This window comes from Lygodium microphyllum, chromosome 14, assembly GCF_053477565.2.
Source record: "Lygodium microphyllum isolate KBCC chromosome 14, Lygodium_microphyllum_v1.1.10, whole genome shotgun sequence".
In the NCBI taxonomy this organism is placed as follows: Eukaryota; Viridiplantae; Streptophyta; class Polypodiopsida; order Schizaeales; family Lygodiaceae; genus Lygodium; species Lygodium microphyllum.
The window spans coordinates 97489057-97561145 of record NC_141148.1 but is presented as its reverse complement, the minus strand read 5'-3'; positions in this window follow the sequence as shown (position 1 = coordinate 97561145).

Sequence of the window (72089 nt, the reverse complement as noted above, 5' to 3'; positions counted from 1 at the left end):
ATTTTTTTTCTCGACACTATTATTAAAAACATTTGTGTTTTTTTAAGATGTTTATGATTTTTTTCAAATTATTGAAATATCATATATTACCACTTGCAAATACCATACCTGAGTCTCATGATGATGCACGACATGTTTTACAAAAGCTTGGCATGGACTACAATAACATCCATGCATGTATCAACGATTGCATACTGTTTCGAGGAGAATACAAGACTATGGAGACATATCCAAAGTGTGGTGCTCATAGGTATCAACAGGAGTTGCAAGGGCAAACCATCCCTCAAAAAGTTCTCAGACACTTTCCAGTTATCCCTCCACATAAACCACATGTTTCGTATGTCCCCGGCAACAATGGCGAGCTTGACAATGTGGCATGCGCAGAATAGGTCCATGGATGGAGTTCAATGAATATCAGCGAATTCATGCGCATGGAGCCACATTGACTCTACCTTCCCTGAGAGCCAAGGAATCTTCGGCTCAGTCTTGCAATGGATGGCATGAACCCATTCGGTCTGCGCTCAACTTCTTACAGTGTGTGGCCTATAGTCCTTGTCAAGTACAATATCCCTCCATGGCTTTCTATGAAGAAATGACATCTCATCCTTAGCTTACTCGTCCCGGGCTGCTACAAAGTCAAAAATATGGACGTGTATCTTCGTCCATTAGTCGATGAGCTTAAGATTTTGTGGGAGGAGAGGGTCATTGTGCAAGATATGAGCAAGCGTGATGGTCGGCAGTCTGCCAATATTCGAGCCACTCTCATGTGGACGATGCATGACTTTCCAGGATTCGGAGAGTGTTCAGGTGAATAGGCCTCCGTTCTCGTTGGTAATATCTATATTTTATCTCGTTCAAGCTTGTATTCACTGGGTCATGGTATTGGAATAGGTCTAGTTACCTCAGGTTATCATGCATGTCCATTATGCGGGCCACAGTTAGACTCCCGAAGGTCATGAACCATGAAGAAGATGGTATATCAAGGACATGCCGCTTTCTTGCCAGAGGATCATGAACTCAAGGAAGGTTTTCTTGGACGACCTCCAACACATATGAATGCCACAAGCTGGTACAAGCTGAAAATGGTCCACGCGGAGTCACATCCAAACGGAATGCGATGATTCTCAGTTTTCTACGAGTTGCTATATTGGACCCACTTACAGGTCTGGATCCCATGAATATTTTCAAGAATGTGGGCAACTTGCTATCGAACCACATCATAGGAAAGAGAGACACTATAGGGGTACAAATGGATTTGAAGGAGGTAGGTAAGATGGAGGCACTTTGGCCATAGTCAAGTGCTGATGGTTGCGTGCAGCTACCTCGCGCTTCTTGTGTTTTGTCCACTAAAGAAGAGCGCATTGTGAAGTAAGTAGTCAAGTCTATCCGCACTCCGACGGGTATGATGCGTTCTCTCATGTCTGCATTTCCTAAAGATGACCAATTATCAGGGCTAAAATTCCATGACTGGCATAAGATATGTTAGGTTTGTACTACTAATGGATTGTAATTGGCGTGCATATTTTTCTATTTGGAGTGTAGCCATTATTCATAATGCTTTCTCATTTGTGGCAGTTTGACCTACCGATCGCGATCGCAGGATGTCTTACTCCAAAAATACGCGGGGCCATTTATAGGTTGTCGACTTTTATGCAATGGATCTCACAGAAGGAGATTAAGATATCCTCTATTGAATCCCTGAGGCAAGGAGTAGTGGAGATTGTCTCTCTCTTTGAGAAATACCTGCCCACCAGCATGCTCACGATACAAATCCACCTTCTTGTGCATCTTGTAGATGAAGTGGAGATTGCTGGACTTGTCCATACGCGATGGATGTTCTTCTTGGAGAGCTTCATGAAAACCCTGAAAGGCTTTGTGCGACAACGAGCTCGGCCAGAAGATAGCATGGCTGAAGGTTGGTTGGTGTTTGAGGTGCTAGTACATATTTCACAATGGCTACCAACGATGGATCTAGACAACAAAATGCTATGGTCGCTGAAGGACGATGATAGACTAACTGGAGATGTGGTGGTTGGAAATGGGGTAGAAAAAAAAATAGATGCTACAATGGAGGAGAAGGTGAATGGCTTTTGTATGTTGCACCATGCCTCTATATGGAGACGTGGCTCACCAAGTACCAAATCACTAGGCAAGATCGAGAGGAAATGCAATCTGAATTCTGATGTAGTACGCATCATCGATTGATTCGATATCTCGAGGGCATGGAGGAGATGCCGTGGTTCATTCAACATGATGGTTGCATGGAGCTTTGACCGTAGCGTCTCGCAGAGGGATAGAGGTCTCAATGGAGAAGTGGAAATTCTCGAGAGGATGTAGTCCAAAGGTGATGAGGTGTTTAGGATTTGTCGTATCTATATTTTATATGCAACATCTAATTTGAGTGTTTCAATGTACAATACAGAATATATAGTGCAGCTGGTCGCGTGGAGCGTATTGACAAAATGCACTCCACAATGGAGTGTGGTATCATGGCCAAGTTTTTTAGGAATTTTACCACATTTAAAGTTTTCTCACTTTTTTACATATATATAGATAGTATGCCCTCCTACTTTCATTATCCATTATTCATCATTGATCGTTCATGATCAACCAACCTTCCTCATTCTCTCATCCCCTTACTACCATCCTGTGCCCACATTGACACTTAAAGTTGCTAACTATTGCAGCCTTGTACCTTTAGTCATTGTAGCCACATTGTTCCTTCTCTCTCTTGTATTCTCTCTTTGCCTCCTTCTTCTCTCTGTGTTCACTTTCTTTTTCCATTTCACACTCTCGCATGGTATAAGAGCCATGTGTGGAAGTCAGAGATCTCGAAGAGGAGCATGTTGTCCACAACAAAACTAGTTGGGTACTATCCACACATGTTGTGGTCCTGCCTTTGATATCCAACAGGGAAAGGATGAAAATAGATAAGAGGGGAGAGAGTTGAAGCACCCAAGAGTACACATACACAAAAGCAATGGAGACTTGATCACATAGAGAGATAGGGGTGAAATATTCTTCTTTCTTATTCTTTCACACAAAAGAACTAAGTCTACAACATGTGAACCTACTAGTAGAAAAAAGGAGGTGGCACAATAAATGTGCCATAGCCAAGGATAAGACTATGTTGATATAGTCCAACTATAGAATCATTGTGTATTCTCATGTCAATCACCCAACATGCCAAAGAACAATATCGTGCCACATCACCAAGGTATGTAATGGATGCCAACTCATGTAGAGCTCGCCATCTCAATACTCCCCCTCAAGCTAGCATGAGCTCGTGAACTCCAAGTATAGTCTTGAAGTGTCAAAGCTTCTCAACTTCCAAGTTATTGGTAAAAATGTCAACACCTTGTTCCTGTGTGCTGACATAGACTAAGTCAATATCACATGCTAGAACCTACTCTTAAATGAAATGGAAATAGGCCTCTATATATCTGATCCATGTATGATATACTTGATTTTTACACAATTGAATACTACTGAGGTTATCACACTAAATGATAATCTTGTTATCCAATTGCATCCCCAAATCACCAAGTAGCTTGCCTAACCAAGCTACCTCACATGCTACAATTGTAGCACCTCTATACTCTACCTCTGTGTACTAGACAAGGTGACTATCGGTTGTTTCTTGCTACTGTAAGTATAATACCATTTCCAAAGAAAAACATAAAATCGCTAGTAGATCTCTTGTTTGAAATTCTACTAGCCCAATCTGCACCTGTGTAAGTATGCAAGTCCAATGGTATACTTGTACCATAGAATAAGGTATAGTCCAATGTGGACTTGACATAGTGCAATGTGAGTTGTACTACATCCAAATGTGGCTTCCATGGAAGTTTCATAAACTAACTCTCCAAACCAATTGTGTAGTTTAGGCCTAGCCTAGTGATTATCAAATAGATAAGGATGTCCACAATCTTTCAATACATAGTGGCATCCTCAATCAAGTCACCCTCATGTACACTAAGCTTAGCATTAACATCCAAAGGTGTAGAAATAGGCTTGCAATCGGTCATATCATATTTCTTCAATATACCCAATGCATATTGTCTCTATAATAACCATATATCCTTTAGAGTCCTGATTATCTTTATGCTAAGAAAATAGTGTAGCTCTCCTATATCCTTCATCTCAAATTTAGCATGAGAAGACTCTTCACATTGTCAATATCTATCTCAATATCACCCACAATGATCAAATCATCCACATAGGTAGTAATCACAACAATACTTGCATTTACTTGAGGCAAAAAAGGCCACAAAGAACTTGGTAAGGGGCTTCCACGGGGTGATCATCCATTCAAAGAGTGAGTACGATGGGTATAGTTATGTGAAATTATTTTGATATTTTATTTTTCACAATGGTTCATGCTAGCAATTGTTTTTTTGTTGATAAATCTCCTTTCCTTGTCTGTAAGTTTGCTATATTAAGAGGGTGTCCTGAAGTAAATACTTGTCAACACTAGAAATGTGCTTGCAAATTTCACCAATGGACTAGGTAGATTGACCCTTCCTAACAATTCTTCACTCAATTATTACCCTTGAAGAGATGAAAATAGAGTATAGGAGGTACTTATTTCCCTTGGAGGTTAGAGTGTTTTCTAGGGAGAAGGGAGAAGATATTAAAGCAGTGAGAAAGGTGGATCTAGTTCATAAGGCCTCATGATAGCTTGTGTACATGTATGATGAAATTGTTTTTGCCAAAGCTTATGAAGTTTATAGTGAGTAAGTCTCCTAAAGTATTTTGATTAGAAATAGAGATATAAGTACTTTTACCTTCTGAAGGGACAAAAACACTTGGATGCTATTCTAGTATGCAATAGATAGTGGATGCCATTGGTTGTTAATGAGGGGGTTTGTACACACCCTCTGCCAATGCATATACTTTTAGAGTGGGATGCAACACTACCCTTGGTGGATTTATCGAGAGCCCGACAACACATGGTTGAGAGGGAGAAAGAGATGTATAACAAAATGAAGATGGACCAAAGAAAATATGATAGCCAGTTAGTGAAAGGTAATTACTAATGACTCTTTCATGTTCTTCAACTTGTAGTAAAATTAAATGTGGATTACTATATTAGAGGAATAAATATTAAAAGAGAAAAAGGCAAAGAGATAGTAGTCACCAAGGACTTTGACATGGGATTCATGGATCTCAGTTCCATTTGGTAATTTACAAACAACATTGAATTTTTCCAACAATAATGCACGCGACGTAATGCCATGCCTTCATTTCAATGCTTACAATTTTGATACAATCCATACGTTATTTTATGCCACACATGCAAAGGTACTTTCTAGGCATGCAATCTTAACATTATCCCCCTATGTAATTATTTACACGATCTCTAACCTTCTTGAATGATATAACTTTTTGTGATCATTGCATGCGTCTAGCTGCACTTTAATCTTTTCTGTAGATTATTACATGTATCTTAGAATCCATCTTGTGATATGGAGATGCACTTTGTTTCTTTCAATGTCCTCTGAAGTGTATTTTAAGCAAGAACTTGTGCAAGGAACAATGCACTTTATGCAGGAATTCTTGCAAGAAGTTTTTGGTAATTTACGATGTAATTATCTAATCAATTTCACCTATTATGATGTCATCTTACAACGGAAATTATCTTGCTTGTTACATACATCACAACTAAGTTCATACCTAGGGAATTATCAAATACGCAATTAATGTGATGCATGTGAATATGATTTTCACCATGATAATTATAACATATGTTTTAACAATAGAGTAACCTAGGTTTGGAGTGATGTCTTGATTCCAATGGTATTGATGCCTGATGTATTGTTCATGGTTGCAGTTCCACCTTGTTTTGAACCTCCATCCACACTTGCAAGGTTTCCAGCCATCTTTGTGGAACCACGCTTTGGGGCCACACTCGAAGACGTGTGTACAAGAGATAGAATTTCCCCACTCTCCTGTGCAAAATTCTCACCGCCCCTCCTTGAGTGGAAAAATAATAATGAAGGGGGAGGGGCGTATTTTCGAAAATTCTTCTTCTTCTTCTTCTCTTCGTCTCCTCTCTCTCTCTCGTCTTCTTCTTCTTCTTCTTCTTCTTCTTCTTCTTCTCCTCTCTCTCTCTCTTCTTCTTCTTCTTCTTCTTCTTCTTTTTCTTCTTCTTCTTCTTCTTCTTCTTCTTCTTTTTCTTATTCTTCTTCTTCTCTTCTTCTCCTTCTCTCTCTCCCTCTTCTTCTTCTTCTTCTTCTTCTTCTTCTTCTCCTTACGATGAATATGGGGGTTTGGGGGGAGGGGGGGGGGGAGGGGGAGGGGGATGCTCCCTGCCAATGAGGGAGGGGGGCGCTACGTGCTGACCAGGGAGGGGGCTACTGCCTACCGACTAGGGAAGGGGGGCGATGCGCGCTTGACCAGAGAGGGGGCTATTGCCTGACCAACCATGGTCAAGGGGATAGACAATCTTGATCAATTAAGATCAAAGATAAAGGTACATAGGTACTTCAAGGGATCTAGGAGATAACCAGCAAGTTGGCCAACCAAGGACAACGGGGTTGTCCATGATCTATCTTGCAAGGAGACCTAAGGTAAGGATAATTAGGGTCAGTAGGGTACAAACCCTAACCCAAAGGAAAAGGGGGAAACAAGCAACCTAGCTTTCCAAGCCCCTGAAAATTTTCCAAGTCATGAACGACCCAGGACCGAATGCTGGGAGCATTCGGAAAGAAGGAATCACACCTTAGCAATTGGTCGTACGAACGACCACTGAAATGATCGTGATTGAACACTTAAGTACATTGTTTGAACTTATTTGCTTAAGGAATTAATTAAAGGCAAAACACTTAATGCTTCAAGTTAAAGACCTAGAGGGAGTGGCAAGTTTAGTTACCTTCGACTGCCTGCCTGGCCCTATCCAAGGGGGTTGTTAGCTGCATCAGGTATATGGACCAAACCCACTGCGAGAGGTCTCTCCGTGGGTGCTGCTTGGAGCGGGAGGATGCTTGGGTGCCAAGGGAGGCTTTGGCTATAAATTCCTTGCCTCCGGATCCTGCACAAGAGGCTGATATAACTCGAGATGGGATCTCGAGGCGCGTGTACTAGTCTACGGGCAGAACTTGGAGTAGCAATCCTCTTAATTGCTGGGATAGCCTTCGGGCATGATACTTGATGTAATCCGGGACTATGATAAATACAGATCAGATATTTGAAAAAGGAACTTGCTTGACATTGTTTTTGTCCCAGTGCCTAAGTTACGTGAAGGAACTTGTGTTTAAATTGACTAATTAAGGAAGCTGATTTTGCATGTCAAACATAATGTGGTAGGTAATTAGATAACTAAGCAAACCGAGGAAAGTGCAGTGGACGTGACTTGGGTCCGTTCTATGAAAGGGTGGTCCCAGTTAGCTGGGAAATTTTCTCAAAAGTCGTGATAACAGAACTGTGAAGATCTAGCATCAGTAGAGTAGAATCCGGATCTATATTGTTTTAGGGGAGTGGAATGGGACGATGCCTTATGGGCAGAGAGGTTGAGCTTCGCATCCCTCTCATTTCCCATTCTCCATGAACCAAGTGCAACATAAATCTGCTTCGACTCTATTGTTCCTATGCAAGTGGGTCATCTAGAGCTCGACGCTAGCTACTTCCTAGAGACTTTACTGATAGGAAAGAAACCCTGACTTCAGGTTGATCCTAAGTGGGAACGGCCGGATACTTCCACCTGGGGCAGACTTGGGAAGACCTAGATCGCAAACCCTATGACATTCCTTGCAAGTGCCAGGTGCTGCTTTCTAGACTCTCTTCCTGATGGGCTGCTAACACGTGTCCCACAGGTGGACAAGAGAACATGTTACAGTACCAATGAGATCTAAGGATTACAAGGGAACTTAATGGAGGAAAATAAAGGAAATAAGGGGATAAATAGGGGAAGGTGAGTAGAATAGAGTAGTGTTTTCTATTGAAAACATTTCTTTACTCACTTATGGATGCTGGGTTTCAGAGTCACGAAGCATGGAGCAAGTTCTTGGTGTTCCAAGTCATGTTCATGACTGCAATGCATGCCTCGAATTATCATCAGAGGCTTGGCATGATGGATATTCTAGACCGCATCTATAATCCTTCACCTCTGTATGTGGAGCGAAGATGGACAAGAGACTCAGGAATATACTACATAGCAGCCCACCGACTCGCGTACATTCAGACCAACTTGAAGAGAATCAAGTGGATGGAGGATTTAAAGATCGTGAAGTTGTTCATCTTTGTTGAAGCTTGCATAAACGCAACTTTGCACATTAGTGGATGGCAAGTCAAGCAAAAAAAGTATATCTATGAAGAAGTGACCCGGGTGATCTCTGCTAAACAGGATCAAAGTGTTAGGGCGCTATGAGAAGAACGGGTATCAAAGGAAGGGATACCCCAAGCTTCCTATGACTTACCGTTTTTTGAAAATCCATGAACCCACTCCATATTATTATTCCCCTATAGCTGATTGTAACACAATCCTGTTTTTCCCAAACTGATGTATCAATCAGCCTGTCCCACTTATCCAAATAAATATACTCAAAGGGGTTATGCCCTCATGAATAAATAAGACTTTTTACAACTGTCTATCTTGATCATAAATGTTAGCTAAGGTGTTAAGTGATTAAATCACCTAGCTAAAAAGCTTTGCTAGTCATATTAACGTAATATGGGAACGTATGATAAGATATTAACATAAAGAATCTTATTGCTCAGGTGCAACCCCAAGCGCAGGTTCCAAATCTGACTCCTGCACTAAGTCCAAATGTGGTTCAAGAGAAGAAATTCCTTCTAAAAAAAAAAAGCCACCCGAGTTTGATGGTAAGGGAAGGACTGTTCAAGCCGACGCCGAGATCTAGATTGAGTCCATGGAGGACTATTTTGAGGCAGCAGGAACTGCACCTGCTAACCAAGCCATGCTTACCAAACTTAAGCTTACAAGCGAAGCAAGACTTTGGTGGAAATAGTGGTGCAGAGATCAAGCGATCTCGGAGGGGACAGTCACTTGGGATAAGCTTAAGGAAGCTGTGCGAGGGAGGTATCTGCCACCTGCCTACCACACACAAAAGATGAATGAATTCTATGACTTGAAGCAGCTAGGATTATCCCTAGAAGCATATTATTCGAAGTTCGTTTCACTCCTAAAGGATGCACCCATAACATGTGTCAAAATTTTGTGTTGGCTTGAATCCACCCATAAACACTCGATTGGAATCAATGTGCCCAACGGACCTACAAGACACACTCATTCGAGCTGCTCCAATAATATAGGAGGTGCAGAACAAACCAAGGTACAACAGGATTTGGCCTTACAGAGATCAGAACAAGGGTATGTCTATGGCTTAGACTATAAGAGTGCAGGGTCACAATCAGGGCCAAAGAAAGAAATCTAGGGCCAATGTTGTCAACAAATTTGTTCCAACACAAAGTAATGATCGCGACCCATGTTGCTTCCATTGCAATGAGCCTAGACACTTCAAGAGGGAGTGTCCCAAGCTGGGCAGAGGACATCTCCAGGGGAAATTCGAAGGTCATAATAGAGCCGCTCATGGGGCCAAGGAACCATTGTTATGGATAGAGGAAGAACCTCGAGCGTTTCCAACAAGGAGTTGGACAATGAAGAAGATCCGTCCATGGATGTTGACATTGAGAGGGCAATGGTTCACGCCACTCTTCACAAGAAGGGTCCAAATCGCCAATTCTCGGTGATTCAAACTCCATCAAAATATCAAGGTAAAAGCTTCAAAACCCTGATTGACTGTGGTAGTACACATTCCTTCATTTCACTGATCTGTGCAAAAAGATTAGGGATAGCCACAATAGATACACCTACTTTACTTGTGGAACTAGCAAATGGTCGTGAGGTCACTTGTACTAGGCAAACTGCTAAGGTAAAATTCCTACTAGGTGGGAAACCAACTTCTGTGAGATTCAGGATAATAAACCTAGGTGTCCATGAATGTTTACTCGGAATGGATTGGCTAATATCCAATGATGCCCACATCCACTGTGGGAAGGGCCAAGTCTCCTTCCAAAATTCTGAAGGGGAACTAGTCACGACTCAAGGCGAGGTTGGTAAGCCAAAAATACAGTTAGCAAAAGCAACACGAATAATAAAATATGTTCAAAAGGGTCTACCTGTCTATCTGATTTAAGTAAATAAGCTAGATCAAAATCAGGAATCTGGAGAAGAACCTTCATGGTTAAAGGAATACTTAGACGTATTTCTTAAAGATCTGACGGAACTTTCTCCCCAAAGGGAAGTCGACCACAAAATCAAACTTGTGCCAGGAATTGCACCCGGTCGTCGCAAAGAGGCCATATAAGATGTCCATTCTGGAAGCTATCAAACTGAAAGATAAACTCAAGCAACTGTTAGATCAAGGCTACATCCATCCTAGCAATTCACCACGGGGAGCTCCAATGTTGTTCCAAAAGAAGAAAGATGGAACGCTTCGCCTATGCATTGACTACAAAGGGTTGAATCAAGCAACCATAAAAAGTAAATACCCCATTCCAAGAATAGATGAATTACTTGACTGTCTTCAAGGGGAAAAGATATTCTCAAAGCTAGATCTCAGATTTGGATACTATCAGATAAGGATCAAAGAAGAAGATATCTCGAAGATTGCATTCAATACAAGGTATGGACACTTCGAATTCCTAGTGATGTCATTTGGGTTCACGAATGCTCCTGCTACCTTCAACAGGTTAATGCAAGATATCTTTAGACCCTATCTTAATGACTTCGTACTCATCTTTTTTGACGATACCCTAGTCTACTCAAAACAGGAAAAGGATCATGAATCCCAGCTTCGCATTGTTCTTGAAACAATGAGAGCGCACAAGCTTTATGCCAAGAAGAAGAAGTGCACATTTTTCAAGTGACAGATTGAATATATGGGATTCATTATATTAGCAGAAGGAATTTCAATAGATCCAAAAATGTTCTGGAATGGCCAACACCAACTTCTGTCAAAGAAATACGTAGTTTTCTTGGATTGATAGGATGGTACTGAATTTTCATCAAAGATTATGCTTTGATTGCGGCACCTCTTATTGATCTACTAAAGAAGCAAGTAGCAATTGTATGGTCACCTACTGAACAAACCAGCTTTAACAAACTAAAGCAAAGCTTAGTATTAACACCCATCCTAAAACTTTTTGATATTAGTAAGGAGTTTGAAGTGGTAATTGATGCTAGCGCACTTGCTTTAGGATGTGTACTTATGCAAGAAGGTCACCCCGTAGCATATTCTTTAAGGAAACTGAAGAGCCATGAAAGAAATTATGCTACCACGACCTGAAGCTGTGGGCTATCATCCATGCTCTCAAACTTTGGAGACACTACTTGCTAGGTAACAAATTTTCCTTAGTAACAGACCATAGGAGTCTTAAATGGATTTTCACCCAGAATGAGCTCAATATGAGGCAACATCAATGGATCGAAGTGCTGGAAGAATACGATTTTGAAATCAAATATAGGCCTAGAAAAGAGAATGTAGTTACTGATGCACTCAGTCTCGCAAGGCATTTCTAAATTCTCTTATTTTGCAAGATCCATCAACAGTAAGGTCTTTAGCCACAAAGGTATCAATGCCAAACAACCCGATTCTTGAGCTAGCAAAAGAAGAGACATATCATGACCCAGTCTATCGGAAAATGCTAAGGGAGATCCCCATCAAGGATCAAGACCGGAAGCTAAAGATGAAGTATCAAGAATTCTCTATCAGTAGTGGGCTTGTCTACTTTAGGACAAGATTATGTATCCCTACAAGCCAAACTCTCAAGCAGAAGATACTTTGGGAAGCCCATGACTCCCCTTTCTCAGGACATCCTAGTTATGCCAAGACTCTTATTGCGGTCCGAAAGAGCTATTATTGGGAAAGGCTCAAGGGAGATGTTCTCAAATATGTGAGGGAATGTTTGTCTTGTCAACGCATTAAGGCAGAACATGTTAAAATGCTTGGGAAATTGCAAACACTTGAAATTTCCCAAATGAAATGGGAATTCATTAGTATGGACTTCATTGTTGGCTTACCCCAAGTTCAGGGAGGATATAACTCTATTATGGTTGTAGTAAATATGCTCACCAAGGTCGCACATCTCATCCCTGTCAAGACGAACTATAAAGCTTCAGACATCGCAATATTATTCATCAAGGAAATATTCAAACTTCATGGGTTACCCAGAAGAATCATTAATGATCGTGACTCTCTTTTCACATCACACTTCTGGAGGGCTATCTTTGAGGCTATTGGAACTCAACTCTGTTTCAGTACAGCTTACCATCCCCAAACTGATGGTCAAACAGAATGAGTCAATCAAGTCATTGAAGATATGCTTAGGGCATACTGCTGTCACAAACCCAAAAAGTGGATCCAATACTTACCACCGGTTGAGTTTGCCTACAATGCTTCTTACCAACAAAGTATTTAGATGACCCCTTTTCAAGCATTGTATGGGCATGATTGTTGTACCCCTTTGAACTTCTTAGATCCAACTTTGAGGGTAGAAGCTTCAAGACAGATGCTACAAGACATGGATAATCAAATCAAATCAATAAGACAAGACATTCAAGCTGCCAAGGATAGACAGAAGGCTTACGCTGACTTCAAACGGCAAGACAGATCCTTCGTTGAAGGTGATATGGTCTTCATCCGTGTACACCCTAAAAGAGTTCACTATCCTTGGGAGAGTACAAGAAGCTAAGTCCGAGGTATTGTGGACGTTATAAGATCACCAAGTGCCTAGGGCCTAATGCTTATAGACCACAGCTGCCCGCAACTCTAAAGATTCATAATGTATTCCACGTTACCCTATTGAAAAAATACCTACCTAATCCGAATCATGTACTTGATTATCAACAAATTGTAAGGCCTAGCCAAGGAGTCCTTGAGCTATGGCCTTATAGAATCCTAGATGTTAGGGAGAGGCATTTGAGATCAAGGACCTTGAGAGAATACCTCATCGAGTGGAAAGATTATCCTGAAGAGGATGCCACCTGGATGGATGAAAGTACTCTCAACCAACAGTACCCCCAAGTCTTCTCAAGATGAGGACATCTGGATTCCTCTAAGGGGGAGAGGATGTAATAGCCCCCCCTCCCTGTGCCTTCCCCCATAAGAACCCCCCTTAAAAAATAAAATAAAATAAAATAATTTTAGAACAATTTTTTTAATTCTCCCTCTCTCTCCCCCTGCCGTTTGCATGGCGAGGAGAGAGAGAGAGTAAAGAGAGGGGGGCATGCAGCCCCCCCAGGTGGAGGGTGGCGGCCATTCAATGGCCATCTCCCCCCCTCCATACCTCCTTCCCCCCACCATATAAGGAAGCCCCTCCCTCCCCCTTGGTGGTCATCGACAGGCAGTAGCCCCTCCTTGGTCAGTGCGCAGCGCCCCCCTCCCTCGTCGGCAGGCAACAACCCCCTCCTTGGTCAGCGCTCAGTGCCCCCCTCCCTCATCACGAGGTAGCCGCCCCCCCCCCCCCCCCCTTGGTGTTCGTCGCAAGGAGAAGAAGAGAAGAAGAAGAAGAAGAGGGAGAAAGAAAGAAAGTTATATTAACGTCTTCTAAAGACCAAAAGTGGCCTATGAGACAAACTGTGATACAACTGATGAGGTCCAGCTATCCAAAATAAAAGTGATGAATGAAAAGCTAAAAACTGGAAACTGAAAATACGGTGTTGTGAGTGTGATAAGTGTCATGTATGTGTATGTGTGTATGTAGCTCTGGTACTCCAGATAATGGCTACAAAAGGGGAACAAATGTCGGCTGTGATAGGGGAACAACTGTCGACTATGATAAAGTGGTGCGATGTGTATATGTAACAGATGCAGGGAGATATACTATCCTGGGATGTAGTAGCAGTCGTCGAAGTTGCTAATAGCAGGTGAATCCTCCTGGATGCAGGATGTGGTACATCGGCGGTGGAGAAAGAGCAAACTGGAGATCTGAGATCCAATGTGTCGAGTGTCGTCGGATCTCAGTCTGTTGTCGATGTAGATCAAGAATCCTCCGGATCTCCTGTCGGTGTGGCTGTGGGGTCCGAAACCCACAGATCCTCGTGCGGCGTCGCGTACGCTGGTCCTCAGCCTACTGTAGTGTGAGCCCGAAGGTCTGGCTGGAGGCTGGTACAGTAGCTCTCACTCTGTCTGTCTGAAAGAACCGTGTAATAGTCATCTGGATGGGCCCCTCTCTGACTGGGACCCGCTGTGTACTCTGCTCTCTAATGTGCCATGCCTCTCCTAGAAAACGGCCAAATGATCTCTGATCCATATCAGTCATACATCCCTGAAGTGAGCTGCTCAATGTGTATCTAGATCTCAACTCTGAGTATGCCGAGCATCTGAGAACAAAATGCTCCTCACTCTCCACCTCTGATCTGCAAAGGGGGCATATCCTCTCCTCCCGTGGGATGTCACTAGCTCTGCCACTCTCAATCATAAGCTGATGTGATGATACCCTGAGAGAATGAGAAGAAGAGAAGAAGAAGAAGAGAGAGAGAGAGAGAGGAGAAGGAGAAGGAGAAGAAGAACAAGAAGAAGAAGAGAGAGAGGAGAAGAAGAGAAGAAGAAGAAGAAGAATTTTCAAAAATACTCCCCTCCCCCTTCATTATTTTTTTTCCACTCAAGGAGAGACGGCGATAATTTTGCATAGGAGAGTGTGGAAATTCTATCTCTCGTACACGCATATTCAAGCGTAGTTCCACAAAGATGGCTGGAAACCCTGCAAGTGTGGATGGAGGTTCGAAACAAGGTGGCACCGCAACCGCGAATGGTACATCAGGCATCAATACCACTGGAATCAAGACATCACTCCAAACCCAGGTTACTCTATTGTTAAAACATAGGTTGCTGGTTGCAAAAGGCTATGCCCAAACATATGCCATAGATTATGAAGAAACCTTCAGTCCAATTGCTAGGATGGCAATTGTCAGATGTGTGATTGCTTTGGTAGTAGCCAAAGGTTGGAGGTTGCAACAAATGGATGTGAAGAATGCCTTCTTGCATGGTGATTTGCAGGAAGAAGTGTATATGGATCAACCAGCAGGTTATGAAGATTGAGAGCATCCCACGTATGTGTGCAGGTTGAAGAAGGCGCTCTATGGGGTCAAGCAAGCACCTAGAGCATGGTCTGACAAGATCAGAGAGTATCTTGTCAATATTGGCTTTTATGTTTCTGATGCTGATCACTCACTTTATGTGAGAAAGGGAGATGCAGGTTTGGTCATCATAGTCATCTATGTGGATGATTTGATTATTACAGGTGATAGTGATAGTGGATTGCTGAAGTCAAGGATTTTTTGAAGAAGAAGTTTGAGATGAAGGATTTAGGTGAGTTAAGGTACTTCCTTGGCATTGAGGTGATGGTATATGGCTGTCCCAAAGACAGTATGGCTTGGATATGTTGTCGAAGTATGGTATGACAACATGCAAACCACTTTTAGTCTCGTTGGAGTAGAATGTAAAGTTGAGTGCTGATGTTGGGGATGAGATAGAAGACCCTACTATGTTCAGAAGGATAGTGAGGAGTTTGATCTACATGACCATTACAAGGCCACAATTGAGCTACGTTGTTGGTCTTGTGAGTCAGTTTATGCAAATACCTAGAAAGCCACATTTGGATACAGTCAGACGCATATTGAGATATGTAAAGTCCACATTACATTATGGACTTTTCTATGAGGAAGGTACAGATGTACAAGTGTTTGGATACACAGATGCAGATTGGGCTGGTAGTATGTCTAATAGAAGATCTACCAGCAGATACATGTTCTCTCTTGGTAGTGTGGCACTTACTTGGAGCAGCAAAAAGCAATCTACAGTTGCTTTGTTGGGTACAAAGGCTGAGTATAGAGGTGCTGCTGTTACAGCATGTGAGGTAGCATGGCTGCAAAATTTATTGGCTGATTTAGATGTGTAGGTGGAAGGTCCAGTTGTCATTTATTGTGACAACATGAGTAGTATATAGTTGGCTAGGAACTCTATGTTCCATGCCAGGACAAAACATATTGAGATACATTACCACTTTGTGAGAGAAAAGGTACTAGCAGGTGAGATTGACTTGGTGTATGTCAACACACAGGATCAGATAGCTGACATCTTCACGAAGGCATTGGGTACAGAGAAGCTTCAAAAGTTTCGAAGCTTACTTGGAGTTGCAGAGATGCAGTTGAGCTTGAGGGGGAGTGTTGAGATGACAAGCTCAACACATGCGGACATTAATGATGGACCGTCTAGTTAGATGGGTCCACATGTCTACACTTAGCACATCGGTGTTCATTATGACCCTCACATGGCCACTGACTCATTATTTATTATATTCAGGTTGTTACACCTATTTACAGCTAGCATAGTTATAGCACCAGTCAACTAGTGTAGTTGGTTATGCATTGTTTGACTTAGTAGGTCCCTTTCCTTTATGTTGTATCTTATCTATACTTTATGTACATTGAAAAGTGTGTAGAAGAAGAAGAAGAAACCAACAAGAAAACGTTTTGGCCTCCATCTCTCTTCTTGTCTCTTGAGTGAGCTTCTCCTTGTGCATTCTATGTGTGTTCGGCGCAACATCTTGAGCAAGTCCCCCCACCACACGATTCTTGACACACCTCGATAGGATCGAAGGTGAATCGGCTAGGTGAGAGATAGCCATTGGTATTTGCATGAAATTCTTAGACAATAAGTGGTCCATGGGTCTTGGCAGTTGAGCATGAGCTTTGCCTCTATATTTTGGTTCCATTGCCTGGACCAACGGATTCAAGGTTGAGCACTTGTGCACCTCAAATTGAGTGGTGAAGTAAGGGTTTCATCCATGAAATGGAGCTTGAGATAAGTATGAGGTTTTGGGTTTTAAATCTTTGCAACAAGTAAGGAATTTGGTTTTTTGATGATTAGGAAAGTAGGAGGAACCATTTCAGTGTTTTGCTTTGGATTTTTGTTGCATTTAGAGTAGGATAGAACCAATAAATCAAAGGAAAAAACTTTAGGATTTATGTCATGAAACAGGCCCAACCAGGGCACAAACAAGGAAAAAAAGGGAAAAAAGAGTGCTTTAGAAGTATTAGAATCTCATGGGGGGAGTGATCAGGTAGATTAAGGTTGGGTCCCAGCAAGGGTTTAAGTCCATGGGAAGCAAAGGGAAACCTCATTTTTAGTTTTTGCAGTAGAGAGAGAGAGAGAGAGAGAGAGAGAGAGAGAGAGAGACATCTTGAGAGCTTGTGAGAGACTTGGAGCTTCCACTGAATTGATCAGTGAGACCACAAGAGTTTTTTGCTTGGATTAGGTGTGTAGAAATCTTTATGTGTATCTACCCTTGGATTTTGGAGAATCTTGCTTGTGGGTGTGGCCAAAAATCATTGCTACGAAGAAATTTTTGTTGCCAATGTTTGCATGCCTGCTGTGCAGAATCAGACATGGTCCTAGGGCTGCGATTTCTAGAATTGGACGCTCGGACACTCTACACTTGTCTGATTCCGAGAATTGGAAGGCCCAACCTGACTTGTCCAATCGGACTAAGTTAAATTGGACTCGGACACTCGGACATACCGGACTTGGACACCCAACAATTGGACCACTACTACGTGTTTGATCCTGAGGATTAAACACTCGGATCAATGACCTCTAAAAATCGAACTCTCTGACCACCTTGCTCGGTTTTGGCAATCAAACACACTCACATCGGACCAACCCATCATGTCTGATTAGACATACCTTGTCGAATTTTGAGAATCGGACACTCCATAATCAGACCATTTAGAATCAGACACATGTCAAATCAAACATTTGATTCCTGAAATTGGACCTTGTAGAATTGGAGTCTGCAGAATCAGACTAGATTTTGACGTATCAAAATTGAAAAATCTAGCGCTTCTGGGATAACAAAGCATACAAACTGCAAAAGGAGAATTCATCGAAATCCTTATAGGTAGATTTAACCCTAGAAATCATTGCCAAACAAACAAGAATAGTGCTGACACTCATATCAACATATTTGGCACACTTAGAGCTATAGTCTAATGACCAGACCCCATTTGACCCTGGGTAAAGCTGAATGATGTGGCATAGACCCTAGAGACCAAAGGAAGTAGCCAGGAATCGAGCCTAAATCCCCATTAGGCCAAGTATGTAGACAAGAGTGCTAGAGCTACAATGGTCACTTTATATTTGCACCCACATTGTTTTCAACACTTGAAGTGCACTTAAGAAAAGCTGAAAGCTTGATTTCACACAGTGCATGGAAGAGAACATGCACACATACACGGAGTGAGTGCAAGTTGATGATTGTCTTTAAATAATAAGGAACTCACTCAGACCTAACAATAAGAACAAACCCACCAGTAGGACAAGACCCTAAAACATAGTCAGGTGATCAAGAACCCCAAGTATAGGACCAAGCAAGGATGCGACATAGGAGTTAGATACTACAAGGACTGACGACATTGGAGGAGTGGATCTACCTGACTTGATCAATCTCATTGATAACCTAGTGAAGTATGAGATGGCAAATATGGAAAAGTCAAGTACTAACCACGGACGTGGAGAGGAGCTTGACCTAGGTGGTTTCCCAATGGAAATCTAGTAGCTAGCTACCAATTATGATCTATAGACCTGGATAAAACACCATAGTAGGACATCTGAGGATATCATAGTGGACCTCGAAGAGAAGAGGAGACTAGCACGGGAAGATTTGTAGGGCATAATGGCCTACAATCAGGAGCATCAAGCTGCCATAAGGTTGTGATAGAACATAGAAATGTGTAAGATTAAGTGAGTACTTATCCCTAGTAAGCAAAAATAGGATAGGACTTGACACAAAGAAGGAAAGAGCGCAAGAAGGCGACCTCATGTTGAGCAAGCTTCTTAACAAAGAAACTACTAGATAACCCGTCAGAGTAGAGCAGAGCACCAGTGCAATGGAAATCTTGTTGCTTGCTGATTTAGGAGTTAACTAGGGCTCTAAGAGCCAATCAAGAATCCTTGTCATGGCTAAGTAATTAGACAAGTACCAATCAAACGATAACCCATAAAGCTTTGTAGAGCAGTTTGAGCAAGTTTGCGAGGCCAATAGCCTCATCAATCTTACTTAGTGCTCTCACAAGCTTTTGGTCTATACTTAGGAGATAAAGGTAGGACACCTCATACATGAGTTTGGATGTTGCTGAGCAAGTTGACTTCAATAACCTCAAGAGTCTCTTCATTAAGAGATTCTCTAAGCATGGGTACTCTCATAACCTTCTAGTGTAGCTGATGAATGTCAAGCACAAAAAGACAAGGAGGACATTAGAGACTATGTCACCCATGTGTGGAGTCTCTTCAAGAGATTCCCAAATGGTGAGTGACCCACCGAAAGAGAAGTCGCCATAGTCTTCATCAATGGGATACAAAGTGAGGAGCTCTACAAGGCCTCCACAGGAAATTCAAGCTTGGAGTGAGATGCACTAGCTAGGGTCTTTGACGAGGCGATTAGAGTGGACAACCAACCCAAAGAGAGAAGCTCCAAGATCTCAGGGTGACTTGAGAGGTGAATAATGCTAGAAACTATGAGAGAGTTTCAATGTCAAGCAAAAAATGAGGCATAAGTACTCAAGACAAAGGAAAGGGCATGGATGCAAGTTAGGAGCTAGTAGAGATAAATACGGAGCTAGTCAAATGACAAGAAATGATGAGATGACCAACATACCCTCACATCTAATGTGTGTATTGTGGTGAAAACCACCTACTAGCCAAGTGTCAGGACGAGATCGCGACCTTGCGCTAATTGTAGTAGGTTTAGCCACAATACCTTGCATTTCAGGCTATTAAGAAGACTCCCATACTTGCAACCATATTGACAACCTTACCTAGCAAATAGGCTGCAATTTTTTTTTGGGAGGGGAGACCCATTGGCTCTCTTGGCACCTAATGATGCCAAACTGGCCATTCCAAGGATGGAGATAAACCCCACAGGCATACTTAGACCACTGAGACCCTACTATATAACCCATCCACCGAGCGACACTTCAATCCACTATGTGGAGGAGCCAAACAAGGAAGAGCCTTACGTGCATCCCTACATATCATATGACAAAGAGGGAAATGCAATCCTTATGGATTACCAACCTATACTGATAATGGCATTAGGTAGGGATAGAGACAGAGGCCTAGGGGGCAGACCCAAGAATTGATTTCTTATTGGAATTACTATCACCCAGGACACATCTCCTCACGCTACCCTAAATGGGAGCAAGCTAATCAAGAAAAGGCCAATCTTAGATGCCCAAAGTGTGGAATTGTTCACTTGTTTGTCGAATGTCCCCTAGAAGAAAGCCACCCTCTAGTGTGGGAAATGAGACATTTGTACCATAGGGTTGTTTGGAGTTGAGACATTTAACAAAGAGGACACACCCATCCTATTGTATGTCATGACCCATGCGTAAACAAAGCAGACTGACATATCACTACCTGGACCTAGCAACTTAGATGCAGGCTCAATTGGAAAGGAGAGACATAGGCAAAGAAGAAAAAAAGCTGATGCAAAGGTCACGCTAAAAAGCGAAAGCGCCACAATGATACCTATTGGAAAAAAGGTGACAAAAGCAGAAGAAAAAATGTTAGCTCCAAAGACGATCAATATGGGGAGTGTAAAGATCAGGGAGTATTCCAACCCGAAGTGTCAACCCAAGGCCATAAAAAAGGTCAAGGAGTGGGTGAAAGAATGTTAAGTCCATATTGAAAGATGAGATTGATGATCTCTCAAGCGCAAGCACGCCAGTATCACCTCCACAACCAAAGTTGAGGGACGGCACCATACCACAAGTAGTGCCACTTAAACAAAGCCAACCAGTAAATCACTTGAGGCCATTGGCCTCCTCACCACACTAGTGATGACCACTTTGGTGACTTTAAGCCTAGGAGATCTGCTTAGTAGCATCTGACATTATGGTAGGAGCTGAAGTAGTGGGTTGAAGAACCAATGGAGCAAGGGGTAGCTGATCTACATGATCATGACATGGTAACTCAGATACCTAGTTTGATGCTGCACTTGATGCCCAAGTCCTTGTGCATCAATGCTTTTTGAGAAGGCACAAAAATGAATGTAGTCTTACCAGTCCTACCTTTAGAAGACACCACAAAAAAGGGAATTGTGGATATGGGAGTAGAGAGAGCAGAATCCCACCCTATGGGGGACCGAGGATGCAGAATTTTGGCAATATAAAGTTTTTGAAGTGCCCAAGGCTGTGAAGGACTAGGAGTTCCAAACCACATGGAGGAGGTGAATTTTTTATGTGAACATGGATGCCTAAATGGATTTTTGTAACACCCTACCCTTCGAGGAAAATAATCCAACCTTCATGCCATATCCAATAAGGGTAGGAGTGGATTTTAACCCAAGCATCCACGATCGGTATGACTTTCCATGGATCTACAATGCCAATGCTACTGAACTTGAAGATGCCCTTGTTTTTGTGCTAGAGGACCTATATAATTCAATAATCTGCTTGATCGATGAATTCTCTTCCTATCCTAGTCTTGCCTTCATCATGACCTATAATTATCTTAGACTAGTTAGGATACTACTTAGACAGGATCTCGTGCCACAACAACATTTCCTTACACCCCTCTTTTTTGACAATGGAATAGATAGTTGCACCATGGCAAGATTGATGATGCGAGCCACTCTACTTCATTTTTCTTAGTCGTCTTGGAAGATATGAATGATAAGTGCTTCACATGTTGCAATCATCCATTTCTTTTCACGACTACTATCCAAATATGCCTAAACCTTAGAGGGCACATGCAAAGCTGACAATTTTTTAATAAATCTCATAAGTCCCCCAACTCCATCCTCTTTTGATAGGGATGACGAAGATTAGCCCTCAACATGAATACGTAATCTCCAAAAAAATAAAAAATAAAAAAGAAGAGACTAAAATGAAAAAAGAAGGAAATGATAAGAAAAAGAAGTTAGCTCCACATCGGCCACAGTCTCTGCACCTAGGAGATCTCAAGTTAGGCACATTCAGTGGCCTCGATTGATCGGCTTCATCCCTAACCCCCTAACCCTTTTTGCTTCCCCACTCCACACTTGGGGCACCTCAAGTGCATGACTTTCAAAATTTGTCTCCTAAGCTATATCCACCATACCTCCCTTTCCCAGTTCCACTAGCATGAGCACCATGCACCACACGATAAGGTAGACATGCCTCTAAATAGTGCACCTTCTTTTCTTTTTAGGTAAATACAAATGATGAAACCCACCAACTTCAGAGGCCCCATCATCCACTCAATTCACTCTTGGCTCCCAAGATCGATCCCCATAAAACCCTATCATCATTGACTTCCACAATTGTTATCACACGATGTCATGTTGCTGCGCATCCGAGTCGTATACACCTCCATTTCTTTTGTTGTGCATTTGTGTTATTTTCTGCGTGTGATTCATTGTTTGTGTGATGCATTTCGATAATCTGCATCTAATGTACATATTCCCTTAGTGCATGTGTATGATTTGTTGAGATATCGAGCTCCACTCGTGATATGCCAGGGTGACCGTTGTGTATTTATGTCACCGACTTGTCAGTTGTTTGCAGACACGGTTGGTATACCGCTCATGAATAATAGCTAGATGACAGCTATCCTTATCTACTCTAGTTCGTGGCTCAGTTAGTATGCCACCTTAGTTAGTTGAGTTTGGTTTGAGACCCATACGTAGGGTTCTTCTATTTCTTTGTACTAGAGTTCTTTTTGGCTTACACAACTAAGAAGAGGGAAACTGTTTTTCAGCCTCCACCCTTTGTGTATTCCCCCATTGTGCAAGCAAGAAAGCTACAAGTGAGACTCCTTTCTTCTCTCCCACAATCTTGACATGGTATCAGAGCCTTGTTCGTGGTAAGGAGCTCAAGAAAGCAAGCCAAGCTCGCGGTGTTCTGGTAAGAGGAGTAGTGTTGCTTTCATTTTCTGTTTTGGGAGCAGATCTCTGCAGGTAGCACAGCCGGAAATTGCAAGAGTGCATTGTCTCAGGTTGAGATGCCCTTCGTGGTGAAGCAAGAGGGCAGTATATGCTGGGGGGGAAGGGGCTTTAGCCCTCGGCGACCTTGTTTTTTTGATTTGAGGCCATTTCGGGGCCTGTTTTGGAGGCGGAAGTTTTCTGCACGCACTCAGGAAAAGGCCCAGTTTTATGCTGTGCAGCCACTGTTCTACAGGTCGGTGAAAAGTTACTGTAAAAATTGCATCGTATGCTTGTGCGCAGAGACATTGGGAGTTACAGAATCATCCCTGTTGCCTGTTGATGCAAAATCGTCACTAGGAAGTGACTGTGTGGTCAAATACCACTTTCATCAGTTTTGCAGATTTGCCTTTGTGAGCCTGAAGCTGTGTTCTTTGCAGTGATAGAAATTTTTGCAGTGTTCTGTAATGGCGTCTGATTCTCTCTCACAGATTGTCACTGAAAAGCTTGACAAGAACAACTTCCAAGCATGGAAGTTTAGAATGAAAAATTTCCTTATGGGAAAAGGATATTGGGAATTTGTTGCAGGAAATGAAGAAGAACCAGTTCTTCCTGATGTTTCCAATCAACAGCAAATGCAGGCATTAAAAACATGGCATGAGAGAGCCAGGAAAGTTATGTATTGGCTGTCTATCAGTATTTCAGACTCTATGATTGTGCATATTCAGGATGCAAGTACGCCAAAGGAGGCATGGGATACTTTGTCAAAAATGTATAGCACAAATACGCAAGCCAGGAAAATGCAGCTCAAGCAAGAGTTGCATAATGTGCAAAGAGAAAGTATGAGCATCAATGACTACCACATGAAGGTGAAGAAGATTGCAAATGCACTTGCTTCCATTGGGTCGCCAGTGGAAGATGATGATTTAGTTTCCCTGACCTTGAATGGTCTAGGAAAGGATTATGCACAGTTCCGAACATCCATTTCCGTCCGTGAAAGATTTTCTGATTTTGAGGAGTTGATTGCTCTTCTAATTTCTGAGGAGCAGAGAAATGGTGGTGCATCTTCTTCAGGAGGAACTTCAAAAGAAGCTGTCTTCTACTCAAATGCTGGAAGAGGTAGAGGCAGAGGTAGAGGAGGCTGATTTGGAGGCCGTGGCAGAAATTAGAATATGCAGCAAACTCAAGAAAACCAGTCCTATGGAGGAGGACGTGGTAACTCTAGAGGCAGGGGGAGCCAAAGAGGTCATGGTGGATGGCAAAGAGGCCAAAATGCAAACAGTAATATTGAATGCTACTACTGTGGTAAAATGGGTCATATGGCTAAAGACTGCTATAAAAAGCAGAATGACATCATGAATGGAAAACTGCAACAAGGAAATTATGCATCTTCTAGTAGATAGGGTGATGACAGAAATGAGCACTTGTTTATGGTGCAGCACATGAACAATTCTGTGACAAGTGCAGAAGAAAGCAATGATGTATGGTATGTTGACTCAGGTGCATCAAACCACATGACAGGTCATGCAGAATGGATGGAGGATGCAAGAAAAATGGAAAAACCAGGATTTGTGGAGACTGGTGATGATACTGCACATCCTATTGTGCAGATTGGAAAAAATCCTTTGTCTATGCAGGATGGGAAAAAGAAATACTTGTCCAATGTATTTCATGTCCCGAATATCACCAAGAATCTGGTTTCAGTTGGTCAAATGGTTGAGCAGGGCTTGCAGGTCAGATTTAATCCTCATGGATGCTTTGTTGAGGATATGAAAAATAAAGGTCGCTTGATAGCAAAAGGAAAGAAGAAGGGCAGAATGTTTACGTTGGATGCAGACATGTCTGAATTGAGTGCAGCAATGTTTGCACATGGGACTGGTGTAGTTGCAGATATTGATATCTGGCATAAACGCATTGGTCATGTTAATGTACAACGACTTAAATCAATGCAGGCCCAAAATATTGTTGCAGGATTACCTAGATTCAAGGTTGCAGAAATGCATAAGGTATGTGAAGCCTGTCAGTTTGGAAAACAGGCAAGGAAACCATTTCCTAGACATGTTCAAGAGAGTAAGAAGCCATTGGAATTAATCCACTCTGATGTGTGGACTACTAAAGCTGCATCTCTTGGAGGCTGTCATTATTTTGTCAGTTTTATTGATGACTATAGCAAAAAAGTTTGGGTGTATTTTATGAAAAAGAAAAGTGAAGTTTTTGGGCATTTCAAAACTCTTAAATCTATGGTTGAAAAAGAAACAGGTTTGCAAATAAAATGCCTAAGGTCAGATGGAGGGGGAGAGTACCTCTCAAATGAGTTTGCAAGGTTCCTGCAGGAGCATGGCATAAATCAACAATATTCATGCAGTTATACCCCACAACAAAATGGAATTGCAGAAAGGAAAAACATGCATATTGGAGAGGTATCTTGTGCCATGCTCAATGAAAAAGACTTGCCAGATTTTTATTGGGCTGAAGCAGTTGCTACAGCAGTCTACATAATGAACAGGACTCCCACTGCAGCAATACATGGAATGACTCCAGAGGAGAGGTATACTGGAAGGAAACCAGATATTTCTCATTTGAAAATTTTTTGTTGCATTGCCTATGTACATGTGCCAGATGAGCTGAGATCCAAGTTGGATCCAAAAGCTGAGAAGTGTATCTTTATTTGCTACTCTCTGCAGCAAAAAGGGTATAGATGCTATAACCCTTCTACTCATAAGTTTACATTGAGCAGAGATGTTGTTTTTTATGAGATGAGTAGCTGGTATAAACCAGTAAATATGATTGATGATGTAGATGCACAAAATGGTAATGCTGCACAAAATTCACAGCAGCAGTCACAAAATATTAGTGGACCTGGAGCGTCCTCTAGCAGTGGTTCACATTCTTCGCCATGGACAGGCAGATTGAGATCATGAGAATCTTCTCAAAGCAATGCAGATAGTGGTATGCAGGTATCACGAAAAGGAAAAGAGAAGGTTGATCAGCCCATGTTTGATGTGAATGCAGGTCACTCTTATGTGGATGGTGAATCCAGTGGCTCAGAACAAAGCATTGATGATGAGTTGGGTATTCCTTCTATTGTTACACCTGGAGTAAGGAAGACCAGGGATGTTTTGAGAGCACCTGGGAGTGAACCTACTTTGCACAGGTCTACGAGAGCTAGGTATCCTGTGGATAGGCTGAAATATGATGGATTTACAGCCATTCACTATGCATATATGGTTAAAGTAATACAGGAACCAGAACCCACTTCTTTTGAGGAAGCCATGGGAAAAGAAAAATGGGAGAAAGCCATGGATGAAGAAATGGATGCCTTGGAAGCAAATGCTACATGGGAATTGGTACCTTTGCCTAAAGGTAAAAATGCAATTGGCTGTAAGAGGGTTTATAAGGTGAAGCACAATGCAGATGGTTCTGTGAATAGATACAAGGCAAGATTAGTAGTCAAGGGGTATGCACAAACATATGGCATTGACTATGAAGAAACATTCAGTCCGGTTGCAAGGATGGCAACCGTAAGAGCAGTCATTGCTATGGCTGCATCAAAGGGATGGTCTTTACATCAGATGGATGTAAAGAATGCCTTCTTGCATGGTGATTTGCAAGAAGAGGTCTATATGGAGCAGCCACCAGGTTATGTGCATGCTGTTCATCCTGAGTTTGTTTGTAGGTTGAAGAAAGCCTTGTATGGTTTGAAGCAAGCACCTAGAGCATGGTCTGACAAGATAGGACAGTATCTTGTCACTATTTGCTTTCAGATTTCCAAGGCAGATTTCTCACTTTATGTGAGAAAAACAGAGAAAGGTATTATGCTACTTGTCATTTATGTTGATGATTTGATTATGACAGGTGACAGTGATGAAGATATACTTCATGTGAAAATGCTATTGAAGCAGAAGTTTGAGATGAAGGATTTGGGAGAGCTGCGTTTTTTCTTGGGCATTGAGGTGATTAGATCACCAAGTGGGATACAGCTCTTGCAGAGGCAGTATGGATTGGACATGCTATCCAAATATGGGATGACAGGCTGTAAGCCTATTTCAGTTCCTTTGGAGCAGAATGTGAAGTTGAGCACAGATGCAGGTGAGCTTCTAGAAGACCCTACTATGTACAGACGCATAGTAGGAAGTTTGATTTATATGACTATTACCAGACCAGATTTGAGCTATGCTGTTGGATTGGTAAGTCAGTTTATGTAGGCTCCAAGGAAACCACATTTGGATGCGGCTAGACGCATACTCAGGTATGTGAAGTCCACATTGCACTATGGACTATTTTATGAGACTGGGGTTCAGATACAATTGCATGGATACACTGATGCTGATTGGGCTGGTAGTATTTCTGATAGACGATCTACCAGTGGATATGTGTTCTCCTTTGGGAGTGCTGCAGTCACTTGGAGCAGCAAGAAACAGCCTACAGTTGCCTTGTCGAGCACAGAGGCTGAGTACAGGGGTGCAACAATGGCTGCATGTGAGGTAGCTTGGTTGCATAAGCTACTTTATGATATGCATCAGTCTACAGATGGGCCAGTTGTCATTTATTGTGACAACATGAGTAGTATACACTTGGCAAATAACCTAGTCTATCATGCTAGAACAAAGCACATTGAGGTGCATTATCACTATGTGCGAGAGAGGGTTTTACTAGGTCTTATTGATCTAGTTTATGTCAGCACAGAGGATCAGGTAGCTGACATATTCATGAAGGCATTGGGCGCAAAGAAGCTGCGCAAGTTCAGAGATCTGCTTGGTGTGTAGGAATTGGGATTGAGCTCGAGGGGGAGTGTTGAGATATCGAGCTCCACTCGTGATACGCCAGGGTGACCGTTGTGTATTTATGTCACCGACTTGTCAGTTTTGCAGACGCGGTTGGTACACCGCTCATGAATAATAGCTAGATGACAGCTATCCTTATCTACTCTAGTTCGTGGCTCAGTTAGTATGCCACCTTAGTTAGTTGAGTTTGGTTTGAGACCCATACATAGGGTTCTTCTATTTCTTTGTACTAGAGTTCTTTTTGGCTTACACAACTAAGAAGAGGAAAACTGTTTTTCAGCCTCCACCCTTTGTGTATTCCCCCATTGTGCAAGCAAGAAAGCTACAAGTGAGACTCCTTTCTTCTCTCCCACAATCTTGACATGATTTTGTTTGGATGCATGATGTGTGTGTGTATTAGAAAAATATGAAAAACTGATGCCAAAGGACATTATCAAGCTGATAATTTTAATGATGAACTCGAAGAAAAGTGTAGGATACTGTGGAATCAAAGGAAGCTTTATAGAAGCTGACATTTAAGCTATGAAGACAAAGGTGTAAATTCAGGAACATCATGTGCAATGGGAAAAGCTCAAGGAGTGCTGAACGGGTTCCCTTGTCGAGATGTAGACTCTTGGAATGCACTTATTGCTGGGTATGCACAGCACTTGGGACTGCTGTGGTGGATATGTATGCCAAGTGTGGTGCATTTGGCAAAGCACAGGGAGTGTTGGATGAGCTTCTTGTCTGGAATGCAATAACTTGGAATGCCCTTATCACAAGTTATGCTTTACATGGGCAGATTGGAAATGTGTTGGACTGTTTTGAGCAGATGCAAGATGCTGAATGCGTACAATCACTCATGCCTACCATTAGAGGGAAGAAGCTTTTCCTGGGGGCCGTCACTTTATATGATAATGGGAACAAAGTATGATAATGGGACTAAAAGTTTGGTGGACTTGGCTTGTGGAGAAAACGGGGGGGGGGGGGGGGGGAAGTGTCCAGAAAAGTGGAGTCTGCTGCTTTATTTGAAAAAGAGTTTTTTTTCGTGGAATGGCGACCTTGAAGACGGCTATTTCTGTTCCCCTGTGAGGGAGAGAGACATGGTGGGGATCCCTTGGCTTTCTGCACCGTCTCAGAGAGAGACAAGGTGATAGAATAGCAAAAGATATTCTTAGATTTGTCCAAGAATATCAAGCTGTTGCGGCAAAAACCGATGGACGAAGTTAAAAACTTGTGGGAAAAAGAAAAAAAAGGCAGGCCAGTAATGTCTGTCGCGGCTATGGTTTCCATCGGTGAGGAGAATTCGGATAGCAAGGGGGAACGATCTCTCTCAGATTTGTTTTTCAAGCTATTCCTTGGCTTTGTCCAGCTTGTGGAAGAGAATTCGTGCAACAGAATGCCTTCACGAAGTACTCATAAGCGACTATCTTTGTCCATGCCTGGAATCATTGCAAAATAGGGGAGCTGCTGAAGGGAAAGTCAGAAGAAGGAAAGGCCGATCAGTGAATATCGATGAGGTCTGCCTATGGGGGGGGAAATTTTGAGATACTAATGGCTGATGGTTGTAAACGTGTGTTCTGCGCTTCCGTTCTTGCCCGTTCCTCCTCTTCTCTGCGGCTCAGGATCTCCAATATTAACTTGAACCTTGCTGCCCCCAAACACCTCGCCTTCCCAGCGAGATTTCATTAAAGGACCGCCATAGCTTTCTCTCCCTCCTCAAAAATTTGCACCTCGTTTTCCACCTCTACCATCGAATGTAGCAGGAACATGTCCAGCTGAATAGTCATACCTTCGACTCCCTCCTCAAAGATCATTTTGCGCTCGTCGAAACAGGACACCAACCTTTGCATGCTACTGCGACTTATCTTGTAGGTCTGTTTGATGACACCAACCTTTGCGTGATTCATGCTAAGAGAAATACCTTCAGGAAACTTCGTAAGCATTAGAAGAGAACAGAGCTCTCGAACTGTAAGCTTCCTTTCCAGAGAGATTGATAAAACGTCACTGTTTGAGGATTGTTTACCAGGAAGGGGTCTTGAGACAAGACTGATGGACCTAAAAACGGGCCGGCACTACCTCATGCACTAGTCGGGCCTCGTCACTATGCACAAGACAACCCCTCGGCCTCACAGCCAGGAGCGTCTATCAAAATCTCTGCCTTCCTAAACATTGCATTTGTAATACGTTGTAGTCCAACTGATCCTAACCCAATATTACTCCTCAGAGGGAGTCCCTTTCACATAGCCAAAAGGCTCGAATCACATACACATGGGGTTCCTCCTACGGCTGAGGCCGCCAACCCTCTGCGACTCTCCTACACCTTGGGGATTGGCCCCTCGATGCGTCGCTCAACATTTAGACATTCCGCACAAAAGTCGCTCAAGGTACCAAATAAGCGTGTCCAGGAATGTACCATTTCTTCCTCACGTACTTTCCCCTTTGGGACCCGTGTCTACCTACAGCATGGGTACCTCACTGCCTCTCATCGTAGGACATGTCCTAATAAACCAATTGCAATGCATGTCCAGGAGCTGATCACTAATACTTTTAAATTCTTTTTCATGCTCCATGCATTTGGTGGATGCTAGTGCTCAAACATTTAGCAAAACAGTATCGTGCACAAGTGCAAAAACATTCTTTTAATGGTTTCCAACTACCGTTCGTGCTTCGTTGCATGGGCTTAGCACCGAGGTGATCCTTGTGCTATTAAGCTCTTAATTTTAATTATCATCCATCCTAAATGCTATGCATAGAAATCAATAGCTTTCCCATCATCTCACACGGCATTTAGACATATTTCAACTTCTCTACCCTTCCCCGTTTAAATATTGCATCGTTGGATAGGTTTATAGGGTATTTTGACATCATTTTATATGTAGAAAGCGGAAAAAGACACACTAGAACAAGAAGGTGGGATTGAACTGAGGCAAATCCTCATGCTTCAGTCCCCACAAACATTCACAAACATTGCTCTTATTTATCCTTATTTTTCGAAACCCAAAATGTATTTTTTCCGTATTTTTTAGGGTTTTTCCACCCTTTTCTTGTATTTTTCCTTATTTTCCTACATTATTTAATTACTAAAAATTAAGAACAGATTAGGGGCTATGGCCCTTAGTTCCTTCTTGCAGAAAAATGAAAGTTTAGTTGATGTTCCTATTTACTTTCCCATTTTTATGCCAAAAAAACCATCATTTTCCCTTGATTTTTCATATTTTACGTGTTTTAATGTATTATGTTGAACCACAAGATGCATATTTTTCTGATTCTCTAATTATGACCAGCAAGAACTCATGGAAAATAGCAACACGAACAATTTTTAGCCCACATGAACAACATTTCATCAATCAAAAGCTATAGAATCTCAAATTTCCTTTGAAATTTTTAAATTACCGCTTATTTGCGTGTTTCGGGTTTCATGTCCATGGCTGCAAATTTCGAAATCAGCAGCATTTCATGTCCAGCACAATCACCAATCACCATTTTCAGCCCGTGGAGCAATCCGATCCATGCCGGACAAGCCTCCATCATTCTTTCTTCTTCCTTCCTCTTCCCACATGAACTTGCCTTTAGAAGAGAGAGAGGGAGGAGAGAGAAAGACTGAAGTCAGAGATCTTCAAAGAGGGCATCATTTGACGGGCGAAGGGCAGTGAAATGACCAGCATACAGAGGGAAATGAGGGGCAGTGATCAGTTGCAGGGGTTGTTTGCAGGCTGCCATGATGATCATCAATCATCAAGCGCAATTTTCGGGCGCAGTATGGCGCCTTCTTCTCCACAATTTTTCATCTCCCATTTGCATGAAAGTTTCATGCTACATTTAAATTTTGGGCTCCCAAAGGTCACTTGCCCATTTTGGCCAAATTTTGTCCACCCCTTCGTATCTTGACCGGTTTCTTGGCCATTTCCCCGTCCGGACTCGGAATCGAGCTCTGAAAAATCCTGGGCGTCCGGCTTAGCATCCCGCATTGGTCAGTAACTCTTGCCAACCTGCACGACTGTCTGAAAAATTATGAAAAATCAACAAGTGTCGCTTGGGCGCCTTTAAAGTACTTTGACGCTTAAAATCGTCCTAGATCGAGCCGCCGCCTTTGACAGTGAATATTTTTCCCTTGATATTCATAATTTTTAGCTATTTTTAAGCACTTCCTGTCACCTAAATTCTGATCTCATTGGCGACCACGGGATAGGGCGACTCAGCAAGTCGAATCCACGAACATATCTACACATAAACAACCAAGGAAGCATCAAACTGATACAAAACAATTATATAATAAACCTCAGCACAATGCTCCCCCTACCCCTGGACAGAACCAAGGCATGACATCCACAAGGAGTAGGCCTAGCATCATCTAATAGAAGATCCGAAGTGAGTCACTAACCAGCTGCTCCAACACAGCCAAACTAAAAAACCCTATCAAAGAGGTTGCCCTAAGTGGTAGTCTGCGCTACTTACCAACTAAAGACAACACAACGAGGAGCTCCTACTAGGCGAGGACTCCTATAGCCTGATCAAGGAGTATTTTCTTTCAGTACATTTCTTCTTTTAGGGTTGTTATTGGATGAACAGACTTGGGCATGTAAAAAGGAGGGAGCTGAGCGTAGTGACCCAAGGAGAATAGGGCATCGGCCTCAGGACCTATCTCGGCACCCAAGAACCTACCAAGCCCTCGCAAGGCGACACTTAATCTTTTTTAACGCTCACTTTTATTTTCGCTCCAACCATCCTTGTTTTGGTATTATTTTTGGCAAGAAGCCACCCCCAGGAAGACAAGGTATCGGCCCCGGGTCTGATTCGTCCCCAGGAACCTACCAGGCCTCCGCAAGGCAATGATCAACTGCTTATATATTTTCATTTCTTTTCTTTTCTTTGATAGGGGTTAGAACCCCTTTTTACACACCTTCGTATCGATATTCATCTTTTAGGATGTACAGAGTTTCTTGGCATCATCATTATTATCTTCTGGCAGGCTTCTCTAACTACCTCACTACTAACAAGAACTCCTAGAACGGCTGCCTAGCAGGTTAGCAGAACAGGGCCACTAGGACGTCCTTCTAAAACAGGTCTTTCGATGTCGCACAATGTCTTTACAGGAGGCAATGACTACTCCGACCTCCCTCAAACATACTTAGCCTAAACCTGGGACTTCATGCCTTGGTCGCCGGTCCCCAACAAAATGTATCTCCTCGACAAGTACAAATACACATATAACAGGAAAGAAAGGTACTTGTAAAGGAGAGGTATCACCTGGATTGGCCACAAGAAGCTTCCATCGATGCCGCGACAAAGGCTCCCTCCAAGCTTGCCTTCAAACATGTCTAGCACAGCACTTAAAACAAAAACCCAATTAAACGCACCTGCACTAGACAGGCAAATGGCCCTCTTGGCCTAATGAAATGAAACACTTCACTACAAAACTGAATCGGCCCTCTTGGCCTAATGAAATCAACAATACTACGCATAACATCCACCTGGAAACAACCATGATAGATATCAAAGCATACCATTCCCAAGGGAACAGGGCATGTAGCCCTAAACTAGGTGCATTAGATTATGACCTATCCCTCCTGCGTATATTGCAAGAGGTGTTCGCATCACATGTCATCGAATTAGTATGTGGGTCCAAGATAATAAAGGCAGATGAGTCTCGCTTACCCTCTGCATCACCCAAATTAACCATCGTCTGCCAAAGAGGGCATGTTCAGAAAGCATACCCCACAAACGACCAGGTCCTGTCTCAGCATCAATAGATATATCGGGACAAGGGCCACAATTAAAGAAGAGGTCTTCTTCATACGCAAAATTAGCCAAAGAATCGGCAAACTGATTCCAATTCCATGGAATCAGCTGGAAAGTCACTCTATAAAATTCGTCTAGCAGGGCTATGGCAGTATGATGGTACATACAAAGGATGGGGTTTCGTACCATGTACATCCCATTGAGTTGATTTAAAACCAACTGAGAGTCCCCTTTCACCAATAACTGGCGGATACCACCCTTCTTTGCAATATTCAAACCCATAATCAAGGCTTTGTATTCTGCCATATTATTGGTAAAATTCGCCCCGAGATAAGCAGCTAACTTCATGACAATGCGTCGTTGGGGGTCTCGGATGACAACTCCTACACTTCCTTTTTTGCATGGACCCCTGGACGCCCCATCAAAGTACAAGGTGTACGTCCATAAAGGGTTTACATATCCCGCCATCCGGAACTCTACTCGTAATTATGATAGTCGAAATTCAGCATATTCAATGGGTGGACTATAGGCTCCATCCCTCCATCATCATTGAAATCAACAGGGATGCTCGTCAAAATTTGTAGGCAGTGATGGCAGAAGACCTTGATCTCCCAAATAAATGTCCCGCCTTCTTGCTCAATCACCTTGTATCCTTTGCTCCACCAAATGAGCTTTCCCTGATGATACCTCTGTTCTAAATATGGGTGTTCTAAATAAGGGATCAGACGACCCATCAACCTCTATCACGATTTTCTTGCAGATGTTTGATCGATCTCTCCTAGACCTGCAAGGCAGTCATAGTATTAGTGCAATCAGAAATAATAAGGTTTAATCTTATTAAGATTAACCTTATTTTTAAATTCTATCCCCTCAAGGTCAGCTAACAAGACTGTGGATTTATTCTTTCCTATTCTAACGATCCTATAGGGCCCATCCCATTTGGGTTCTAGCTTGCCTGGGAATAATTCACGTCGTGCATCATAATACAGAACAAGCTGTCCTTTCTTGAAGGTGTATTTCTTGGCTTTGAGGTCGTATAGCTGCTTCATTCGGCGCTTCGCCACTTCTTGGTGCAATAAGCTCTGCAACTTAAGCTCATCTAAATGTGCCAGTGTCGTCAAGCGCTCAAAAAGTGCGTCTTCATCGCTCAAAGAATGATTGATGGCAAACCGAATAGCCCGCAGCTCAATTTCTAAAGGCAAGACACACTCCTCCCCATATACTAACTTGAACGGGGTATGGCCAGTGGCTCGTTTGAAGGTCGTATTATAGGCCCACACTGCCACGTATAACTTTTTATCCCAATCTTGTTTCTTTTCCGACAAAATTTTGGACAGGATGCCCACAAGCTGCTTGTTGGTGCTTTCAACTTGCCCATTGGCTTGTGGATTATATGGGGTTGTCTTGTTATGCTTAATTTGCCACATCTCTGTCAAACCTTTAATCACCTTATTTAGGAAATGGGTTCCGTGGTCCGACACTAATTCTTTCGGCGGACCAAACTGGCATATTATCTGCTCTAAAAGGAAACTAGCAGTTTCTTTAGCATCATCTTTCCTTGTTGCACGTGCTTCTGACCACTTTGTGAAGTAGTCAGTTGCTACAATGATGTACCTCTTTTGTGTAGTCGATGACGGAGTAATAGGACCCACAAAGTCTATTCCCCACTTCTCAAATGGAAGTATTGCCATAATAGGGGTGAGTGGTCGTTTCCTATTCTCTCGACTATCATGTCGTTGGCAAATATCGCATCTCTTAACATATGCAAACGCATCCTGGAAGATGGCAGGCCACCAATAACCTGCTCTTAAAGCCTTTTGTGCTGTAAGCCGTCCAGCAAAATGGCCACCGCAAGCACAATCATGGCACTCTTCCAAAATGAATGGCACCTCGTCAGGCATCACACACCGGCGATAGATATCATCAACCCCTTGCCAATATAATGTACCTGCGATCAAGGCAAACTTTAACGCTTGCTGCTTAATTTTCCTTTTCTCAGCTTTAGATAATTTGGATCCCGCCTCTCCCGTCAATAAATAATGCGTTATTGCAACATACCAGGAGGGAATAAATGCCGTATCTATTTTAAACAACAACTCCATGTCACTACCTTCAGCCACAGATTCTTTCGGCTCCCCAAAGTCCACAAGACATTCCACGATGCCTTGCAACCTTGGTGGCTTACTCTTGATTTCATAATCAAATTCCTGCAAAGTGATCAACCACTTTGCTAGACGATCAGGCGGCTATAGCTTATTCATCAATAATCGAAGCCCCTCCGCCTTTGTATAAAGCACGACTTTCTCATAGAGAATGTAATGCCTGAATTTCTTGGTCCCAAAGACCATCGCTAGACACAATTTCTCCATGTAAGTATAGTTGATTTCGGATACCCCCAGCTTCCGACTGGCAAAAGCAATCGGGTGGTACCACTTCTCTTCCCAAATTTGGGCTAAACAGCAGCTGATACTATACATCGTGGCTGTTGAAAATATATAAAACACCTCACCTCTTTTAGGTGCTTTTAAGACAGGCGATCTTGCTAGCTCTTGTTTCACATCCTCGAATGCTACCTTACAAGGGTCACCCCATACAAACGAGCAGTTGAAGGACAATAAATTTGTAAGCGGCAGCGTTCTTTCTGCTAAGGCGTTGATGAATCTACGGTAGTAACCAACCGAAGACAGAAAGCTATGAACTTCCTTCGGAGTGCGTGGTGGACCCATGGCAACTATAACTTTGACCTTCTCGGGGTCTGTCGCAATTCCTACCGAACTGACCACATGACCCAGCAATAGTCCATAAGGTACTCCAAAAACACACTTCCGTGGGTTTAAGGCAATGCAGAATTGTCTACAGCGCTCAAAGCATTTTCTTAAAATGATCAACTGCCTCTCTCTCACGGTGGCAGCCCCTAAGTCATCAATAAACACCTTCAACTCTTCAGGGGATATGTCACCGAATGTCTTATCTGCTGTTCGTTGCCACGAACCAGGTGCATTGCATAAACCAAAGGCCATCACATGGTACGCAAAAGTACCAAATACAGTGATAAAAGTTGTTTTCAACTTATCCTCTTCTGCAATTACCATTTGGTTGTATCCTGCAAAGCAATCCATAAACGAATATATCTCCCTACCCGCTAATTGATCCAAAATCTGGTCAATAAATGGCAATGGGTAGTAGTCCTCAACTGTCTGCTTATTCAGCTCCCTAAAATCTACACATAAACGGATTTGATTATTCTTCTTCTTTCTTATCACAACCGGCGAACACCATTCCGTGTGTTGCACAGTAAAAATCAAACCCGCTTTTCGAAGCTTCTGTAACTCTTCAAACAGGCCGTCCCTCAATTCGAAAGGCATACGCCTTACTTTCTGCCGTACAGGACGACTGTCCTCTTTCAACGGAATTGTATGAACAGCAAGACTAGGAGGGATGCCTCTCAACTCATCATAACTCCAGGCAAAGATATCACGGAATTCCTGGATCAAGGCCACATAGTCCTTCCTTTCTGCTAAACTGAGCATAGAACCTAATTTGATTGGCCGCGAATCATCAAGCGTACCAAGGTCTAGCTCGATAACATCTGCATCTCTTATATGATCTTGGGCCTCTATCGGCTCATTCAAAGTGATATGATAGATGTCTTTCGTGGTGGATCCCTCTTTGGACTCATCACTCGATGATGTTGCACTGGCAAATAAATCTTCTAATGTCTCCAATTCTGTAGAAGATAGAGGAGCTCTCTCACTCTGCGGGGACTCAGGATAAGCATCAACCACCACACGCTGGGCACCTCTACCGAATATTAGCCGACCGGCGGGTATATCTACTTGGCAGTCCGCTTGCAAGATCCAAGGTCATCCGAGTAATACTTGGTAACTTGGACGGCCTGCAAAACGAATCACTCTAAAGTCCAACAGGCATTCTACATTTGCAACAGTGACATGGACCTTAGTAATGCAACCTTCTGGCTGTCTCAAACTATCATTTGCCATTCTGAGAATTGTGGAGGTATCTTTCTGGATCGCAAGACCCAACCTTTCCATCAGTTCAGAACTCATAATGTTAACAGATGAACCCGTGTCGACAATGGCATAATCTACTAATATCCCATCGACATAGGCTACAACCCTTGGACAATGCTTCTCAGCATGCTCGAACCAATCATCACCAACTCGCGCAATACCCAAAGGTTCTATGATATACCCAGTACGTAGGATCTTTCTAAATTCCTTGTGTACTCCTGGGAAAAGCTTAATAAGCTGTAAGAGATTCACATCTGGTTTGACTTCGCAAAGAGAGCTCGCCAAATCAAATTCATGATAGTTCGATAGAGCTCGCTTTTCACGCCAAACCATCCGCTCTTTAGGTTGCTGCACCGGCTTTATTGCCTCTTTCTTAACTTTCACCTTCTTCTTTGATGGTTCCTTATCGGCTTTACTCTCTACGGGCTTCAAAGGTCCCCCTTCCAGGGCAGGATCCAAAACTTGCGTTCCTTTGTCGCCTTGTTTAGGGTTTTCGTCGACAGGCTTATCCTTGTCGGCTTCTCTACCCTTTTGACCTCTTGTAAGGACACCTCACAGATTAGAGGTTTCAGCATCATTAACGCGTACAACCTCAATCAAACTAACCCCACTACCACTTGGTAGCTCCTCCACTGTAGTCTTTGGTCGTTGAAGTATTTGTTTAGGCCCGTCTTCTCACTGGGAATCACTTCCTTGGGCACGATGATTAACAGGCCCTGGTTGCCGACTACCTCGTTGGAGGAAACTAATCTTACTCCAGCAAGTAGCTGCTAGATGGCCAGATTTTCCACAAATGTCGCACTTAACATTTGGGCAATTTCTTGGATAGTGCTGCCCGCCGCACCATTTGCAACTAAACCTCGAAGGTGCACCCTCCTCTGGGTATCTACTTCCTATCAAATTTTGTTGTTTTTTAAGGAAGTTGACATCAACGGCTATTTGTCGATACTGCTCCATAATCATGTCGGTATAATGCTTCATCATGTCCTTAACCTCGCCAAGAACATTGGAAGAACTCGACTCATAGCCTTGGTCATTACCATGTCGTTCCATCGGCCTAACAATTCGATTAGGCACTGGTTGTTGAGCCACAGGCATGGTATTAGAATTGACCGCCTGGCCTCCACCACTTGGAGCCATTTGACTGCCCGTAGGCATCGACATGCTAGGGGGAGCTGGTAATAAAGGGACATTCTGCATCATGTTCCCTCTCCCATTAGGATTAGCCATCGCTATCCCTTGGCCACTACTGCCATTGGCTATTGCCATATTATTTCCCAATACTAAACCCATATTCGAATTGCCTCGAGAAGCATAGGCTGCTTGTAGTCGGGATTCCACCTCTTGTGCTCGTGTAATGGCAGTATCTATATCCCCCAAGGGGACACTACTCAACTGCAATTGGATATTAAAGTCCAAACCATGAAGGAAATATTGCAATTGGGCAGCTGCGGGGATAGGAATAGAGGTGTCCAACTTACGGAAAACCTCTTTTATTTTCTTTGCATAAGCACGAATATCCTCGTGTGGTTCTTGGCGGGTCACGTTGAGTACCCACAACCAATATTGCCCACCCCTTTCGGGGGCAAACTCCCTTCGAAAAGCTCCATAAAATGCATCAATGTTCAATATGGTTCCGGCTTCTAAGCCATGATACCATATAGCGGCTCTTCCTTTGAGAGTCATATTGAAGAACATCATTAAATGTCATTCTTCTTGAATGCGACAGTTAAACATCAGCTTTTGAAACTCCCTAATGTGGAGTTCCGCATCTTCCTCAACTAGCCCATTAAAAATGGGTAGCGGGTAACCTAGAGCTGGTAAATCCGTCGTTCCTGCTGGAATTGCAATAGGCTGTGCCATGACGCGGATTGGATTTGCACTAGGAATAGGGGACGGTGGGGTTACACCTCCCGTACTTGACGTGGACTGGCTTATAGAAGGAAGGGGAGCACTAGAGCTTCCACCTCCTCCTAACTTACTGCTTGTGGCCCCAAGACCACTAGATCCACTCCCTCGTAAGGGTTCAGCGCCGCTACGCTTAGGAGAATATCTCCTAAAAATTTCAGCACGTCGCCTAGCTCTTTCATCTCTTTCTTGCTTTTGGATTTCTGCTAGACGATGCTTATCAATAAATAACGGATCAATCTCAGTATCCTTTGGCATAAACTGCTAGTTGGTCCCTAAACAACCAGGATTCGAGAACCGCCACTTTTAAGCGGCTCCCGGCAAATGCACCACTGATGGACCTAGAAACGGGCCGGCACTGGCTCATGCACTAGCCGGGCCTCGTCACTATGCACAAGACAACCCCTCGGCCTCGCGGCCAGGAGCGTCTATCAAAATCTCTGCCTTCCTAAACATTGCATTTGTAATACGTTGTAGTCCAACTGATCCTAACCCAATATTACTCCTCAGAGGGAGTCCCTTTCACATAGCCAAAAGGCTCGAATCACATACACATGGGGTTCCTCCTACGACTGAAGGCCGCCAACCCTCTGCGACTCTCCTACACCTTGGGGATTGGCCCCTCGATGCGTCGCTCAACATTTAGACATTCCGCACAAAAGTCACTCAAGGTACCAAATAAGCGTGTCCAGGAATGTACCATTTCTTCCTCACGTACTTTCCCCTTTGGGACCCGCGTCTACCTACAGTATGGGTACCTCACTGCCTCTCATCATAGGTCATGTTCTAATAAACCAATTGCAATGCATGTCCAGGAGCTGATCACTGATACTTTTAAATTCTTTTTCATGCTCCATGCATTTGGTGGATGCCTAGTGCTCAAACATTTAGCAAAACAGTATCGTGCACAAGTGTAAAAACATTCTTTTAATGGTTTCTAACTACCGTCCGTGCTTCGTTGCATGGGCTTAGCACCGAGGTGATCCTCGTGCTACTAAGCTCTTAATTTTAATTATCATCCATCCTAAATGCTATGCATAGAAATCAACAGCTTTCCCATCATCTCACACGGCATTTAGACATATTTCAACTTCTCTACCCTTCCCCGTTTAAATATTGCATCGTTGGATAGGTTTATAGGGTATTTTGACATCCTTTTATGTGTAGAAAGCGGAAAAAGACACACTAGAACAAGAAGGTGGGGTTGAATTGAGGCAAATCCTCATGCTTCAGTCCCCACAAACATTCACAAACATTGCTCTTATTTATCCTTATTTTTCGAAACCCAAAATGTATTTTTCCCTATTTTTTAGGGTTTTTCCACCCTTTTCTTGTATTTTCCCTTATTTTCCTGCATTATTTAATTACTAAAAATTAAGAACAGATTAGGGGCTGTGGCCCTTAGTTCCTTCTTGCAGAAAAATGAAAGTTTAGTTGATGTTCCTATTTACTTTCTCATTTTTATGCCAAAAAAACCATCATTTTCCCTTGATTTTTCATATTTTACATGTTTTAATGTATTATGTTGAACCACAAGATGCATATTTTTCTGATTCTCTGATTATGACCAGCAAGAACTCATGGAAAACAGCAACACGAATAATTTTTAGCCCACATGAACAACATTTCATCAATCAAAAGCTATAGAATCTCAAATTTCCTTTGAAATTTTTAAATTACCGCTTATTTGCGTGTTTCGGGTTTCATGTCCATGGCTGCAAATTTGGAAATCAGTAGCACTTCATGTCTAGCACAATCACCAATCACCATTTCCAGCCCGTGGAGCAATCCGATCCATGCCGGACAAGCCTCCATCATTCTTTCTTCTTCCTTCCTCTTCCCACATGAACTTGCCTTTAGAAGAGAGAGAGGGAGGAGAGAGAAAGACTGAAATCAGAGATCTTCAAAGAGGGCATCATTTGACGGGCGAAGGGCGGCGAAATGACCACCATACAGAGGGAAATGAGGGGCAGTGATCAGTTGCAGGGGTTGTTTGCAGGCTGCCATGATGATCATCAATCATCAAGCGCAATTTTCGGGCGCAGTATGGCGCCTTCTTCTCCACAATTTTTCATCTCCCATTTTCATGAAAGTTTCATGCTACATTTAAATTTTGGGCTCCCAAAGGTCACTTGCCCATTTTGGCCAAATTTTGTCCACCCCTTCGTATCTTGACCGGTTTCTTGGCCATTTCCCCGTCCGGACTCGGAATTGAGCTCTGAAAAATCCTGGGCGTCCGGCTTAGCATCCCGCATTGGTCAGTAACTCTTGCCAACCTGCACGACTATCTGAAAAATTATGAAAAATCAACAAGTGTCGCTTGGGCGCCTTTAAAGTACTTTGACGCTTAAAATCATCTTGGATCACCGCCGCCTTTGACTTTGAATATTTTTCCCTTGATATTCATAATTTTTAGCTATTTTTAAGCACTTCTTGTCACCTAAATTCAGCTCTCAAAGACTGTGAAGTGGTGGCAAAGATGGTGTAAGCAATGTTGTGGAATCTTGCTGAAGGAGGTTGCGACTGTCATACGTGGCGCCATCATCCTAGTTTCAAGAAAAGTAAACATTAAGCGTGGGGAATCAAAATCCATGCTGCTACTACTGATCTCTGATTTAAGACCTGTACCGTGAAAGTTGGGTCTAGATGTAGAAGAGGCACAACACTTGAGGGTTAAATTGGTTTGACCTGGTGCAGTCAAGGATATAGCTAAATCTGTAAATTGCTCCCTATGATTGGAGTAACAGAATTCTGTATGGGAGGAGCTTTTTCACTAACAAGTGTTATACTGGTGTCTGAAGTTGATGCAGTGGTGCCCTTTTATGGTACTCCATCCACTGAGTTTGAAACTGATTCAAAGGTGTAAGTCCTACTGCAGGCACTCTTTAGTGAACTGGACAACATTGCAGACTTCTGTTGATCATCCATAGCCATCACCATTGGTCCTAAAAGAGCTTAAGAGCTGCATAGTTCACTTGACTTCAGGTATTGACACACTAGGTGTTTTAGTGAATGTGACATTGTTTGACCCAGAGAAACACATCGATGAACTAATCCCTGTGGTGGAGAAAGAGCAACGCGGACGCAATTTCTTACAGTCTTTGTTGGTGGCTGCATGCATTGCTGCTATGCCTATTCTGAAGAAGATCCCATTTCTGTACTGTGGGGTTATTTTACTCTTATAGCCATTGAGAGTTTACCTGAAACCAAGTTCATACACTTATTGTAAAACTGTGGACAGATTGTCATGCTTCGTTATTTATTTTGACTCCCCTTTTGTAATGTACTTGACAAGCAATATAATGATCTTGGCATCAAAAATTGAGTTATTGAGATCTTCTTGTTAGCCTCTTACCTTGCTGTATCTTGAACTCCGTGTTCAACAGTCCTTACATGAATTTTACGACATTTCTGGTGAACCTGACGTGAAAGTGCTGCATCACTTTTCAGCAAGATGGGAGACTCGCAAGAAGAGATGACAGATGATAATGTCATGAAGAACCTGTTTCAGTCATTTACCATGTATATGTAGCAGCAAGCTCACGCAAAACGAGACAGTGATGCTATGGATGCCTTGAAAGCTATCCAACAGGAGATGAAGCAGTTTAATAGCCAGCAAGTGTCAACTTACCTACATTTGTATGAAGAAAAGATGAAGTTTTTTGGGGTTTCTCAAGATGTTTGGAGCTACTACTTCTTGCGGATCGTGGTGCGCGCTCTTGAAGGTCGAATTGTAGAAATTCAAGAAGCACATGCAGGTTGGGCTGAATTTAAAAAGGCATTAAAAGATGAATATTTCCTGGAGGATACAGGTCTTATGAATCGTAGGAATTTTTTAGCATGGGTTTCTATGCCTAATAAGGGACTTTCTATTACCGCTCTTCTGCGAGAGTTTGAAAGCCGCTATGATCAGTTAGATTGGGCTGAATAGCAAGCTTTGGAGATGCAGAAAGTGGAGTTATTTTTACAAGCTGCAGATGCTGATTTACAGGAAAAGTTGGATGATCTTTTGGAAGATCAAGCTACTGATTCAGGTTTAAAGACCGAGTGGAGACATGTCATTGATGCTGTGAATGCTCTTGTTAAGAAGCAGCGCAGGAGAGTAAGATTGCATCGTAATACAGGATCAGTTCCTGAAAAATCCTTGGAGACTTCTTCTTCTACCCCTGCTGCAACTTCTTTGCCTAAGCCTACTCCTCCTGTTGTGAATCCACCAGTTCCTGCTGCTCCAGTACCCTTATCTGTAGATGATGTTATTAAAGGCTTTGCAGATTTGACGATTGAAGCAGTCAAAGCTGAAGTTGGTAAGTTAAAGGAGCAACTTATGTCAGTACCTGCTATAGCACCTGCTCCAGCGACTGCTTTTCCAGCTGGTCAAAGAAAAGGGCGACGATGTATTTGGTGCGATAGTACAGAGCACCAACACTGCAGAGATTGTGATGCTTTTCAGGAAGCCCGTAAGAAGAATGTAGTGTTCTGGGGACAAGATGGGAAGATATGGCTGACAGAGACTGGTGCTCCTCTTGACACGAACTTCGATAAGGGAGGCATGAAGAAGCTTGTTGATGATATGGCTGCGCGATCAGCTTATGTGAGTGTTAGAGGAGATGCTTCAGCTTTTGGAGTCCAGCTTGAGCAGAAATCTGATGGAGACTCTGCTTTATGGTCTTCTGCCTTGGAGATAGCGAGAAGAGGAAAAGTTCAGGCATCTACTATGACTTGTGTGGGCTCCAGCATCCGAGGAGAAACATGATGGGATTCTCCTGTTGACAGGTATTCTAATTTTGCTTATATGGCTAAAACGCAGGGTTTAGATGTCATGGTTGAGGAAAAGAGAAGAAGAGATGAGGAGGGTCCCAGCACCTCCAAAAAGACTAGAGGGGGTGAATTTGTTTCACCACCTGTTACAGCTCCACCTATGTCAAATTCTCCAGCTCAAACAGGTCCTGATCAACCTACGGGAGATAAGCAGATGAAAGAAAAGAGGCAACAAAGAAAAGAGCCAGGATTCAAGCTCTTGTCAGATCTTGATATGCAAACGGATATGAGTAAGATTTTTCATGAAAGAATTTTGAATAGTGAAGTCACTTTTACTGTTGGAGAGGCTCTTGGGATTGCTAGAAGAGAAATACAGGATCAGATGCAGGATCTTTTGCGGAGGAAACGACATGCGATGGAAGGACCTGCTTTACAGGGATTGTGGCATGGAGCTCTTGGGGAAGAGCATGATGATGCAGTGATGGTTGAGAATGCTTCTGTTAATTCGCAATTGGAGAAAATAGTTCAGCCTATGCAGTATGAAGATGATGATACCCCTATTCTCATTCCTCGCAGCCATTTTTCATGAAGTCATTGGGCTAGAGCAACCACTGAGACAGTGGTAAGGATTGGTGAAAAACAAATTCCATTGGTTGCTTTAGTCGACCATGGTTCTGAGATTAATCTTATTGCTCGAGGCGTTTATGAGAGTGGCAAGTGGCCTATGGATGCAGAGCATGGCTGGCGCATGAGGGCCGCCAATAATACTTCTGGTGATATGTATGCTGCTTGTCGGAGTATCAAAATTTCTATTGGTAATGTTGAAGAGGATTATCATTGCTTTGTTCAGGATTCTTGCTCTTATCCGATTATTCTTGGACAGCCTTTCATTACAGAAGCAAGAATGGAAACGAAAGTGATGGATGACGGGTCAGCTTATGCGCGGATATGCAGTAAAGATGGTATGCGAGCTGTTCAGTTTATGACTATTGGGGTAAATCATCTGAGAAACAGGGACTCCTTGCGTGAGGCACCACTACCTACGAAGGAGTTGGATTTTCATTAGGTACCACTGTCTTGCGAGACGCCAGTGGTACGGAGCGGAGAAAAGAGGAGATCTCGTCTCCTGGCGGCCAGTCTTTCTCCAATAATTTTGTTGGTTTTTCTTCAGATAGTTCAGTGAGTTATCAGAAAATTTCAAATTTTCCTAGAGTTGCCAGGCAGTACATTGGTCGTAAGGAGAAAGAGTTGAAGAATGCAGGTATTTTGCAAGCAGAAGAGCATGTAGATGGATTGTATGAAGGGATGTCTTATGCAGATACATTGTTTGAGATGGGAGCAATGCTGAAAACTGATGTATGTAAGGGTTCAAAGATCATATCTGTGCAAACCTTGGATATGTTTCAGGAAATTTCTGGTTTTATGCTGAAAACAGAGTTAGAGACTGAGAAAACTCAGCAAACTGAATTTATGGCTGATCTTGATCAGCTAACAGAGCTGTAGAGGGCTGAATTCATTCAGCCAACAGAGTTGAATGCAGAAAAATTTCTGCATACAGAGTTTCAGGCTGCACCCATGCAGTCCATAGAGCGAAAGGCTGAAATTTTTCAGGCAACAAAGTTGAAAGTTGCTGAAAATTTGCAGAAATTGCAGCAAAGGAAAGAGTGCTTGAATGATGCCAAGGTTAACACAAAATATAAAACAGTTGATAAGAAGGTTAAGCCGGTTGCAGGCCCGCTTCCTTCTGATAGTGATGAACAGATTGAAAAAGCTATGAAGCAACCGATGTTGAGAGACCCTACAAATATTGGACATAAGTTTACAACTGAAACTCTTGCAGAATTGAAGATTGGAAATGATGAATTCTTGCTTCCAGTGGAAAAAGAATGTTTTAGAGAGATGCTTGGACATCATGGTAAGGCATTTGCTTTCTTTCCACATGAAATTGGCTGCATTAGTCCCGAATTGGTTGCACCTATGGTCATCTTCACTGTTCCTCATGTACCATGGAATATATGTCCTATACCTGTGCCTAAAGCACACTTGCCAAAGCTGATAGAGTTGCTGAATGAGAAGATTAAAATGGGGATTTTGGAACCCTCTTCTGCACCCTATTCTAACAGGTGGTTTACTGTACCAAAGAAGAATGGTACTTTGAGATTTATTCAGGATATGCAGCGCGTGAACAAAGTGACAATCAGGAATGTGGGAACAGGTCCAGTTGTGGATGAATTTGCTGAGGCTTTTGCAGGACGAGCCATCTATTCTCTAGGTGACTTGTATTCAGGTTATGATCAGTTTCAGCTTGCCTTGGAAAGCAGGGATATTACTACTATGCGGACACCTATTGGTCTTGTGAGGATGTGTACCTTGCCTCAAGGTGCCACAAACTCAGTTGCTCATATGATGAATGCTATGCATAGAGTTCTACGAGACTATATTCCGCAATATACCATGCCTTTTCTAGATGATGTGCCTATTAAGGGTTGTGAAGAAGAAGAAAAGAATGAAAGTCTTGATATGTGTGGATGTAGACAGTTTGTGGCTAACCACTTGATTGCTTGTGAGCAAATATTGACGCGATTAGAGGAGGTAAATTTGACACTTTCAGGGCTGAAATCTGTCTTTGGTGTTAATGAAGTTATCATAGTTGGGCATATGGTTGGATATTATGGCAGGAAGCCTTCTCCTGCAAAGGTGGATGCCATAAACAGGATTGCAGAGTATTGCTCAACTACTTTAGAGGTGCGGAGATTTGTGGGAGCTTGTGTATTTTACATGATTTGGATTCCTCATTTTGCTCATATAGCAGATGTTCTCTATCAGCTGCTTCGAAAGGGGCAGAAATTTCATTGGGATGAGAAGCATTCAAAAGCCATGCATAAGCTCAAGAAGCTATTGCAATCAGCTCCTACTCTACGCAAGGCGGATTATCAGTGTGGACGGCCGATCATGTTGACAATTGATACTATCCCTATTGGCATAGGTTGGGTTGTGGGACAAGATGATGCTGATGGAAAAAGGTATGCTATCTGCTTTGGAGCTAAAGTTCTTAATGAGCGACAGAGGAGATATCCGCAGATCAAAAGAGAGTTGTGGGGAGTAGTCACTGCACTAAAGTGTGACAAAGGGTATTTTATTGGAGCTTCAATTATTGTGGAAACAGATTGTTTGCCTTTGCTTGGCATGATTACTAGTTGCTCGACTCCAGATATAGCGATGCTTCGGTGGATTGCCTATATCAAATCATTGAATCCAGAATTTCGACACATAGCAGGGAAAGATAATCCAGTTGCTGACATGCTATCTAGAGCGAGATATGAGGATGAGGAGTCAATGCTTGCAGAAGATGATGAGACAGAGTTTGCTGCTTCTGTCATTGTTCATGATTGTCATGTATCTACTATTGAAGCCTTTATTGAAGAACTTTATGTTGACGAGTGGCTGCAAATTGGACAGTATCTAAGTTCATTGACTCGAAGAGCTGATTGGACAGATGATGAATTCAAGAAAATCAGAAGGAAGGCTTATGGGTATTTCTTGAAAGATGGTTTTCTTTGGAAGCATCCAAAGAAGAGAGGAGGCTTGCCCTTGAGAGTAGTTTGTGATGTAGCAATGCAGATACAGATTATGCGAGAGTTTCATGAGAGCTCATGGGTTGGACATAGAGGTGTGTGGGCTACCTATGAGAAAATCAAAGAAAGATACTGGTGGAAAGGGATGTATAAAGATGTTTCTCATTTTGTGGAGACTTGCAGGGACTGCCAACTTTACTCTTTAGTGCGACATCGTGATGAGTTGCATCCGACTTATCCACTATGTATGCATTATAAGTGGGTGGTAGACTTGGTTACTTTGCCAGTGGGACTTTGGCAGATGAGATATCTTGTCTTGGCTAGGGAGGATCTTACAAACTATGTTGAAGGCAGATCTTTGCGGACGAAGACCACCACTACAGTATGTAAATTCTTGTTGGAAGAAATATTTTGCAGGTATGGATGTATATGCAAGATTACAGTTGATCGTGGAGAGCTAGATGCAGATGAAGCTAGAGAATTCTTCTCACGGCTTGGGATTAAATTGGCTCTTACTACTGCCTATAATCCAGAGGGAAATGGCAAGAGTGAAAGAGGACATCCGCCAATAGTTAAAGCATTGGCAAAAGCTTGTAGAGGTCGGATTGGAGATTGGCCGAGATTACTACCTTTTGCGTTGTGGGCTGATCGCTCTACACATAGTGTGACTACTGGATACATGCCTGCAGAGTTGATGTATGGGCAAAAACCTGTCATGCCTACAGAAATTTGTGCTCTCACTTGGAGTGTTCTTCCATGGCATGAGAATTTATCAAGGGAAGAGCTTCTAGCTCTTCGGATTCGTCAACTAGAGAGAAGGACAGAAGATATGCAGCTAGCAGTTGATCGTTTGAAGGCAGCCCGTCTTAGAAATAAGGACAGGTTTGATTTAAGGCATCGCTTGAGGCCTAGAGCCATAAAAGAAGGAGATTGGGTTCTAGTCTACGACAGTAGTCTAGAAAATCAACATAGTAGCATGAAAAAAATGGTTCAAAGATGGTTTGGACCGTATGAAGTGAAACAGGTTTTTGACAATGGTACCTATGAGTTGGCTGAATTAGATGGAACAGTATTGAAGGTGCCCATTGCTGGAAAACGAGTCAAGATTTTCAAGAGAAGAGAAGATGAAGAATATGCACTTGAAACGTTGACAGAAGAAGAGCAGGTAGAAGAAAGACAAGCAGAAAAAGCAGAGAACATAGATGATGAAGCTGATGGAGAAACAGGTCTACTAGAAACAGAAGATGGACTCGACCTGTTTGTGGACTTGAATGATCCTGGATAGTTGGCACATCCGGAGGATGCGCAGGTTCAGAGGGGGTGGATGTCGTGCTGCTGCGCATCCAAGTCATATACACCTCCATTTCTTTTGTTGTGCATTTGTGTTATTTTCTGCGTGTGATTCATTGTTTGTGTGATGCATTTCGATAATCTGCATCCAATGCACATATTCCCTTAGTGCACGTGTATGATTTTGTTTGGATGCATGATGTGTGTGTGTATTAGAAAAATATGAAAAACTGATGCCAAAGGACATTATCAAGCTGATAATTTTAATGATGAACTCGAAGAAAAGTGCAGGATACCATGGAATCAAAGGAAGCTTTATAGAAGCTGACATTTAAGCTATGAAGACAAAGGTGTAAATTCAGGAACATCATGTGCAATGGGAAAAGCTCAAGGAGTGCTGAACGGGTTCCCTTGTCGAGATGTAGACTCTTAGAATGCACTTATTGCTGGGTATGCACAGCACTTGGGACTGCTGTGGTGGATATGTATGCCAAGTGTGGTGCATTTGGCAAAGCACAGGGAGTGTTGGATGAGCTTCTTGTCCGGAACGCAATAACTTGGAATGCCCTTATCACAGGTTATGCTTTACATGGGCAGATTGGAAATGTGTTGGACTGTTTTGAGCAGATGCAAGATGCTGAATGCATACAATCACTCATGCCTACCATTAGAGGGAAGAAGCTTTTCCTGGGGGCCATCACTTTATATGATAATGGGAACAAAGTATGATAATGGGACTAAAAGTTTGGTGGACTTGGTTTGTGGAGAAAACAGGGGGGGGGGGGGGGGAAGTGTCCAGAAAAGTGGAGTCTGCTGCTTTATTTGAAAAAGAGTTTTTTTTCGTGGAATGGCGACCTTGAAGATGGCTATTTCTGTTCCCCTGTGAGGGAGAGAGACATGGTGGGGATCCCTTGGCTTTCTGCACCGTCTCAGAGAGAGACAAGGTGATAGAATAGCAAAAGATATTCTTAGATTTGTCCAAGAATATCAAGCTGTTGCGGCAAAAACCGATGGAGGAAGCTAAAAACTCGTGGGAAAAAGAAAAAAAAGGCAGGCCAGTAATGTCTATCGCGGCTATGGTTTCCATCGGTGGGGAGAATTCGGATAGCGGGGGGAACGATCTCTCTCAGATTTGTTTTTCAAGCTATTCCTTGGCTTTGTCCAGCTTGTGGAAGAAAATTCGTGCAACAGAATGCCTTCACGAAGTACTCATAAGTGACTATATTTGTCCATGCCTGGAATCATTGCGAAATAGGGGAGCTACTGAAGGGAAAGTCAGAAGAAGGAAAGGGCGATCAGTGAATATCGATGAAGTTTGCCTATGGGGGGGGGAAATTTTGAGATACTAATGGCTGATGGTTGTAAACGTGTGTTCTGCGCTTCTGTTCTTGCCCGTTCCTCCTCTTCTCTGCGGCTCAGGATCTCCAACATTAACTTGAACCTTGCTGCCCCCAAACACCTCGCCTTCCCAGTGAGATTTCATTAAAGGACCGCCACAGCTTTCTCTCCCTCCTCAAAGATTTGCACCTCGTTTTCCACCTCTGCCATCGAATGTAGCAGGAACATGTCTAGCCGAATAGTCATACCTTCGACTCCCTCCTCAAAGATCGTTCTGCGCTCGTCGAAACAGGACACCAACCTTTGCATGCTACTGCGACTTATCTTGTAGGTCTGTTTGATGACACCAACCTTTGCGTGATTCATGCTAAGAGAAATACCTTCAGGGAACTTCGTAAGCATTAGAAGAGAACAGAGCTCTCGAACTGTAAGCTTCCTTTCCAGAGAGATCGATAAAACGTCACTATTTGAGGATTGTTTACCAGGAAGGGGTCCTGAGACAAGACCGTGAAGTGGTGGCAAAGATGGTGTAAGCAATGCTGTGGAATCTTGCTGAAGGAGGTTGCGACTGTCATCCGTGGCGCCATCATCCTGGTTTTGAGAAAAGTAAACATTAAGCGTGGGGAATCAAAATCCATGGTGCTACAATTGCCACCAAAGGCTACTGATCTCTGATTTAAGACCTGTACCGTGAAAGTTGGGTCTGGATGTAGAAGAGGCACAACACTTGAAGGTTAAATTGGTTTGACCTGGTGCAATCAAGGATATAGCTGAATCTGTAAATTGCTCCCTATGATTGGAGTAACAGAATTCTGTATGGGAGGAGCTTTTTCACTAACAAGTGTTATACTGGTGTCTGAAGTTGATGCAGTGGTGCCCTTTTATGGTACTCCATCCACTGAGTTTGAAATTGATTCAAAGGTGTAAGTCCTACTGTAGGCACTCTTCAGTGAACTGGACAACATTGCAGACTTCTGTTGATCATCCATAGCCATCACCATTGGTCCTAAAAGAGCTTAAGAGCTGCATAGTTCACTTGACTTCAAGTATTGACACACTAGGTGTTTTAGTGAATGTGACATTGTTTGACCCAGAGAAACACATCGATGAACTAATCCCTGTGGTGGAGAAAGAGCAACGCGGACGCAATTTCTTACAGTCTTTGTTGGTGGCTGCATGCATTGCTGCTATGCCTATTCTGAAGAAGATCCCATTTATGTACTATGGGGTTATTTTACTCTTATAGCCATTGAGAGTTTACCTGAAACCAAGTTCATACACTTATTGTAAAACTGTGGACAGATTGTCATGCTTCGTTATTTATTTTGACTCCCCTTTTGTAGTGTACTTGACAAGCAATATAATGATCTTGGCATAAAAAATTGAGTTATTGAGATCTTCTTGTTAGCCTCTTACCTTGCTGTATCTTGAACTCCGTGTTCAGCAGTCCTTACACGAATTTTATGACAACGACATGTCACCATGTAGCCAAAACAAAGTAAATGACAACCAAATAAGCCCAAGTCAAAAAGTGCATGAAGAAGCTCATTAGGAATAGTGCATGAAATGGCAACCTTAAAAGAATGAGGAGAAGCTTTTACTACTTTGGCAAGGTGCTCTCACGAATAAGCAAGATCCTATCAAAGATGAAGGATGCTCTCTCTAGGATAAAGGAAGGCACCAAAGATTCTAGCAAGGTCCTCCGAAAGGATGGAGGAAAGCACGGAATATTCTAGCAAGGCTCTCTCAAGGGTGAGGGAGCACCTCCAAAGGCTCTTGCAAGGAAAGTGCAAGGCACAATGTAATTCATTTTATAAGAAGTGATGGGTTTCCTCCTATCCAAGTGGTAAAATCTAAATAGACATAGGTGAAGGGATAAGGCAACTTGAAGGGAATGAGGAAAAGCCATGTTAAGCTCATGTTGTGGCAACCTCGGAGGGCCTAGTGTTTTTTCATTAGTCATAAATATTTTTAGCCTTAATCACCTCAATACCCAAGAAATACTTCAATTCACCTAAGTCTTTCATATCAAATTCAGATTTTAGCAGCTGCATAACATGTTGTATCCCCAAGTCATCATCACCTGTGATTATCAAATCATCAACATAGATAACAAAGATAGACAAAGTTAACTAGTGATTATCAAATCATCAACATAGATAACCAGTGCTACCATGTCTACCTTTTCATAAAGAGACTAGGATCAACCATGCCAATAGTGAATCCCAAACTCTGCAAGTAATTACTGATCCTTGCATGCCAAGCTCTCAAAACTTGCTTCGACCCATACAATGCTTTCTTCAACTTACATACATAATTCTGAGAATCAAGGTGTACATACCCTTCAGGCTAATTGGTATAAACATCCTCTGCTAAATCACCATTGAGAAATGCATTCTTAACATCCATCTGCTACAATTTCTAGCCTTTAGTAGTAGCCAATGCAATCATTGTTCATATGGTTGCCATCTTGGCAACAGGACTGAATGTTTCCTCATAGTCTAACCCATACAGCTGAGCATATCCTTTAGAAACCAGCATGGCTTTGTACCTATGTACACCACCATCCGACTCGCATTTAATCTTGTAGACCCATTTGAAGCCAATGGTCTTTCCTTCTAGAAGTGGAACAAGATTCCAAGTACTATTTTCAGCCAAGGCATCTATTTCCTCATCCATAGCTATGCACCATATCATTACTTCTACATAAGTAGCAGGTTCCTTAACTTCCATAACCTTCATCATAAAAGAATAATGCTTTGCAAAATAACCACTGTAAGTCAGCCTATCGACAAGGTACTTGACTCTCTGTGAGTGTTTAAGATGTGGTGCACTACTCAATTCCCCTCTCTCATGAGATGGAATATACATGTTTTGCCTAGTGCCAAGCATATACACAATTGGAATACCAAGCTAAGTGTCTAGACTGTCAGCTGAGTCATAGCTTAAAGTCATCCTACAATGTGTCATCACACCAGATGTATCATCAAGGACTTTTTCTTTCCCTTTGTTGTCCATCACATCATATCTCCCCCTTGGTGACATAGTGGTGTTAGTGGACAGTGAGCCAGAGCTCCACAATCTCCCTATCCATGGAGATATTGTCGTACCACTAGGGCCTAACATCACTGTAGTACTCTGCTAAGAATTAATTGTAGAAACATGTGTAGAAGGCATATTCAATGGAACTGTGGCTGATGATGCATATCAAGATGCCATCTCATCAATGATAACATATCTGTTGACTAGTGTCTCCTGAGTAGAGGAATCATAGCATCTTTATGCCTTCTTCTCCTGTGAAAACCAATAAAGACACACTTACGTGCTTTCGGATCCAACTTCTTTCTCTTCTCATAGAGGATGTGCACATAAGCAAGATAGCCAAATACTTTCATATGACTATTATTAGGCTTATAGACATATAGCTTCTCAAATGGTATCATATCATGAATACCTATAGTGGGAGTCCTGTTCAAGATATACATGGCTGTTATAACAACCTCAACCCAATAATAGAGCGACATATTCTTCTCATTCATCATTGCATGTGCAGCTTCCATTAAGACCATGTTCTTCTGTTGAGCTACCCCATTCTACTGTGGAGTGTAGCTACATGTAAGCTACCTACGTATGCCATTTTCAGCCAAAACTTATTTGGCAAATACTCCCCACCAGTGTCATATCTCAAACAACAGATGTAGCAATCAAATTCCTTTTCAATCTGTTGCTTAAATTGCTAAAAAAGTAGCAAACACCTCATCTTTTTTTTTCAGTATATAAACCCAAGTATAACAACTAAAATCATTAATGAATGTCACATAATACCTAGAGCCTCCCATAGATGCATTATGGGTTGGCCCCCACACATTAGAGTGAACCAACTGCAATGGTTGCTTATTATTTCTTACATGCTTGAAAAATGGAAACCTTGTATGTTTACCAAACTAGCAAGCATCGCGCAGACATGACCAATATCCATGTAAGCAAAATTGGGTAGACTTGTAAGAATCTATTTCTTCGACATCATTTGTAGCCACTGAAGATTAACATATCCCACTCTCTTATGCCATATTTCTAAATCTCTAACTGTGCCAAAACCATGGGCAAACATGGCTGATTTCAGTTGTGGCAAAGTGGCATCAAGAGTAAACATCCTACCATTCCTATGACCACGAGCAATCAATTTGTAGCCATTACCAAACTCCTCAATGAAGCAACCATGCTTATTAAACCTAACCTTCAATTTTGCTCAATCATCTAGCCCATAGACAATATATTTTTAGTAATTGATGGGACATGTAATACATCATGTAAGTTCTTCTTCTTGCCCACCATGGATTACCAAAGGCACTTTGCCTTTATGTTTGATGCTATGTTGCATGTCATCCCTTATACATACATAGCCATTCCTCTTAGGCACCATATCAATAAACTAGTCACCATGAGGCATCATATGATTCGATGCCCTCGAATCAATATACCAAACAACATCCTCAGTAGACTTATCAGCACCCCTGTCTTTCACATATTTGAACCCTGCTAGTTATTATTGCCATAAGATACATGTTGTTGGCCTCCTTTGCCAAAACCATAACCTTTACCACAACTCCACGGCCGCATTGATGCAAATAAAACACAACATCCTTGCTATTGGAGCTACTAGAGCCTATAGCCAATCCTAGTTTAACCTCTTCATGACTGAGCAATGCAACAATCTCATTGAAATGTGGCATTTCAGCCCGCACAAAGATGGAAGTATCAAATTAATTATATTTAGATCCCAAACCATTTAATGTCACTACAACCATGTCTTCGTCATCAACCTATGTGCCAATGGATACCAACTGATCTGCAATAATCTTAATCTCTGTGGCATAATCTTATATAGATCTTCCTTTTCTCTCCATGTTATTGAATTTCTGCTTTAACTGTATCTTCCTGGTACTAGTAGTTGTGCCATAATACCTGATCAATATGTTCCATGCATCTACTGGTGACTTGCAATTCATGATCTGCATTACCATAGCATCCGAGATACACAAAGATAACTAGTGTAGCACCCTACGAGCTCTTTTCGACCAAGCTCGGTGTGCTCATATTTGATCAGCTATAGGATTCCTCTCTGAGATTTCAAATCTAGCTTCAACACCTGTCGCCAAGTTCCAATATTCTTTACCTATCAAGAAGCTCTCTATGCGGAACTTCCATATGGCATAATTATTGCTATCAAGATTTTTCCCCACTATCTGGGTTATGTTGTTGATTTTGTCCACATTTGCCATATTGTAACAAACAATGGCTAGTCAATGCCTGACTTCAAGCAAGTCTAACTAACCTACTGCAGTCGGTGACTGCTTAGACAGTTTTCTACAATTAACTATTTGTTGTAATCAAGGTATTTCAGCCCATTAAGATCTCAAAACCATCCACAAACATGGGGCATAACCTATATATACATTAGCCAACACATAGACCATGTAGTTGCTGTAACTAGGTATCATGTAACCTCACTGTAGTTAACCAATCATAAAGTTTGAAATTTGTAGATTGTCAATGATCACTAGCTCTTTCAAGACAAAAAATAAGATATATACATGTCACACATGCTCCAAAAATCTCTCAAACATCTTCTAATACACATAGAAGTCCATACATGATCATGCGAGCACAGTAGTTCAGTGCATATACATCAAGTACAAGCGTTAAATACCTTGCTTGCAAGTTGTAGTCAGCTAATACTCTATCAAACCAAGTTTATCCAGCTTAAAAATTTCCTCAAAGTACTTCATACATGTGCTATAAAGTGTAGGGGTCAATACATGACCATACAGACAAGCATAGACACTCTGTCTTCACCAAACAATGTCATAGAATGCATTCCCTGTTTGTGACCAGCCAAGATAATATCAATGCACTTGTTTCTAGCTTCAAACTTCAACTTTCATGAGCATTCAATGCTCATATCTGTCCTCGAGACATTTAGTAGATATACGCCATGTCATACATTTGACAGAAGCTAAACCAATGTTATGCAATGCTTTAGGACCAATGAAGTGCTTGCTATCCACAATCTTATGACAATTTTTAGCCTATCATATACTTCCAAATCTGAGTATTTTCTTCAAAAAATTGCAACTCAAATGCAAATACATATGTCTTCCAAGATGTATTTACACTTCAATGGAGCCAAGAATGCATGTCAGATAGCTTCAATGCTTCAACAAACCAAGATTTAGTGTATGCTGTATATTCACTGTTTACAGCAGTTCATTCTCTGTGTTCCAGATCTGTGTACCTATGCATAACCTTCAAACTGAGCTTCCATCAATTCATTTCCATGTTAGGACCTTCAAATACCTTCACAAGTGTGTATGCAAGCTCTAGATCACTCCAATAGTAATTATTTTATTGATTGGTAGCCACGGAGACCCATTTGGATAGCAGGCGCAATCATGTTGGCAGCTTGGAGGTGTATTCCAGCAAATCTTCAACACATTGATGATCAGTGCTCTCTCTAGTGTGGTCAATGAAGCCTCTAAATGCTCTAAACAAGCTCAAGCACACTCCAATAGCAAAGAGAAACACGAATGACCTGACACTTACTCAACACGAACAATGCTAGTCTACTCCTCTTTACAAAGATCCTATCTCTTCAATCTTTACATCTTCTTCAGTTTCTTAAGCTTAATAGAGCCCATCCAAGATGGCTCTGATACCATGTTAAGAGAGAGAGATATAGAGAAGGGTTAGAGCAATAAAGAGGAGCCATATGCTCTCATCTCATCTTCTCTTCTATTATTCCATAACACATATATCTAAAGTGAATACAACACTCTAAGGTCTACATACCATTCACACAGCCTAAAGTCATCGACTTATTTAATGTCCCACACTTGTTGATACAACTGGACACAACTAAGACACTATCAGTCACACACAAGAGCTTGAAGTCTCAACATTGCGGTGGTTGCAAATTTTTAGTAATTTTTTTGACGGTCTGATTAAAGAGAGAGAGCTTCCCAACCATTCAAGATGTTGAGCTCGATATGCTCGATTTTTCAAATATGGAATTGGGCACCGGATGGACAAGATGTGAGTGACTCGGCAATTTAAAGATTAAAAATGACCAACCAAAGAGTGACAAAGATTGGCCATGGCCCTTTAGGGGGTCAAATAGGCCCCATAAATTTTTGTGAAGGGGGGTGGGGGCGTTTTTTCAAACGACGCACCCATAAACGCCCCCCTCTTCCATCGATTTGTGGAGAGGAGGGGGTATGAAGCCTGCACACAACCCACCAGATAGATAAATGTAATCATCTCCTACAAATTCTTGCTTCTTATCGATGCTTGTTGCTGATCAGAAAATGGTTTGCCTAATAAGACACTAGAAAACTAGTATTTCTCTCTCCTCCCTCCTCTCTCCTCTTGATGGCTGTTCACACACATGATTCCGTGGAAGAAGGGGAAGGAGTTGGATGCGAGATGCTAATGGAATAATGGAACCGAAGCAAAGGATATCATACGGCCTCCCAACCATAAAATATGTGCCTCCCAAAATCGGGTTTCTATGCGTAAGCAATCATTTCATTTGTTTCATGAAAGATGTTTGATGAAATTGTTTGTAAATGGATCCCTTTGATTGATAATGCTGAAATTTATCAAAAATCTTGAGGTAAACTAGAAAATTGAGTCATTTAATAATTTATATCAAAACATGCAAAGCTTGCAAATATGTAGTTTTCATAAAAATGATAAATTTAGGGAGTTTTGTTGTGATTTTGGGGTTCATATGGAGTAGAAATGAATATAAAATCAATGTTCAGTGATTGTGATCAATCCCAACCCATAAATCAAAAATATAAAAAATTTTATTTAAATAAATGAAGAAAAATAATGAAAGATTTAAAAACTTTAGTTTTTTGCGCTAGAAAATTAAGAAATTTTTATGTTTTATGTATGTGAATGTATGGCATGGCTGTAGCATGAGGGATAAGCCTCAATTCAACCTTGTATTCATATTAAAGTCCCTTTTTACCATTTTTTACAAGAAAAACACATGAAAAACCACTCTTTACACCTATCAATGATGCATAACCTAAACGGTAGGGGGGAAGAGGGGTTTTGATGCTGATTAGTTGCTAAGAACATATGAAATTCTGATCTATTTGTTTGTGAACACCATATAGGATGTTTGTAAATTAAGTTTAAAGGGATCAAGCAGCACGAGAATGCTCGATGCTGACCCTTAGCAACGAAGCATGATGTATAGGCTAGAATCATTGAAAGAAATGTTTGTTGCACTTCACAATGATGATTTATAAATCATAAAATGTTTGAGCACTATGGCATTCATAGTTGCATTGCGCATATCACATGGGGTAAATTTTGGATGCATTGCAATTGGTTTCTTATACATATGACCCATGCTTAGTTGTGAGATACCTAAGTTGTAGGTTAAGGCATTCGGGTTTCTTGGGAAACTATTAAATGAGGAAATATATTATCTCTTGGAATGTTCTAAAATAAGAGTGGAGTTTCTTATACATGTATTATTTGTGTTAGCGGCACATCAAGGGGCCAATCCCTGAGGTGCAGGAGAGTTGCAGTGGGGCCACGTCATTTAGCTGAGGGGTGCCTCCTTCTGTTTATGCTTATGAGATGTTTTATGCTGATCTATGTGTAAGGACTCCCTCCGAGGAGTGTAGGGAAGGCTTAATCGTTGGACTACAATTCAAACCAAACACGAGATTCACAATAATAATTAGGGCAGTGTGTCCCTTAGATGCTCCTAGCCACGAGGCCGAGGGGGGTGTGCTCTTTGAGTATAGAGAGGCCCGGCTAGTGCTTATAGCCAATGTCGAGCCTGTTTCAGGTCTCAATAGCATCACAATGGGGTGAATCATTTACAATGTATAGGGTGTGTCATCACATATATGTATGTGTAGCCAATGTGCATAAGATTTTCAATGTGTTATGTGTAATCATTAACATGGAAATTGAAACACACCAATGTCATGCATGTATGTCCGCATGCACCAATGTGTGACATTGGTGCATCAAAGATTCAACCTAACTTGCTACTCTTGCTAGTCCTTCCTCCCTGTAGGTTGGATGGCCAAGTGTGCAAGAAGGTGGGATTTTTGTTCACATGGCTACACTCAAGTGCATATGGATACACAAACAGTGATGCACCATAAGAAGAGAAAATATTATTTTCTTATTATACGAAAATATTGAAAAGAAAAATTCCTTTCATACAAAGAATCCTATTGACAATAATTGCATCACATAAGGCATATGCCCATATATTAAATCCTTTATCTTCAATGTATGCACCTAGATTCAAACAACCACACATGATGCATTTAATGACTAGCATGTGCAATGCACAAGCTATCAGGGGTTCTCCCTTCTTCTCATAGTGCACTCTTTTCCTACTAGGAGAGGATTGAGTCATGTGTGATTGTCAAGGGCCTCCCTTCTTCCCATAATGCACTCCTTTCCCACAATGAGGGGATTGAGTCACGTGGTTATTGGAGGTCCTCTTTGCCAACATGTGCTTCCTTGACTTAGTAAAATTAATGCTCTACAAAAAAGGTTTTGGTGTGTGCCTACTATAGTGTGGCAAACATGGTGGTGGCGATAGGATAGCTTTTCTCCTTCCTGAAGATGGCTCCTCCCTCTCTACAGTGAAAAAAGAGGAAGAAGGTGATGATGGTGTTAGAGATGGAGGTGATATGTGTGATGGTAGTGATGGAGGGGAACTAATTGAGGTGTAAGGCAATATGGTAAGAGAAAAAACACAAGTAGAAGAGATGAAGCTTATTAATATTCTTGCCAATGTAGATGGTAATTCCAAAGAAGTTCAAGCTAGTGAAGATTATTCTAATTCATATGAAAAGATATAGAAGATGAAGACAGACCCAAAGGTTTCAATAAAAAGAAAGGGGGACAATCTGATTTGATGGAGGTGACTCTTCTATCCATGATTCAGTAATGGATGAAGGCACAACAAATTATATTTATTACTACCCACAATATTCAACAATCAAGAAGAGCAATCATGCTACCCATGAATAGTAAATAGGAGGTGGAACTGTGATGAAGATTGTTGACAATTATGTGGCTGATGTTGATGCCCACGAATTGATAGATGAAAGGCATAGATTTGAAGGAGATAATGATGAAGTAATTGCTACCTACAATTCCCATAACCATCAATATAACAAGGCAAAAACAAGCCATAATTACCAAGTAAAGGAAGATGATAGGGTTGGTTGCCCACAATTGTAGGGAACATGGCACAATCTTGCTATCCATGATTGGTAGTGAAGGATAGCAATAAACACAAACTAGTAGTTGTAAATTTTCCTAGTTAATGATGCTCTTACTTCCCACAATTGATAAGAAATAAGGTGTAGTTGATGAAGAAGGGGATGATGATCAAATGATGCATAGGTGTCCAACAACAAAGTGTAATCTGGCAAGAGATGTTGATGCTTTTGTTACTACCTATAATCTATACAAAAAAGCTAAGAAGAAAGTGTAATCTATCCATGATTGATGAGCAAATGGATACAATGGTAGGTTTTCCATTATCAATAATAAATAGGGCACGAACTTGCTTAGGATGTGGATGATCACTTTTTGCTTATGTTGCCCACAACAATTAGCAATAAACAAGGCACAAAGTTATAGGGAATAGATGATTTGATGCTGCCCTACTGCACAAGATTAGCAAAAGGAACATAGATAGATAATGGTGATGATTACAATGAGGAGACACACAATGCTCTTATACTATACTAGGTTAGGTTTGCTAAAAGCAACTACTTGCTTTTTCCTACTTTGATTTTCTCTAATTTTTTTGAATATGTTTACCCCAAATGCAAAATCAATCCTCTAAAAGCAAGCAACCAAAGCTCCTTGATCCCCACTACATGTAGAGTGCCTCTATCTTAATGTACAATGATAATTTACTATTTTCTACCACTTATAATTTTAAATAAAAAATCATTACTATCATTCTACCATGATTTCAATCATATTCCATGAACCAAAATTTCAATCATAAAATCCAAATTCAAAAAATCCAAATACATAATTGAATTACTAAACAATAGTCAAATTACTTGAAAGCATTTCAAAGTTGTCACATAGTATCACCTCCTATTACGTAACCATGAGCAAGAAAGTGACTTTGCTGGTTAATGCATCCCTGGTTCTTGCAATGGGACCCAAATGTTAAGCCACATGTGCTCAATGTATTTGGGACATTTAGATGCACTTCTATTATTTCAAGAGCCTTGAGCACTTAGTTAGCAACTACCTCTTACGTAGCCTCTTGCATATGGTCACAAGATCTGTTTGTAGTGAGTGCACAAAGCATAACTCCAATGACAAACAATGCCCATAGTAGACTCCATGATCCAAGATGCACCTCCTAGATCCTTAAACCCTCTTTGACCTTTTTCTTGCTAGAGGAAATCATGATAAGGCATGAGAGAGTGTGAGAAAAGATGGAGGCTTTATGCTCTTGGTTGCTTACCCTCACTCTCACTCTCTTGCTCTTAACTCACCTCTCTCTCTCTCTCACTCCAAAACCAAGAAGGAAAGAATTAAAAGTCGGCACACACATTAATAGCCTTTTCCATTCTTTTTCAACCATTTTATACAAAAAGTAGTGTTATGATTTTCCCTATGCCCTTAGGAATCATGTCCATCTTTTGGGCCAAATGCTAGTCTTTTCCCTTTGCATGTGCTTAAATCCACATTTTTATGCTGACTGCTATCAATTTTGATTACAACTTGGATGGAAGGAAGCTCTGACTCTCATTTACAACAATGATTTCTTCTCTCAAGCCATAATATTGTCCCAAAAATTTGAGGCTTCCATGCTCTTCTCTTTCTTCAAGTTTATATGTCTTCAAAGTAATTAACAAGGAGGAGGTTGAAGCATTTGAATTATGATTTGTTTGTCCTTTCTCTCATCGTCTTCTTCTTAACCTCTGGTCTCTACACACTTATCTTTGAGACCCCTGTGGTTTTGGCTTTCAACATTTTACCCCTCAACACTAGGTAACATATCAAAAAACCCTTCGGAAAGTACATCATTACCTTATCACTAAGCCTATTCTTTCAAGCCAAATTTCTTGCTACTCAAACCTGCCTACACTTTCTTTGAGCTTATTCTCTTACTTTGACAAACTACAGTTCAAGGCTATAACCAACTATAGGAGAATAAGTAAGCAAAGAGCATATCATTGAGATTGCCCCTTAGTAAAGAAGTAATGGAGCTAGAAATGAGGTAGCACATGGGAGCAACAACCCCGTCCCACAACCCCAAGTCCATGTTATATTTTAAAGCAATCTTGTTTAATTAATGATTAAAAAATTTGGGCAACAACATCAATTATCTAAATAATCCATAATTACTAGATAATTTAAGATTATTCTAAATACTTAGGATATCAAGTAGAAGGACAAAACACTAGGCACTTAGTAGGAAATTCAATTAGAATTAGCCTCCTCTAACGGCACCTAGTCCCTGTATAACAATCCTTAGACAAATTAGATGTTTTAATATTAGTTATCAAACTATGGATTTAAAGAATATATTTTGAGATATTTAATCTATAATCTAGCCACCTCATAAAAGAAATCAAGAGAGATATGAACTTGACTTTACTATGATAGATATTAAAAGTACATTACTAGGGCTTAGAACATAATGAGTGATTCTCCAAGAATAAACCTTGGTACTCAAATTGAGGCATGAATGTTGCCTAAAAGTGGTTAACATATTAAGAGACCTAAAAATCATGACTTAAGACTATAGAACCTATGTTAATGAACCTAGGGCCTATATAGACACTTTCGCATGAGAGCGTTTGTCATATTGCTTGTTTCATTGAGACGGTTGTTTGAAAATTCTTGTGATTTCAAAAAATAAACTTAAGTACAAGGCCTCCCCCAAGGATAGTTTCTCTGGCTATAGACTAAGGGAGCTAGTTTACCACTCTCGATTGCTAGGACCCCAGCATCAAACACGAGAGATCTCTTTGTAGTAGGGACTCCTTATAGGCTAGGAGGAGCCAAGGGATCTCTAGCCATTATTTCTTCAACATACTAGGATTATCCTACCCCTTGCAAGCTCGAATGGATCTCCCAAAAGGCCTCGATGCTAGCTAAGGGTAGACTTAGTGGTTTATATTAGCCTTCTAGTGGTAGAGTCCGAACACAAAATGAAATAGTTATTAAAATAGGAAAATAAAAATTGAATAAATATTTATTTTTCAAAAATATTATTTTTTCTTTTTTTCATGTTTGTGCTTGAATCATGCGAATGAACATTATTTAAAAGGATTAATTAATGAATCTGATTTCTATATGTATAATTAAACTGTGCTAGATTAATTAGAAAGCTAAATAAAACCCTTGAGAGAAGCGGGTGGTTCGGGCCTATTCAATTGCACAGTTGTCTTAGTTATGTGAGAGGCTTCCATCACAACTCAAATGTTAGATTAAGCAACGCTAGGAAACATTGACTATCCTAACATTTTGTCATTAGAATCCAATCAGTGCCATTTTAGGGGGCCTAAATTAAGACTTTACCCTATGGATAGAGCAATCAAAACACATCACTTTCCCTCATTTCTCAATCTCTTTGAACCAAGTACAACAATGGAACACTTTGGATTGAGGGATAATACTAATGCAATTAGCTCAGAAGCTAATGCTAAATGGTTGTTAGGAGACTATAGCATTTAAATTAGCTTTCTATATTTAGCTTGATCCTTATGGGTTGAGGTAGAGATTTTCTTGCAAAGTAGGCTCCAATACTTCAAGGTTACAAATGTCCAATTATTATTACCAGTTTTCCATGGCAATAATCTTGATAACTTCTTGATGGGCTATTAAAATATGTGATATTGATGTTTGTTTAGATAGACATATTACACTAGTAGCAAAGAAAATATTAAATATTGTTTGCAAATTATTAAGTTAGATAAGAACCAAGTTAAGAAAAAGGTCTCATGATTTATTCTACCACTAATATCTAATAAATTTTGCTAAAATGATAAAGCATAGATGTTGAGATGGCATGTTCAACACGTAGAGACATTAATGATGAACCACCTGGTTAGATGGATCCACATGTCTAGACTTAGCATGTTAGTAGTCATTATGATCCTCACGTTGCCATTATTATTATATTTGGTTTATTGCACCGGCCTACGAAGTTTCCTATACTAATCAATTGGCCTACAAAGTCAATGTTTCCTATGCATAATTTACTATGCATCAATTGATTTACTATGCATAATTTACTATACTAATCAATTGGCCTACGAAGTCAGTAAATTATGCATGTTTGACTTCGTAGGCCAATTTTCTTTATGTTATATCTTATCTATACATTGTGTACATTGTACTATGTGTAAAAGAAGAAGAAGAAATCATCAAAAAAAAAAATTTGCCTCCATCTTTCTTCTTGTGTTCTTGAGTGAGAAGCAACAGCAAAGCTGAAGCAAGGGCCCCCCCACCACGCCATTCGTGACATGATATTAGAGCACAATGCTACTAAGAGAGGCTAGTTTTGAATTATGAATTGAAGAAGAAGAAGAAGAAGAAATAATTCAAGTAAACAAGAAATAGGTAAGAAGCTCTCCCATTCTTCCATTCTCTGTCTTGGAGGATAGTGGTTGTGGGGGCATCGAAAGCTAAGTAGAGCAAAAATCTTAGATTATTGTGAAATTTGGTGTGTAAATAGAGCATTGCATATTTTACAAATAAGATCTTTAGGACTTGACTTATTACTTTTTTTTACCATTTGAGGCTGTTTCAAGCCTCATTTTAGACTCACAAGGTCATGCATTACAGCCATTTTGGTTGTATCAATTGAAAGTAGGTACACAAGTTAGAGATTTTGAATCAAGAAGCAAATAGAAGTTTTATTTATAAACGTATTACAAATTACATGTACTTTCATAGACTTCTTATTGTATTGTTATGCACTTATTATGAAAGGTTGCAAAAGACTCACTTGCTATTTTGTATCAATTTTGTGAAAATAGAAGAGAACAATGGAAACTCCATCATTGAGAAGCTAGACAAGAAGTGAGTACCCATCATGGAAGTTTTGTGTGACGTCCTTCCTCATTAGAAAAGGCCTCTATGAGTTTGTTTCATGTAAATAAAATGAGCTAGAGCTAATAATCTTGCAAGATTGTAGAAAAAATAAAGGCATGGAAAGAATAGAATGCAAAATACAAAAAGGCAATGTATTAGCTATCTGCAATCATTGACAACACTATATTGGGCCATATAAAAAATGCAAAAAAATCACATGCAGCTTGGAAGATCTTTGAGAATATATTTCAAAAAATACGAAGGCATGAAAGATTCAACTCAAGCGAGAGTTTAATACTTCAAAGAAAGTGAAGATGTCTATAAATTAGTATATTTTAAATTGTATATGCCTTAGAAGCTATTCATGCAATGCTTGATGATGATGATTTGGTTTCATCTACTTTAGGTGGCCTTAATAATGAGAACACTTGGAAACCATTTGTCACATCTATGTACATATAAAATTCGTTTCCAATTTTTGATGGGTTGGTCTCTCTCATAATCATTGAAGAGATCAACATTCAAGGTGAATAATTAGAAAGAAGTGGCAAACAGGTCCAAGCATTTTACTCACACTTAGAAAGAGGACATAGAAAATCCCCTTCAAGAGGCCATGGTATGGGACATGATGGTGATAACGAGGAAAATATGTTAAATCAATATTCCTTTAAAATGCAAGTTTCAATAGACCATGGAAACTTTAGAGGTAGTGGAGCTTTAGGGAAAGAGGTGGATGGCAGAATAGAGGTTTTAGCAATTCTAGTATTTTTTGTCATTTTTGCAGTAAAACATGTCATATTATAGCCTAATGTAGTGCTAAGAAGAACATATCTACATAGTGGTAAATTGCAACAAGGAAACTATGTATCGAATGAAGAAAAAAATGAGTGTTTATTTTCTAGGCAACATATGACTAATGCTATTATAGGAAAGGAAACACATGATGATATATGGTGTGCTCATTTAGGTATATCTAATCATATAACTAGGCATGCTAAATGATTTAGAGAGATATAGAATTTATAAAATATAGGTTATGTGCAGACAGGTGATGATTCATGCCACCCAATTTCACACATTGAAAAAGTTGCATTATCCTTGCATGATGGTCAAACAAAGAGTCTATTAGATGTATTACATGTGCCATCCATTAAAAAGAATTTGGTGTCTATTAGCTAAATGGTAAATCAAAGGTTTTAGATTTGATTTAATACAAAAGAATATTTTGAAGAAGACTTTAATGATAAGTATAAGTTGGTCACAAAAGGAAGTAGAGTTGGCGACATATTTACTTTAGACGTTAGAATTCCTGTTATGAATACTGCTATACATGCTAAAGGTAAAGGAGTGGTTGCAAACATTGAAATATAGTACAAATGTATTAGCTATGAAAATGTGCAAAGGCTCAAATTAATATAGTCCAAAGGCTTGGTTATAGGGTTTCCTAGTTTTAGAGTTGCAAAATTTCATAGTGTCTAAAGCATGTCAATTTGGTTTGCTTACTATGAAATAGTGTCTAGAGCAAGGTACATATAAATGGTTGGGAACTTATACAAAGTATATCTCTTGGTGGTAGCAAATATTTAATCACGTTTATTGATAATTGTTCAAGAAATTTGTGGGTGTATTTGATGAAGGAAAAGAGTAATGTGTTTGAGCACTTCAAAACTTTCAAGGCTGCAGTTAGAAATAGGCTTGAAAGTTAAGTTCTTGAGGTCAAATCGAGGGGAAGGATACCTCTTTAATAAGTTCAGTGACTTTTCAAGGTCTCGTAGGATAAAGAGATAGTTTACTTGGAGGTGTTGCATGGACATTGATTTGCTGAAAATAATTTTTAAAAATATTTTTGGCCTAAAGTTATTTATACTACCATCTATATAATGAATAGAACTCCCACAACATTAGTTCATGGGATGATCCCTAAAGAATGCTTTATAAGCAAGAAGCCTGATGTGTCACACTTAAAAGTGTTTGTTTGTATTGCATATGTTCATCTTTTAGATGAGCTGCAAAAGAAGCTTGATATAAAGACTGAAAAATGTATTTACATTGGATACTCTTTAGATCAGAAAGGGTAACATTGTTATAACCCTATCACAAGTGAGTTCAAAGTGAGCAAGGATGTTTTTTTAAATGAAATGAGCAATTGGTATGCATCTAATGGTGATGCATTGGATGATTATCATCATCATGATTGTTATATGCAAAAAGCAAAGCAAGAATCATGGAGCCTTAGTGGACCAAAAACATCATCTAATACTACATATATAGTTTGACATTGGTCTAGGAGACTAAGGAGAAGTCCCACATCTTCATATGCATCTACTAGTGTTATAGGTCAAAACAAAGAGAAGAAGAAAGTGTCAGATTGGTAATGATATATTTGCTAGTCATTTGGTGTTTGAGGGAGATTCCATTGGTTCAGAGAGTTTTGATGATGATCTTGGTATTCCTTTAGTAAACACACCAAGTGTATAGAGAGCACATGGTAATCTAAAGACTCCACTGTGTGATTTAGTGGTACAAATATTTAGAAATATTAGATATCTTGTTAACATATTTGATTTTAAAGGTTATGTGACCCACCATTATGCTTCTATGGTAAAGGTGGTTGAGGATATTGAGCCAACTTGTTTTGAGAATGATGTTAGTCATGCTCATTAGGATACACTAATGAATAAGAATATGGTTGCATTACAAGCTAACAAGAGTTCAAATCTAGTACCATTTCTTAGGGGTAAGAAAGCTATTGGTTATAAGTGAATCTACAAAATTAAGCATAATGCAAATGGTTCTATTCGCGTGTATGAGGCTAGGCTAGTTACAAAAGGCTATGCTCAAGGATATGGCATAAATTATGAAGAGATATACACTCCAACTGCTAGGATGGCAACTATTATATGGGTGGTTGATTTGGCAACAACCAAAGGTTAATGTTCATAGCAAAAGGATGTAAACAATGTCTTCTTACATGGTTAATTGCAAGAAACAATGTATACAGAGTAGATAGCAAGTTATGAGGATTTAGTACATCCCACATATGTATGTAAGTTAAAGAATGTGCTTTATAGGATAAAGCAAGCACCTAGACTATGGTTTGATAAGATGGGAGAGTATCTTGTCAATATTGGCTCTTATATTTTTTATGTTAGTCACTCACTCTATGTGAGAAAGGGAGATGCTAGTTTGGTCATTAGAGCCATCTATATGGATAACTTGATTATTATAAGTAATATTGATAGTGGATTATTAAAGTCAAGGATCCTTTTTTGAAGAAGAAGTTTGAGATAAAGGATTTGGTTGAGCTAAGGTACTTTCTTGGTATTGAGATGCTCAAAAGGGATGATGGTATATAGATGTCCCAAAGGAAGTATGGATTGGATATGTTATCCAAGTATGGTATGCTAGCCTATAAGCCTCTTTTAGTGCCATTGGATCCAAATATGAAGTTGAATGCTGATGTTGGGAATGGGATAGAAGACCCTACTATGTTCAGGAGGATAGTAGGGAGTCTCATTTAAATGACTTTCGTAAGGATAGTTATGTTATTGGCCTTGTCAGTCAATCTATACAAATGCCTAGAAAGCCTCATTTGGATGCAGCTAGATGCATATTGAGGCATATGAAGTCCACTTTCTATTATAGACTTTTTTATGAGATAAGTAAGGATATGTTAGTGTTTGGATACTGATATGTTGATTAGGCAATAGCATGCCTGATAGAATATCTACCAATGATTCATGTTTTCCCTTGGTAGTACAACACTTACGTAAAGTAGCAAAAAACAATCTACAATTGCTTCATCTAGTATAGAGGCTATATATAGAGGTACTACTATGGTAGGATGTGAATTGGTATAGCTACAAAAGTTTTTGGGTGATTTGGGTGTGCAAGGAGATGGTCATGTTGTCATTCACTGTGGCAACATGAGCAACATACAACTAGCTAGGAACCCAATGTCCCATGCTAGGACAAAATACATTGAGATGCATTACCGTTTTGTGAGAGAGAAGGTGCTTGCAAGAGAGATTTACTTGATATATATCAATACACATTATCAAATAGCTGGCATCTTCACAAAGGCATTGGGTGTAGAAAATCTTCTAATATTTTGAAGCTTACTTGGAGTTATAAAGATACAATTGAGCTTGAAAGGGAGTGTTGAGATAGCAAGCTCAACATATACAGACATTGATGAGATAGAACCCCTAGTTAGATGGATCCACATATCTATACTTAGAACATTGGTGGTCATTATGATCCTCACATGACCACTGACTTATTGATTATTATATTTGGTTTTTTACACCTACCTATAGCTTTCATAGTTATAGTACTGGTCAATTAGTATAATCAATACTATGTGTTGTTTAACTTAGTAGGCAAATTTTCTTTATGTTGTATCTTGTCTATACTTTTTGTACATTGTAATGTGTATGAAAGAAGAAGACGAAAATAATAAGAAAATATTTTGGCCTCCATCTCTCTTCTCATGTTCTTATTTGAGCTTCATTGTGTATATGATGTGTGTTTAGCATAGCAGCTCAAGCAAGTCCCCCCACCACATGATTCATGACACTGGAACCATTTCTTTATGTTTCAATCCATGTTTACATTAGCTATGTACTCCTCTGACTTTAGATGTACAAATCAATCCTCCATGCACATTCTAAACCAACTTTATAATCCTTTCCCATCGTATCAAGAAAGGCACTGGACATGAAATGGAGTATATTGCTTCATTGATGTGGATTGTCTTCGGTATGTTTGAACCAATCTTAAAATATTGCAATGAATGGAAAATTTGAAATTCATTAAAATATTTATGCTTGAATCTAGATAGGTGATAATTCATGCCATCCAATTTTACACATTAGAAAAGTTTCCTTGTCTTTCCATGACAATCAGACAAAGAGTTTATCAAATGTGTTACATGTGCCATCTACTACAAAGAATTTACTATCTATTGGTTAGATAGTAGAGCAAGGGCTACACATTTTATTTAATGCAAAAGGATATTTTGTTGAAGATTTTAATGATAAGTGTAAGTTGATAGGGAAAGGAAGTAAAGTTGGTTGCATGTTGATTTTAGGATGTTGGAATTCTTACTATGAATGCTACCATGTATGCTAAAGAAAAAAAAGTGGTTGTAAACATTAAAATATCATAAAAATATATTGGAGATGAAAATGTGAAAAGGTTGAAATTAATGCAATCCAAAGGGTTTGTTATAGGGTTTCATACTTTTAGAGTTGCTTAATTTCATAAAGTGTGTGAAGTATGTCAGTTTGATAAGTAGGCAATACAACCTTTTTCATATGATAGAGATATGAGCAAGAATATACTTGATGTTGTGTATAAAAATATTTGGGAGCCTACAAAAATATATCTCTTGGTGGCAACAAATATTTGGTCATGTTTATTGATGATTGTTCGAGAAAGCCATGAAGGAAAAGAGTGATGTGTTTGAGTACTTCAAAACTTTCGAGGCTATTGTTGAAATAGAAACAAGATTAAAAGATTTATGCTTGAGATCAAATGGAGGGGGAAAGTACCTCTCCTAATGAGTTTGCTTACTTCTTAAGGTTTCATGGAATAACGAAATAGTTTACTTGCAAGTATATCCCATAGAAAAATGGGATTGTGGAAAGAAAAATAAATATATTGCAAAAGTTACATGGGCATTGATGGTGATTGAAAAGTATTCATACTACTATCTATATTATGAATAGAACTCCCATAGTTTCAATTCATGGAATGACCCCTAAAGAATGCTTTATACATAGGTAAGAAGCCGATGTGTCAAACTTAAAAGTGTTTGGTTGTATTGTATATGTTTATGTGCTTGATGCATTGCAAAAGAAGCTCAATCCAATGGCTGAAATTTTTATTTTTATTGGATACTCTTTAGATAGAAAGGGTATCACTATTATAATCCTATGGCAAGTGAGTCCAAAATGAGCAAGGATGTTATTTTTTATGAAATGAACAGTTGGTATGTATCTAGTGGTGATGCATTGGATGATGATGATAAGCACAATAGTCATGTGTATAAAGAAAAGCAAGAATCATGGAGTCTTAGTGGATTAGAAATACCTCTCTGGTACTAGATCTACAATTAGCCCTTTGGTTTGGGAGACTAAGAAATACTCCCAGATCTTCAAGTGCATCTACCAGTATTACAGATAATGACGAAGGGAAGAAGAAGTGCCAAATGGCAATTATGTATATACTAGTCTTTTAGGGTTGATGTAGATTCCAATGGTTCAGAGATTTTCGATGATGAGCTTGGTATTCCTCTAGTCAAGACACCATGTGTACAAAGAGAACATCGTAATGTAAAGACTCCATTGAGTGATCTAGTGGTATGTAAGTCTAGTAGGATCAAATATCCTATTGAAAGATTTGGGTTCAAAGGTTATATGACTCATCATTATGGTTGTATTGTATGGGAAAGAGTGTGTTTTTCCATTGGAAATAGAGCTGTCCACTATGCGTTTTGATCTCAATCATTTGTAATATGGCATGGATAAATGTAAACCACTAGATACACCTCTTGATCAGAATGTCAAGTTAGACATTAGTATTGGAGTTGAAATTGATGATGTGACTATGTAGAGACATATGGT